Source organism: Coffea eugenioides, chromosome 1 (genome assembly GCF_003713205.1).
Source record: "Coffea eugenioides isolate CCC68of chromosome 1, Ceug_1.0, whole genome shotgun sequence".
NCBI classification, from domain to species: domain Eukaryota; kingdom Viridiplantae; phylum Streptophyta; class Magnoliopsida; order Gentianales; family Rubiaceae; genus Coffea; species Coffea eugenioides.
In genome coordinates, this window is record NC_040035.1 from 28646736 (window position 1) to 28698666 (window position 51931).

The following is a 51931-nucleotide window of genomic DNA, read 5'->3' on the forward strand; positions in this document are numbered from 1 at the left end:
AATCTTATTTTTTTCTTGGTATGAGGAACGAAATGCAATTACACAATTAGAATGAATTAATTATTTAAGAACAAAATACATGATTCATGCTCATATCCAACTTCAGATGAACATTTAATTATTCTACATTATATCTTTCCGATTGAAATTTTCAATTTTTTATGAATTTGAATTGAATAATGTATGGTGCATTGTTGAATTTGGATTATTTACATTTTCTCTAAGTGTTACTGAGGTTAATAAAGAATGTAAATGATTTATACTGCTCGATCATCTTAGATTGGCTATTCATTTGTCAATTGAAATTCAACTAATAGAAATAGTTTGATTCTTTTATTTTTGAGTAATGCTATTTGCACTTTCACTATCCCATTTTTATTTTGATGAGACCATACTGTCCCTTCCCTAAATTCTTCTTCTTGCCTATGAGTTAACTTTACTAGATTTTTTCTTACATTCTAAAACCAATTAATTATTCTATTACACATTAAAATGGTTAATTTAAAATTGTCACTAATATGTATTATGTATTTTTCTACAAAACTTCACAAAATTATATGATGCCAAAGATCAATCTAGCAATTTAAGACGAACAGATTTCAAACTTCAAGCCAAAAAAAATAAAAAAAAAAAATTCCAAGCTTCAAAGATGACCAAAAACTGAGTATAACTATAATGTCTCATAAATAGGATACTAATACTTCAAAAAGTCTACTAAAAATAGCTCATATAGCCACCATAAAGGGAGTGAAACTTTTTAGTATATTTCAACAAAAGTATAACAACATCTAGTATCCAAATAATGCAATGGAACCTCGATTGTGCTCATCAAAATCTGCAAAATTGAAATTAAAATAAGAATATGAAAAATAAATTAAAAGTAGTTATGTAGATTTAGAAAAAGAGAAGTAAAAGTTAAATTTTTTTAACCTTTTGGACACTTACAACAATTGTACCTAACTTCCTTGCATGTGAACACAAGATAGAGTAGGAGATGAAATTAGAGAAGGGATAATATAGTTTCATCAAAATGAAAATGGGATAATGGAAGTGCAAATAACATTACCCTTATTTTTTCTTTTGTTTTATCATTTCTTCATATTGATAAAAAAAACACATAATTATGCATCTGTCTCATATATTCATAACAAGATTCTCCGAATAAATATGGACTCTTTTCTTTTTATATCTTTCTCTTTTGCTCTAAAAACATCTATTTTTTTGATACTGATATATATATAAGCAACAAATCGGGGGAGTGGTACACTCACCAGTTCAAGCAAATATAACTTCAAAAGTTTCCTCCTAAAGGATGGCTTTGGTCACCGTCACGTTCTAATAATAACCAAGGTAAAACAATTATGCTTTCCCCATCCACGAACCCAGGAAACGGAATGCACAAATGAGACTCGACTACAAGTCGTAGGCCGAGTCAAGTTAACTACTAGGGCACATAAATAACAATGTGGCTTTGGAGTAAAAAATAGCGCTTGGCCTTAAAATCATGAACAACTCGAAAACATTTCGCTCAAGTCGCGAGTACATCCGACTAGCCCTCGAGTGAAAATTTGAACAGCACGCCTTTTGTATTTACTTATTTTCCAGCCATTTATGACTTCATTATTTTTCTTAATTCAGCCCCAAAATCATACACAAATAATCTTACCACAATAGCCTTTCACTAGACTCAATGTCATTCAATTACAAAACAATGCTAGCAAGGCAACCGGAACTAATGTTCAAGACAAATAACAAAATAACAGGTTTGCCATCTCTTGGCGTTTCGGTCACAACCGAAACTACGCTTATCGGATTGGAGTACAATTTATATCGTTCGAAGCTAAGTCAAAGAAATACATTTCTTATGAAGACATCGACATCCAATTCAAGCATTTTCAATATCAAAAGGTGACATCTCAGAGGAAAACAAAAAACTGTCCGCAAAACAGTACAATTGGCAGTCAAGGGTATTTTTGTCATTTCACATCCTACAGTACTCTGATTGAGTTAAAATTTTGTAGAAAGCTAGTTAACATCATTTTCTACAACTTTCATGTTTTGACCTAAGCCTAATTCGGTCTCTAACATGAACGAATTAAACAGGTCAGAACAGGGTAGTGTCAACCTTGAAGTTGAAAATTTTCTTTAGGCAAGTCCATCTAGCACATAATACACTAATTTATCACATAACAAAACTATCAAACCATGGTCAATCATTAATCATCACATGAGGGCAGAAAATTCACCATAAAAACTGAAATTTATCATAACACTATTTCAATCCATGAAATTTCTCACAAAATTACATATTTAACAACTATAATCCATTTACGATTATTAAGAGCAAAGAGGGATTTCTAGACAAGTTACCTTGGAACCTTAAGAAAGATGGTAGTTTAGGGTTTCTTCCTCCAAAATCACTCCACCAAAAGCTCTAAACCTTCTTAGTGAGTAACTTTTATGGAGTAGTTTGCAATTTTAACGGTTGGAACTCAAGATTTGAGGAAGAAATTGAAGATGTAAGATGAAGTTTTCTCTCTTTTTTCCTCTCCCTATTTTCGGCCAAGAAGACAAGAAATTGAAGGAAATTTTGGTCAAATTTTGAGTTTTAGTAAAGGTAAGAAATTTGGGTCAAAATTGGGTAGATTTCCGACAAGTGTCGCTGTAGGATCAAAACACAATTTTTTCTTTTTTTTTTCCTCTTTCTTTGGTCAAACATTGTGGCTGGTTTAAGAGATATTTTAGAGTTAATTAGCTGAAATAAAAGCAAGGATATTAAGGTAATAAAGTAGTGTTCAAGTGGTGTACTCACTTGGTAACAAACGGTATACGTCGGTTCACACCGTTTTTCCTTATCTCGTGCGTACTAGGGTTTTCACTTATAATTCACTAACTTATTATTATTACTTCTAATCACATACTTTTTCTTATCTAAAACTCACTCTTAACTACTAAATTTAGTACACACACCTCCACAATTAATCATACAACCAAAATACGCGAAAACCCCAATTTACCCGAACTATAAAACTAAGGGTAAAACTCTTAAATCTCATATTTATTACAACTATTGAGGGAGTAAATGAGTAGTAAAACTATCATAAGGTAATTGAGTCAAAATAAAAGGGAATTTTAGTCAAATTTTTATATTTAGTAGAAGTAAGAAGGTCTTGATCAAAAGCCACTATCCATTGGTTTCGCGACAAATGGCGCACTAGGGTTTATTCTCATCTTTTTGGCTACCAATGGTTAATTTACCTAGTTAACCTCTAATGATTCCCGAGCACCTTGTAAAAATAATATTCTCTAATACAACGTCACCTAGTCGTCAAAATTTTATCGCACTAGTAGGTCTCGCATCCAATATACACTACTAACGTCACATAGACTAACTTGTACCCGAAAAATGTCTTAACAACTGAATTCCCTTATAAAAATCTCTCAAAAAATAATATAATAAAGAAAGGGATAGAAATTGTATGCAAGAAAATAAAATAGTGACTAGAAAATAAAGAAATTTTCGAGTTCTCATACTCTCTCCCCTTTAAAGAAATTTTGTCCTCGAAATTTTCGTACCACCAGGATCTATCCAAATCATAATTAAACAGTGAAATATGGGAATCATACTTTGTGAGAACCCGTAATTTTCTCATTTTCTAGGGTTTATTCTCTTTACTAGCATGTTTTCTGCATTTTCTTTATTAGGAAAATTTTTTCGATAATTTTTATGAGTAACAATAGGTTTTAGGTGATTTTTCTAGTATTGGTTAATTTTTGAGAAATTAAGAGCGTACACCGGACGTGGGACCCGCTAGTGCGGAAAGTTCAGAAAAATTCGGCCAACTAGGTTAAGTTTTGGATACTGGGTTTAAATTATCGGGTGCTAAGAGATAATTAGAGGTTACCAAGTGGATTGGTGTGAGAGAAAACAAAGTGATATGCATGCATTAAATAGGGTGACAAGTGTCACCATATGATTAAACCTTACATTTTGACTACTATTCACCTTTTTACCAATTGACCAAATAAACCAAAATCATCTCCATTTCAAGCACCTTGAAGCAGGCTCTCTCCAAGGAAGAAAGAAAGGAAAACTCTCCAAATTCCTAGCTCTACTCTTGCTCAAATCTAATAAATCAACCATTTAATCTTGCTTTTGTTCCATAGAAACCCTTAAGTGAGTGATTGTGAGGTGTTTAGTGGAGTTGTTTGGAAGGCTAAGGGGATTAGTTGCTCCCTCTCTTGTATTACTAAGGTGAGTAGTGAAGGAACCCCTCTCCTCCATCTAATGATGTTTAATTCATGATTTGTGGTAGCCTAAGAGGGAATTTTGTGGATTATATCTTGATTTTGGTTGAATTTGGTGAAGTTTTATAATTATTGATGATTTTTCTGTTTTCATATGATTATCATTGTGTGGCCATGTATGATGATTGGAAATGACATTGAAGGAAGCTAGAAGGTGGAAAATGTGGTTAATTGCAGAAAATTTCTGTTTTGGAAGGAAATTGTGGAAACTAGGGTTTCATTTCCCCCTCATTCTGCCAGGCACTGTTCATCATAGTTAGAGGCCGAATTAGCCTTGGGTTAAAACATGAAAGTTGTAGGGGATGATATTTTAGAGTTGCCTGCAAAATTTCAGGCCAATCGGAGTAGCGTAGCTTGTGAAAAGATCGAAATACCCATGCTGCCCTGTTTTCACCCGAACTGGAGAATTGCTTCTGTAATGGGTTATTTTGGTTGGGAATACTTCGGAATTGGTTGTTGAGGTCTTCGAAGAAATGTATCCTGATGTCTTAGCTTTCGAATGGCCTTGGAATCACTTGATTTGGACTTAGGTAGCCTGACTTACAGTTTATTAACCAGAATGCGGTTTGTTCACCCGTTTTTGCGGTTCAGGTTTAGTATCCTGCATTTTTGGCCTAGTTGCACTATGAACTGGGCTGAGTGACCTTCTGTAACATTGTATCCCTATCTGTCAGCTTCGAAACGGTGTATCTTGCACCTCCATCCGATAATCGTAGTGCCAATGGTGCCAAAACCGCAAAATGATGTCAAAAACTATTTTTTTTTTGGATTAGAGTTTAATTCCATTTCCGGATTTCCCTGGTTTACTCTAGTGCTTATACATTCTTATGGAGCCCTATTTTGATAGTATTGGGAATTGGTTTATGACTTGTAATTGATTCTTATTGTGCTTATTTGAATATGTTAGGACGTGACGGTGGTGCAAGACGCTCTTAGGCGGAAGTGCATGAAATATCATTTGCTTGATTGGTAAGTGTACTACTCACTTGTTGTTTACAATGTGGCTTTGGTATATGTGAACTTGATGCCTTGAAGGCTTATTTGCTCCGTTGAAATTGATTAAGTGAGGGTGTACTTGATCGCCCTCACCCATTTGGTATCTCGTATGACTGTCTACTGTTTCACTGTAATGATTGAATGATACATGAAATACTGAATTTGGTTCATGAATTTGGTGTCGCTTGGACGAGTATCCAACGATCATTACTGATACTACTGAGCTCAACCCCATTGGTAGTCGATTAGATCGAGCCGGCGAGGGCTTGGTTGTGAAAATTGACGGGCCATGGGGACTGTTATATGGAATCTTGTAGTAGTGAGAATTTTGATTTCGGTATACTCGAGTATTATCAAATTTCTACTGTTTGGAGTTCGGGCCCGGTAGGGGTATGTTGGGTGGAAGGAATGGAAGTAAAGTGGAGCCTACGGATGGTTACTTTGTAAACATTGAAGGAGGGTCAATGAAGTCCGATCAAGTATACGAGCGAGGAAAGGGGCTCTTGAAAGCCGTCTGTATCCTTTTACCCATCTTGTTAATGTGTGATCTTGGTTTATTTCTTTCTTGACCGCTTTATGCCTATATGACTTGGTTGCTTGAGTGATAGTATACCACTGGGCGTAAGCTCACTCTGTCCCTTTTGTTTTCCTTACAGGAAAATAAATACTTTTGGACTGGATTTGATAGTTGGTTGCCGAATTGAGCTAGATGGACATATCTTTTGTATAGCTCATTGATTGAAACCCTAAATGTACTTGGGTCCGTTTTCTCTTTTGATTTAACAAACCGTACATGTATAACCTTTTGAATAACTTTTGTATGCCACTTTGGATTGTATATGCTTAATTTCAACGTATAAATGTTTGATTGATGTTGGGTGATGATTTCGGACAGATTCGGATTTCAAACGGCGAAACAAATTTTTTCGCGGCCGGATTCTGATGTGGCAGTTACTGTTCATGACCAGCTCTGATTTTCTTTTTTTTATTTTGTGATTTTGACTTGTTTACGCGCGTTTGTATGTTCCGGAACGTATTAGATCGTTCTAAACTGAACCGTTAGTCCTGGCGAGAGTTGGGCAGGCAGTCCGCTAACCCCTTTGGTTCGCCTTAGGGGAAGGTGGGGCTGTCACAAGTGGTATCAGAGCCTAGGTTTGAATTAGCCTGGGTGTAATAGAAATGCTCGATTTGAGGGTTCTTTATTTATGTCCTTTAAGACTATTTATGTTTACTTGCTCTTTTGGTGTAGGATGGACGGAAGTGGTGAGCCTAGTCATTCCTCTGCTGGAGAGCTACCCCGTGGGGTGCTTCCGGTGATTCCGTACTAGATCCCGCCCAGATAGGCCGTTGTGCGTTGGAGCCTGGCTAACCGCCTCCGACGTTGCGAGTGTCGACACAAGTACGCTTACCCTAACGCTTTGGTGTTGGCCGTGGCCGAGGAACGGAAGGAGTTGGCCGCGAATAAGACTCGGCTTGAGGCCGAGGTGACCCAACTTAGGGCGGCCAATGAGAAACAGGCTGAGCGTATTAAGGGGCTGGAGTACGACGTGCTTGAGGTAGAGGATAGGATTGATGACCTCTGCACTCAACTTAGGGAAGCACGTGAGCGCGAGACTAAGCGAGCACGAAAGGTTAAGGTTCGAGCCACATCGATCCTAAACCTCTGCGCCGACGTGGTTGAGGGAGTGAGCGACGAGGACTCGTGTGCGGGGCCCGAGGCTGGGGTTGGATCCACCCCGTCGGGTGGGTCTACTAGCCCGTCGACGGACTAGGTCGCGACTCCTAGGATTTTTGGGATAGTTTTGTTTTCTGTATTCAGGGCGGATAGGGAGAAGAGCCTTAGCTAATCGTTTTGGACGTTTGGGTTAGCTACGTGTATATTTCTTTTGATGGGGCCTTTCCCTCGTGGATTGTCCATATTTGTACTTGACTTGACTGTACTTGACTTGACTGGTTGTTGATATGTGTGTTGTTTGCCTTGTTTGGAATGTATATATATGTTTGTAAAAGTTTTTGGATTTTACTTACATGCATTGTTCTTATATTGGTTTAGTACATTTGCCTAGACCAAGTAGAGTTCATGGAAGGTACACGTAGTGGACGGGGACGTGGGCGCGGAAATAGACAACCCACACCGGACAGGGGTACTGGGAAAACCTCATCTAGACCTAATCCTGACCCCAACGTGCAAATAGCTGCCGCTATGCAGCAAATGACCAACTTGCTGGCACAAGTGGTGCAGCAACAGGGCCAAAACCCAAACCCTAATCCTGGAAACCCTGGCAACCACGTAGAGAGCGAAGACAGAGCTCTCGAACGATTTCAAAAGTTTGCTCCACCCAAGTTCATTGGGGGGCCCGATCCGGATGTCGCCAAAAGGTGGCTCGAGAAGATGGTCGATATTTTTGCGGCCTTGCACTACACCGAAGAACGGCAGGTGACTTTTGTCGTTTTTCAGTTGGAAGGGGCGGCCCGTTCCTGGTGGAACGTAATACGGCAAAAATGGGAACGGGAACAAACGCCCAGGACTTGGGTGAATTTCATAAGGGAATTCAACGCGAAATTCTTCCCTCCTCTAGTTCAGGAGAGGAAGGAAGATGAGTTCATCCAACTCCGTCAAGGGGCTCAATCTGTGGCGGAATACGAGAGTCAATTTACCCGCCTGTCCAAATTTGCGCCTGAGCTGATCATGACCGAGCAACGGCGGATCAGGCGCTTTATCCAGGGCTTGAATGTCGAAATCCAGAAGGACCTCGCAGTGGCTCAAATCAATGCTTTTAGCGAGGTCGTGGAAAAGGCCCAACGGGTAGAGAGTGCTAGATTGCAAGTCCGGAACTTCCAGGCAAAGAAACGGGGTTTTCCTGGGAGTAGTTCAGGACAGGGTGAGAAGAGTACCCCCTCCAAGTTTGGACGAGGAATGGGAGATGGACGACAGTCAGGTTCAGGCAGAGGGACTCCGTCTAGGGGTGGCCAAGCTGGGCGAGGCCAAAAAGGAAATTTTCAGGGAGGCTCAGCTTCAGTACTTCGCGGTCCCTGTGGGCATTGTGGGAAGCCAAACCACACAGAGGATAATTGCTGGAGGAAGGAAGGTAAATGTCTGCGTTGCGGAAGCGCAGACCATCAGTTGGCCACTTGCCCGGTCTTAAAACAAGACGGAATGGGGAGTCAACCACCGTCGAGGACCAATGCTGGACCAGCTAAGGGAGATGGGTCCAAACCTAAGGTGCCAGCTAGAGTGTATTCATTAGAGCCCCAACAGGTCCCAGACTCTTCCGAGGTTGTAGAAGGTACGATCCCTGTATTCCACCGCTTTGCCAAAGTTTTAGTAGATCCTGGTGCCACTCATTCCTTTGTTAATCCTGATTTCATGTGTGGCATCGATATAAAACCTTCTAGTTTACCGTACGACTTAGAAGTTAGTACACCCACGGGGAATCAACGTTTGGTTACTAGTATGGTTTATAGGGATTGTGAAGTTTGAGTAGGAGAGAAAAAGTTGTTAGGGGATTTAATTAGTCTGGCCATCAAAGGGTATGATGTAATTTTGGGTATGGACTGGCTAGCCAAATATAATGCCCAACTGGACTGTAAAACGAAAGTGGTAGAATTCTGCATCCCTGGTGAGGCAACCTTAAGGTTGGACATAAGGGATAGGTTAGCCTCGGGCTAGAAAGTTGCTAAGTAGAAGGGTGCAAGGATTTTTGGCATTTCTGATCAATACCCCCACGGATAAGTTAAAGGTGGAGGACGTGGCCATAGTAAGGGAATTTTCGGATGTATTCCCTGATGAGTTAGTAGCCCTACCTCCGGAAAGAGAGATAGAATTCAAGATAGACCTACTACCTGGAACCTCACATATCTCAAAAATACCATACCGAATGGCCCCCGCGGGGCTCAAGGAACTGAAGTTGCAATTACAAGACCTCCTGGAGCGGGGATTCATTCAAGAGAGTGGGTCTCCTTGGGGAGCTCCTGTCCTGTTTGTCAAGAAAAAGGACGAAAGTTTGAGGATGTGTATTGATTACCGGGGCCTGAACAACGTCACGATTAAGAATAAATATCCACTGCCCCACATTGATGAGTTGTTTGACCAGCTGCAAGGAGCAGTGGTCTTCTCAAAACTGGACCTCCGACAAGGGTATTACCAGTTGTTGATTAGGAGAGAGGATATTCCGAAAACAGCTTTCAACTCGAGATATGGGCATTATGAGTTCGCAGTTATGCCCTTTGGATTAACCAATGCTCCTGCCGCCTTCATGGACCTAATGCATAGGATTTTTAAGCCCTATTTAGTCCGATTTGTCGTTGTTTTTATTGATGATATTTTGGTCTACTCCAAAACTTGCGAGGAGCATGAGAAGCATCTAAGAGTGGTGTTGCAGACTTTAAGGGAACATCAGCTATACGTCAAGTTCAGTAAGTGCGAGTTTTGGCTGGAGAAAATTTCTTTCTTAGGGCACGTAATCTCCCACGAAGGCATCTCGGTTGACCCGGCGAAAGTAGAGGTCGTGATGAATTGGAAGAGGCCAGAAAATCCCACAGAGATCCGCAGTTTTCTAGGGTTAACTGGGTATTACCGACGTTTCATTAAAGACTTCTCTAAATTAGCCGGTCCTTTAACTGACCTGACGAAGAAACATGGTCGGTTCTTACGGAATGCCCGATGTGAGACGAGTTTTCAAGAATTAAAGAAAAGATTGACCATGGCCCCAGTGCTAGTCTTACCAAATGGGGTGGATGGATTTGCTGTGTATACTGACGCGTCACGAGAAGGCCTGGGTTGTGTATTAATGCAGAACCGTAATATGATCTCTTTTGCCTCTAGGAAGTTGAAACTTCACGAGCAGAATTATCCGACGCATGATCTGGAGCTAGCTGCCGTTGTTTTCGCTCTTAAAAAGTGGAGACACTACCTATATGGGATAACCTTCGAGATTTACTCCGATCACAAAAGCCTTAGGCACCTCTTCTCACAGAAGGAATTAAACATGAGGCAGCGACGGTGGATGGAATTTCTGGAAGATTACGACTGTACAATCAACTACCATCCTGGGAAGGCAAACGTGGTAGCCGATGCCTTGAGTCGTAAGATTCAAATAGCAGGGTTGATGATCAAAGAGTGGGATTTGTTAGAATCCATTTGTGAGTGGAAACCCTGTCTTGGGAGTCATAAGGTGAGTTTTGGCAATGTTAAGGTGACCTCCACTCTACTGGAACGCATCAAAGAAGCGTAAAAGGAGGATTTGATGGTGCAAAAGTGGGGAGAGAAGGTGAACAAAGGGGAAACAACTGATTTTAATTTTAGCTCCGAGGGTATCTTATATTACCGGAACCGAATAGTGGTACCGAAGGATGAATCATTGAAAACGGAGATTCTAGAGGAAGCCCATCGGTCCAAGTATACAATCCATCCGGGTAGTAATAAGATGTATCAAGACCTGAAAGGAACCTATTGGTGGGATAATATGAAGAAGAAAATCGCCCTGTACGTACAGAAATGTCTCGTTTGCCAACAGATTAAAGCAGAGCATCAAAAACCATCAGGCCTGTTACAACCCCTTGAGATACCCGAGTGGAAGTGGGAAAACATCACCATGAACTTCGTTTCAGGTTTGCCGCGGACGCAAAGAGGGCACGATGCCGTTTGGGTAATCGTCGATCGGTTAACCAAATCGGCTCACTTCCTGCCGGTAAACATGAAGTATTCCATGGACAAGTTGGCCCAACTGTACATGGATGAGATCGTAAGGGTACACGGCGTTCCAGTCAGTATCGTCTCCGATCGAGATCCACGTTTCGTATCTAGGTTTTGGCAGAAATTCCAAGAAACGCTAGGGACGAAACTCAACTTGAGTACGACCTATCACCCTTAGACGGATGGACAATCGAAGCGGACAATCCAGACTCTCGAGGACATGCTACGGACTTGCATTCTGGATTTTGGAGGCAACTGGGGTCAACACATGAACTTAGTAGAGTTTGCGTACAACAACAGCTACTATTCGTCGATTCAAATGGCTCCATACGAGGCACTATATGGACGAAAATGCCGGTCACCGATCTACTGGGATGAAGTTGGCGAGAGAAAGGCGCTAGATCCAACAACTATTCCATGGATGGAAGAGGTTCGAGAAAAGGTCAAATTGATACGGCAACGACTCCAAACAGTTCAAAGCCGACAAAAGAGCTACGCAGATAATCGAAGAAAAGACTTGGAATTCGATGTTGGAGACCATGTGTTTCTCAAGATCACACCCTTACGGAGTGTCATAGCAGGCAAAGGAAAGAAGCTCCAACCGAGGTTCGTTGGACCCTACAAGATCCTCCAGAGGGTAGGAACGGTAGCGTATCGACTAGAGCTGCCGTCCAGTCTCTCTCAAATTCACGACGTCTTCCATGTCTCGATGCTCAAGAAGTACTATCCCGACCCATTCTATATCTTACAACCAGAGGAGATCGACGTTGACGAATCGCTTGCTTACAAAGAAAAACCTGTCCAAGTGCTTGACCGGAAAGTTAAAGAGCTGAGAAACAAGCAGATTCCGTTGGTTAAAATATTGTGAAAAAACCATGGGATAGAGGAAGCTACTTGGGAGATGAAAGAGGAGATGCAAAAGAAATACCCTGAACATTTCACGTGTTAAGGTGAGAAATTTCGAGGGCGAAATTCTTTTAAGGGGGAGAAAATGTGAGAACCCGTAATTTTCTCATTTTCTAGGGTTTATTCTCTTTATTAGCATGTTTTATGCATTTTCTTTATTAGGAAAATTTTTCCGATAATTTTTATGAGTAACAATAGGTTTTAGGTGATTTTTCTAGTATCGATTAATTTTTGAGAAATTAAGAGCGTACACCGGACGTGGGACCTGCTAGTGCGGAAAATTCGAACAAATTCGACCAACTAGGTTAAGTTTTGGATACTGGGTTTAAATTATCGGGTGCTAAGAGATAATTATAGGTTACCAAGTGGATTGGTGTGAGAGAAAACAAAGTGATATGCATGCATTAAATAGGGTGACAAGTGTCACCATATGATTAAACCTTACATTTTGACTACTATTCACCTTTTTACCAATTGACCAAATAAACCAAAAAAATTACCAAAATCATCTCCATTTCAAGCACCTTGAAGCCGGCTCTCTCCAAGGACGAAAGAAAGGAAAACTCTCCAAATTCCTAACTCTACTCTTGCTCAAATCTAATAAATCAACCATTTAATCTTGTTTTTGTTCCATAGAAACCCTTAAGTGAGTGATTGTGAGGTATTTAGTGGAGTTGTTTGGAAGGCTAAGGGGATTAGTTGCTCCCTCTCTTGTATTACTAAGGTGAGTAGTGAAGGAACCCCTCTCCTCCATCTAATGATGTTTAATTCATGGTTTATGGTAGCCTAAGAGGGAATTTTGTGGATTATATCTTGATTTTGGTTGAATTTGGTGAAGTTTTATAATTATTGATGATTTTTCTGTTTTCATATGATTATCATTGTGTGGCCATGTATTATGATTGGAAATGATATTGAAGGAAGTTAGAAGGTGGAAAGTGTGGTTAATTGCAGAAAATTTCTGTTTTGGAAGGAAATTGTGGAAACTAGGGTTTCATTTCCCCATCATTCTGCCCGGCACTGTTCATCATAGTTAGAGGCCGAATTAGCCTTGGGTTAAAACATGAAAGTTGTAGGGAATGATATTTTAGAATTGTCTGCAAAATTTCAGGCCAATCGGAGTAGCGTAGCTTGTGAAAAGATCGAAATACCCATGCTGCCCTGTTTTCACCCGAACTGGAGAATTGCTTCTGTAATGGGTTATTTTGGTTGGGAATACTTCGGAATTGGTTGTTGAGGTCTTCTAAAGAAATGTAGCCTGATATCTTAGCTTTCGAATTGCCTTGGAATCACTTGATTTGGACTTAGGTAACCTGACTTACAGTTTGTTAACCATAATGCGGTTTGTTCACCCGTTTTTGCGGTTCGGGTTTAGTATCCTACATTTTTGGCCTACTTGCACTATGAACTGGGCTGAGTGACCTTCTGCAACATTGTATCCCTATCTGTTAGCTTCGAAACGGTGTATCTTGCACCTCCATCCGATAATCGTAGTGCCAATGGTGCCAAAACCGCAAAATGATGTCAAAAATTATTTTTTTTGGATTAGAGCTTAATTCCATTTCCGGATTTCCCTGGTTTACTCTAGTGCTTATACATTCTTATGGAGCCCTATTTTGATAGTATTGGGAATTGGTTTATGACTTGTAATTGAGTCTTATTGTGCTTATTTGAATATGTTAGGACGTGACGGTGGTGCAAGACGCTCTTAGGCGGAAGTGCATGAAATATCATTTGCTTGATTGGTGAGTGTACTACTCACTTGTTGTTTACAATGTGGCTTTGGTATATGTGAACTTGATGCCTTGAAGGTTTATTTGCTCCGTTGAAATTGATTAAGTGAGGGTTTTTTTGATCGCTCTCACCCATTTGGTATCTCGTATGACTGTCTACTGTTTCACTGTAATGATTGAATGATACATGAAATACTGAATTTGCTTCATGAATTTGGTGTCGCTTGGATGAGTATCCAACGATCATTACTGATACTACTGAGCTCAACCCCATTGGTAGTCGATTGGATCGAGCCGGCGAGGGATTGGTCGTGAAAATTGACGGGCCATGGGGACTGTTATATGGAATCTTGTAGTAGTGAGACTCTTGATTCCGGTTTACTCAAGTATTACCAAATTTTTACTGTTTGGAGTTCGGGCCCGGTCGGGGTATGTTGGGTGGAAGGAATGGAAGTAAAGTGGAGCCGACGGATGGTTACTTTGTAAACATTGACGGAGGGTCAATGAAATCCGATCAAATATACGAGCGAGGAAAGGGGCTCTTGAGAGCCGTCCGTATCCTTTTACCCATCTTGTTAATGTGTGATCTTGGTTTATTTTTTTCTTGACCGCTTTATGCTTATATGACTTGGTTGCTTGAGTGATAGTATACCACTGGGCGTAAGCTCACTTTGTCCCTTTTGTTTTCCTCACAGAAAAATAAATACTTTTGGACTGGATTTGATAGTTGGTTGCCGAATTGAGCTAGATGGACATATCTTTTGTATAGCTCATTGATTGAAACCCTAAATGTACTTTTGGATCCGTTTTCTCTTTTGATTTGGCAAACCGTACATGTATAACCTTTTGAATAACTTTTGTATGTCACTTTGGATTGTATATGCTTAATTTCAACGTATAAATGTTTGATTGATGTTAGGTGATGATTTCGGACAGATTCGGATTTCAAACGGCGAAACAAATTTTTTCGAGGCCGGATTCTGACGTGGCAGTTACTGTCCATGACCGGCTCCGTTTTTCTTTTTTTTTATTTTATGATTTTGACTTGTTTACGCGCGTTTGTATGTTCCGGAAAGTATTAGATCGCTCTAAACTGAACCGTTAGTCCTGGCGAGAGTTCGGCAGGCAGTCCGCTAACCCCTTTGGTTCGCCTTAGGGGAAGGTGGGGCTGTCACATACCTTCTACGTCCGCAAACGAGTCAAGGACACGATGTTGCTCTAGGGAATACACCCGAGCCGGTACTTTCGATCTAGTTCCTTTCCTTTCGACTGTCCAAGGTTAGTCTTGGTTGGTTGATGAGTCCATTTCCCTTCTCACAATCGAATTGGGCAGTCAGCAATCCGATGATCGGCGCTCCCACAGCGCAGGTATTTTCCCTCTTTCTTCCAGCAATTGTTCTCAGTGTGACTTGGCCTCCCGCAAAATTCGCAGGGACCACGAGATTTTGAAGACGAGCCTCCCTGTGAGGCACCACTTTGTTCTCGCCCAACTTGACCACCTCTGGCCTGGGCTCCCCTTGACTCCCTGGGAAGTTTTACTCCTCAGTTCTCCTTCCAAACTTGGGAGGGGTACTTTCATCCTCTTGTCCCGAAATACTTCCAGGCCATCCCCGTTTCTTCGCTTTGAAAATTCTAACTTAAAATCTCGCATTTTCAACTCGTAGGGCTTTCTCTACAGCATCACTAAATGTATTGATTTGGGCTACGGCTAAATCCTTTTGAATGTCAACGTTCAACCCCTGAATAAATCGCCGTATCCTCCTCTTTTCAGTCACAATAAGTTCGGGAGCGAACTTAGACAATCTAGTAAAGTGGTTCTCGTATTCTACCACGATTTGAGCTCCCTAACGAACCCTAATGAACTCATCCTCCTTTTGCTTTTGAACTAGAAGAAGAAAATACTTGGCATTGAACTCTCTCATGAAATTGACCCAAGTCCTTGGTGTTTGCTCTCTCTCTCACTTCATCCTGATCACATTCCACCAAGAACGAACTGCTCCCTCCAACTAGAAGACAGCAAATGTTACCTGTCTCTCTTCAGTATAATGCAGAATAGCGAAAATGTCAATCATCTTCTCTAACCACTTCTCGGCCACATCCGGGTCTGGTCCTCAAATAAATTGTGGTGGAAAGAACTTTTGAAATTGTTCGAGGGCCCTATCCTGACCCTCTACATGGTTTCCAAGGTTTTCAGGTTGAGGAATAGGATTTTGGCCCTGATGCTCCACTACATGGGCCAACAGATTGGTCATACGCTGAATAGCGGCGGCTACCTGAACATTAGGGTCAATCCCCGGTCCAAGATTCTGTTCAGGTACCGGTTCACGGTTACCCTCTTCATTCACGGGTTGCCTAGATCCGCACCCACGGCTTCGCTCACTACGAGTACCCTCCATTCGATTTAACCAATTTAAGGTCGAAGCACGAAGGTAATATGAAAGAGAGATAAATGCATGGACAAGTTACAACAATACACACAAGTCAAAAATCAAACAGTTAACACAGTTTTAACATATATATCACACAGTAATAGTCAGATACAAATAAAAGTAATCCCATGAAAGTAGAGGGTCATTCAAAAATACAATATACAAACTAGGTCAGAAGTACAAAAGCATCTAAGCTTTCCTAACTGCCCCTCACATGGAATCAAACTTGGCTTACAAGAGGTCTAACCTAGTTCCCAATCGAGTTAACGAACACTCCCTCATGGGTAGAACTAGATGCGTCTCCCTCTCTAGGAGCACCGTCCGTAACCAACAAGAATAATGCAGTTTATATCGTGGATAGGGTTAATCATATTTAATGATACCTTAACACATCACACGAAATTCTGTAGAATCAAAGTTTTAGCTCGCCCAAGTTATTTCTAACATAGGCTCTCATCTTTAGTATTCGGGTACAAGAATTCAAAATAAGATAATCCACAACTTAAGCTGGCCAGTCCCAAGAGTAAATCATCTACATCTGAGATTCCTACCTGACGTACATATATATTATCTTCAAATACCATGATAAAGGTTTGAAACCTACAACATTTCACAATCCATAGCTTATGCTCAAAAGAGCACTTAGTCATTTACACTTATTCACCACTTGGCCCAAGCTCACTTCGCGCAGAGACCATGCAAAGCAGCTCTGATACCATCTGTGATGGCCCCACATTCCTCTGAGGCGAACCAAAGGGTCGATGGACCGCCTGCCCAACTCTCGCCAGGACTACAGATCAAATCATTCATAAATCTTATCAAATTGTCCAAAGAACTTTGGGAAAATGAATCATTGGAAAGCGCGAAGGACCGTAGCCACGTCAAAATCCGACCAAATTTTTGTTCCTCGTTCAAGCTTCACACTCGCTCGATTTCCCCAATGGATATAAGAAAGTTCACATAACCATAGAAACCCCAACCCCTCACTTATCTTGTAGATATTGTAGGAAGACCAATCATACTGCGAATAATTGTTGGTGAAAGGCACGAAAATATTTATGGTGTGACAGTACTGAGAACCAGCTTGCAACTTGCCCCCGTAGATCACATCTAAGCCTTGAACAAGCCAATGTAGGAGAGACTAAACCAAGTGTGCCAGCTAGAGTGTACGCCTTGGACCAACAGGCAATACCTGAACCACGGAGGTAGTAGAAGGTACGATTCGTGTTTTCTATTGTTTAGCTAAATTTTGGCTATGGTGAGACCTGGGAGTTAGAAACGGACATACAAGGAAAATATCCAGAGTTATTTATGACTACATGTATGAATTTCGAGGTCGAAATTCTTTTAAAGAGAAGAGAGTGTGACGACTGGAAAATTCGCTTCTATTTTCTTAAAATGCTTTCTTACTTTGATTAAATTACTTTATAACATCTTTACTACTTATTTACTCCCTCAATAGTTGGAATAAAGAATAGAATGAAGAGTTTCTCCTTTACTTTCATTGTTAGGGTAAACTAGGGTTTTTACGTCTTTCGGTAGTGTGATTACTCGGTATGGAGTGTGTACTAAATTTGGTAACTAAGAATGAGTTTTAGATTAGAAAAAGTGTATGATTAGAATTAATAATAATAAATTAGTGAATTATAAGTGAAAACCCTAGTACGTGCGAATTAAGGAAAAACGGTGTAAACCGAAGTGTACCGTTTGTTACCGAGTGAGTACATCATTTGACCATTACTTTATTACCTTAATCTTCTCACTTTATTTTAGCTAATTAACTCTAAAAATATCTCTTAAATCAGCCACAATATTTGACCAAAAGAAATGAGAGAAAAGTCTAGAAAAAAAAAAAACAAGCGTCATGACACCTATGGAAGTTGGACTTTGACCAACTTGTTTTAACTTTTCTAAAACAATAATTTGACCCAATTTTCTTCATTTCTTTCCTTGCTTGGCCGAATTCTTGAGGAAGAGAGAAGAGAGGAAAGACTTCATCTTGTACCATCCTTTCTTACTTCAATCTTGAACTCCAACCACAAATCTTGCAAACCACTCCATATAAGTTGCTCTTTAGGGAAGATTAAAACTTTGTGTGGCAAAGTTTTAGAAGTAAAGGGTGTGAATTTCTCTTGCAAGCATCTTGATGAGGTATTATGGCTGCCTTTTCTATTTCTCTCCCTTAATCTTGTTTAAGTTTGGCTAGCAACTCATACTCTTGGCTAAGGATGGTTTTTTAAGTAGTTTGATGGATGTGGTGGATTTTTGAGCTAGGGTTTAAGTTGTTTAGTTGTATTTCTTGTTGTTTATATAGCATATGATGTTTAAAAGCTTGGATAGGGAGTTGGGATAGTGGTTCAAGACATGAATGAGAATTTTAAACCTTGAATTCATCAAATTTTCAACTTGAAGATTGAAACTGTCCTGCTTCTGACCTGTTTAATTTGTCCATATTAAAGGCCGAATCAGGCTTAGGTCAAAACATGAAAGTTGTAGGAAATGGTGTTATATAGCTGCATGTAAAATTTCAGTTCAATTGAAGTACTGTAGCATGTGATATAACAAAAATACCCTTGACTGCCAAATGTACTGTTTTGCGGACAGTTTTGAGATTTCACATTTTTTGTTTCGTTTTTCACTTTGATCCATATCAAATCAGCATTTGCTAAAAACATAGAAATTTTAGCCGTATGTTTCAGCTTTCCAACACATCTGAAAATGCCTAAATCGGAATTTTGTAGTTTGAGTTATTGTCATTCAAATCCAGTGCTGACAACCAGACTGACATTAAAATTCTGGTTCTGTAATATGCAAATTCGACCTGGATCAAATGTGAACTGGGTTGACTTGTCTTCATGAAAGTTGTAACCCTTTGTCTTAACTTAGAAACAGTATAAAGTGTATCCCAATTTGATAAACGTAGCTCCAGTTGTAACTAAAATGCTATAAGATGTCAAATCTGTTGTTTAACCTTTTGTCTTCAAAACTGATTTTCGGTTGTATTATTAGACTTGTGTTATAATTGGATGATTTTGGAGCCTAATTGAAGGGCTATGATGGTAACATTGCTTGTGTGTGACTTTGGGGCTAATCTGAGAAACATAATGAAGCTATAAATGGCTGAAAAATAGGTAAATACAAAAGGCATGCTGCCCAAATTTTCATTCGAGGACTAGACGTGTGCACTTGTAGTTTGAGCAAAGAGTTGGGGTTGAATTGAGCTTGAATTGTCTAGGTTATTCAAGTCCTCTTTCATGGAGGTATGTAAGCTAGAATTCGGCCGAAACTTGTACCCTTGGAAAAATGAAAGTAACGACTAATAGAAATACGTTTTTCTCGTCTCTTCGACTCAAATGGTGATTTCAAAGTTTAATCGCTTCAAAGTTTCAAAGTTTTAAGAGCGAGCATGAGTTTTACGAATATTCTCCAAATGAGTTTCAATCACTTGATTCTCGTTAAACGAAACGTTTAAATTTCGAACTTTAGTGATTTCAAAGCTCTTAATCGATGTTTTATCGCAGATTTGGACTTCCAACAAGAAGTAATACCTGAACATGATCCGTAGAAGCACTATATATTTGGTGAGTGCTTCCAAATATCTGATTGAACTTGACACTTGTTTTCAATACTTGACCAATGTGATCGAATGATATTTGATTGGTATGGTCGGGTAAGGGTGTACTTTATCGCACTTGTTCTAATGTGATATGTACTTGTTTATTGTTGCAATTGATTTGATATACTTGTGCTTGACTTGTAAGTGCTGAACGGCAGTATGTACCACACTCAATCCGAGTGGGAGGTGCCTCTCATTCCCGTCTCCGTACTTTAATCTTGATTCAGTCGATTGGAGATGTTATCTCATCGACCTCTTGGGGACCTCAAACCCCACTGGCTAGTTAATCGAGTCGAGCCAGCAAGGGTTTGGTCGATTAGATAACGAACCATGGGTATCTAGTGTTGTCGAGTGGAGTGTTATCTTCTCGACTAATTGGTATGCTCGAGTATTACCATCAGTGTTTATCGAGGATTTTGGGCCCAGTAGGGGGTTTGGATGGTGGACGGAGATTGTAGCTAAGTGGTGCTCTACTGGACTGGTTACTTTACTTGAAAGTTGACGGAGTGTCAACTACTACTTGATCAAGCTCTGGTGAAGCAATTGAAACTTGGCTCCTGAGAGCCATCCGTATCCTTATACTTTGAAATGATTATTGCTTATTGGATTATTGTTTCTTTTGAAAAAAAAAAAAACACTTTACGCTCGCTCATTTTGAGATTTGCTACTTGAAGTGTTATTGCTCATTTTCTTGACTTGTTATGCTCGCTATTTTCCTATTCTGATACTTTCACTTCTAAATAATGGTCAACTTGCTATTTGGAACCTCACTGGGCTTTTAACTCATTCCACGCCATTTGTTTTCCTTACAGGGGATACGGGCGAGGCGTAAGACTTGTACAGACTAGCGTAGTCTAGTTTTTCTGAATTTTATAATTGTACTCGCACTAGTCGCTCGATTAAACTTGAATGTATTTAGAACTCCAATCTTTTGATGTATTTGGGGTTGTATGGATGTTTGAGACAGAAATGAATGTAATTGTACTTTCCAAAGTTGGTAACTGTTATTTCCTTTATTATTGAGGTTGTACCCTAATTGAGTTGGAGTGAGTGAGTGAGTCCTAGCGAGAATTGAGCAGACGGTCCGCTAAACCCTGGGGTACGCCCTAAGGGGAGGTGGGGTCGTCACAGATATATATATATATATATATATTTCAATCTCAAAATTGTGGCTAATGTAATTGGTCACACTATTTCAAGTAAGAAATTACTTTAGATAAGAATCTTTGACGCACATAAGAATTGGAAATGGAGTGCCAGATTCGCTAAATAGTATTAATAGGTAGTTTTCATTTTAATTACCTACATTATTGGGATTTAATCATTTGAAATGTTTCATACTTTTAATTACTACCACAATTAAAATAAAATTGTGGCTAATGCAATTGGTCACACTACTTTGATTAAGAAATTGCTTCAGATAAGAAACTTTGACGCACATAAGAATTGGAAATGGAGTGTGAGAGTCACTAAATCGTTTAAATAGGTGGTTTTCATTTTAATTACCAGCATTATTGAGATTAATCATTCGGAATGTTTCATATTTTTAATTACTATCACAATTAAAATGCAATAAATCTAATTGAAAGAACTAAGAGGCATGGAGGGTAACATAGACACAACAAAAACTAAGATCAAAAAGTGCTTACACAATGTCAAGACTCATCATTCTTTTAATATAGTAATGAATAGAAAGATAATAGATAGATAAGACAAAAAGACATGGGAATTGGGTTGAAAAATTAGGTGGCTATTTAGCAAAATATGAACTTCAAAACACTAGGAACATAAGGCCTTATGGTAAAGAACTTTAAGTTTTTCTATGATAGTTGGAATATAAGTTGTAGGGCCTCCAAAAGACAAGATTGAAGATTCTGTCCATAAGACCTTAAATCGGTAACTGGGTTAATGAGTTCTATAAAGGGCAAAAAAATGTGTCCAGCGTGCCGAGGAATTGAAGAAATTAAAGATTATCATTTCAAACCCTTTTGTCAATGCTGAGTGAGTGTAAAATTTGGCACAAGCTAAATGGGATATCTTGCAGCCTCTGGTGGTGTTGGCCAACTTCATTGTATCATTGGTTAAGGGCACTTGATCCTATTCCTTTTATTGCAGACCTCTTGCATTACTTCATGGACAGATCATTGGAATTGGAGTGCACAAAATTTCACTGGTTCTCGATTTTGATTCCTTTCCGTCATTAAAACTCAAACCCAGCTACATATTCCGTTCACTTGGTGTTGTATTGATTCAAGAGGAGAGTTGGAAACGCCTTCTTCCGGTCGGTTTTTTTGAGATCAAAACAGGCATAGTAACAAGGAAGAGAGACTGCACTGCTAGATTGTTCCACTATATCTTTGAGAAAGTAATGGCCCTCTGTTGAACTTTCAGGCTTCCAAAACATGGAACCCAAATGATGAATTAAAAGGAGGCTCGGTCAATTCGAGATGTTCTCCAGTATGTGCACATACGGAAGTATAATTTCATCGAATAACCATCAAATGCTCAAATAGCAATTTAACTACATTCAACTGTTATGAGAAGCTGGTCCTAATAATAGCACCGTGGCAATTGATTTAGAAGATAATATAATTCTCCTTGTTTCTTTGCTGTTTCTAGTAAAAGTCAACTGAATTTCTTTCCCCGTTCGATTAGAGTAGGGGAAAAAGGGACTTCATAGGACAGTATCTTCAATATTACCATTACCATAGAAAAGAGCAAAAGAAATTAGATGTAGAGCATTCAGTTTAAAGAGATTTACAACCAAAATACACAAATATCAATAAGAGTTCTATTAAAAGGTCATCAAAAGCGTAACACTAAATTTCTTTCCAAAAGCACCTCACCTAAAGATATACACGAGAATGATAGATATCGTTTATTGCACAGAACATAGACCACAATTGTAGGTTAAACAAAAATGATGAACCAAAATACCTAATAATTAATTAACTTGCCAACACTAAATGCCGATTATACTCTCAGCATCAACCAAAACAAGAAAAAGGAATAAAGAGAGACAGGAGAAATTTTATGGTACAAAGGATATACAAATGATAAGACGTCAACTACCTGCAGCGACATTGTGAACAGCACTTCTAGTCAGTGCCATCGGGGAGAAGTTGCTTTGTACACTAAATCATGTGCTGCTGTTCCATAGTTTAAATCCAGGTTATGCAGTTGTTCCATCAGCTGGGAGCGCCTTTCCTTGAAAAAATCGAGACGTGTCGTCAACTCTACCAAAGTGGAAGATGCTGTTGAGGGATTTCTACTATAATCAATCACCTGAAGCCAAATTGACAATTTGAGGTCAGATCAAGTTAAATATTATCAGAAGAGATGACATGAATAATGATTAGCACAAAACAGTAAGTAAACAGACAATACGAATTATCACCAAACTTCTTCTACGAGTGCTCAATCAAATTTGGGAGTCATTCAATCTTATGAATAAATATCCACCCGAGATCCCTAATAGTACAATTGGTCCAACATAGCACAATAGTTCTAGATATTCTTGTTTGAAAGGTATGTAGTAGGATCTGACTGAATGCTTGAAGCTATGTTTTGAAACCAAATGCCTCAGGTGCAATATTACGAGATACACAACAAATAATTCTTCAGGTTACCTAGTAAAGCACTGTCATAATCTCTAAGACAATGCTGTAAGATTCAAAAACAATCTTAGATAGCTTTAGAGCAATGTTAAGGTCGACAAACTAGGATTACACAGCACGAGAAATCAGAAATCTCATTTGTGATAATGTCAATTCTTGGGGTTTGGCCACAGCACAACTAACAGAGACGCATGAAGTATCACTAAAATCTAATTTGACCCAACCTCGTGAACCTTAAGGCCCAAGTCCAATTTCAAGGTTTAAGCCATTACTGGTCTCAATTACAAATGTGTTGCATCTCTACCACTTGGGAGGAGTTTTCCAAGAATTTATGACGGAAATCTGCAGAGAATTTAATGGAAATATATATGGAGATGCAAAATTGATATAACTTTTGTTCTTTATTGCTAAACAATTCATAATCACAAATTTAGATGGCAAAAGGAAAGAAATTTACAAAAAGTTGTTAGGCCACAGTTTCGCAGGGAGCCCAAAACCCTTTTTGGGAAAAAAAAAATCAAGAAAAGAACAAAGATTTAAGCATGAAAAATTTTGACACTTGCTGGATGATTATAGATGGTGACACTAATCAGTCTGCTGGGATAGTAATACAAACCACTTCTATACATATTTGCATTGCAGGACAGGAACAATAAGTGCCGCACATTTTTTCCTCAGAAACTCTTACCTCTCCTGCCCTTGAAGTAGATGGTATGGCCACAGAATCAACAGCACCAAACTCATCCACAGATAAACTTGTGGATGCTTCAGTACTCTTGGAATCACTCAAGCTTGTTGAGTCTATAAACTGCTTCCTAGAAGGCTGCCTGCTGCTACTGCCAGATGTTAATACTTGCCCTTTAATATTCCTCAGATCTGAACCCAGTAATTCCTGCAACAGATTACAAAAGTTAGCCAAGGTAGAAAGAAGGGAAGGACAGGAGAGTGATGAAAAAGTATTAATTCAGGTCCAGAAATTAAGGATTTATTCTTTCACATCAAGAAAACATTAATAAAAAGAATAGATTTTGTGCGTAATCCATCCAAACAATAGAAGCTATTCGAGTACCACTTACCGTGTTATCTTAATTACAACATGATACACATTGTATTACCAGGAAAAGTGCATTACAACCATGGCACATAGGAAATGCTTCAATAAGCATGTCATAACAGACCTAAGAAGACAGAGGACAGATGGTTCAAAATGAGTGAGTAACATAATCTGTAATTTCAAATGGTGGAAAACTTTGGACAACTGTATCAAATACGAAGGGGATTTCTGCAAATGTACAAAATATTTTGAAAATGGACAACTCTTTCAAAATACAGACACGTTTCCTTTTTTTTTTTTTTTGATATACAAAAGTAGCAGGAATTAGCAGAAGATTTTTCACAATTTGCATAAAAAGATATGCATCCCTGAATGCGTCGAACATACCGCATAAACATAAATCTACTTTGTCAACAAAGCACACTATGAGTCTGTTTAACCATGAGTTACGAGGCCACAGCTACTAATGGCGACATTAGGCAATTAATCCTTGGAAATAGATAAAGAAAAAGCATTATGTGGTAACAACTGATAATTACTACAAATCACAGCGAAAGTTCAACTAACTTTTTGAAACAAATATCTGACTGCCAACATAACCTATTATAAGAGCCAAATACGCACCAGGAGTCCCACAAAATCAAAGCAAATAACCCTCAAACATCCCGAATTAAGATTATGGAGGAGAAGAATCACAAATCATTTATATAATGACATATTACTTGCAAAAAGGGGAAGGAAGGAAGTAAAGAAAGACATCTTGAAGGACATAAAGGAAGGACAACAAGAAACTTTATGTAAATGGATGATCCATACATCTTACTCAGGAAAAAAAAAAAAGAAGAATAGATGGACGACAAAGTAATCATAAGGAGGATAAGAATGGTAAGACAGGTTAATACACTTATAAGTGAAAAGAGAAGATTCAAGATCATCCTCAACACAAGCCAGTGAGAATAAAACTTAGAAATTGGTGGGAAGGGATCTACCTTTGAAACAGAAAATAAAATATCTTGGAGTTGAACTTAATACAAACAAGATGCAGTAAAGAACAAAAAAATGCTCACCTCATTTCTTTGTTTCCTTTCATGGTTACAGAAAGCTAGTGTTGCATCAAAATCTTGCTGGTAATATTTTCTGCAGAAGGCAAAAGAACCAGTAAGAACAAGGGAACAGTATCTACTCTGTTCAGTTTTGTCCAATACCACATTCTCCAGCATATCATGAAGAAATATATTGCTTGCGTAAACAAGAGAGATAAAATTCAATCTTCAGTGCAGATCCTTGCTGCAAAATCTGAGAAGGTACTTTTGGAAAAAAAAAAAAACAAGCAACAAGCAACCAATTCCATATCATGGTAAAGATTCTCTGCAACTGACACTCATGTCACCAAAGGTAAGCAACACTATTCACGATATCATAAAACCACTTGTTTACATGGATGGCTTGACAAAACTTCGCTTATTTTCAGTGGTTAAATTTAATGGAATGCAAATTTGGTACAAGTTGAAACACCTAAAGTCAGTCAACGGAAACATAAGTTTTGAGTGAACTTCATAACTTTATTGGTTTCGTAAAAGAATCTGCATTACTCCCAGAAATTAAATGAAACTACATATACAGCCCTTTGTACAGAACACTGGGAGTTGAGAACTGACTGTTGAGAAACATGATTTGGAGCATGCTGATAACGATCACTTGCATCAGACAGGGAGCCATAGTGATGTTGACGTTGCTGATTAAGTTGATGGTGAAGTTCAGCAACTTTCTGTTTCAATCTGGCCACATCGGCTTCAGCAAGAGCTATTTCCTCAAGCTCTGCCCTTGTCTTCATGCAAATGTAAAAGCCCTTCCTTTAATAACCTTTAGTAAAAAGAACAATTACTTAATGATTTCAAAAGGTAAACACAAACCTTGGAATCCATGCCACGAGAACCAGAAATCTGCCCCGAAGACATGCTCAATCCTACTTCTAGAGCAGCCCTCAAATCTCTCTCAGCTTGCAACTGTTCTTGTAATCTTGCGACCTAAAAAGGATCAAAATATTATGACACTAGTTAAAGGATGCAGCGAAGGAAAAGAGAAAAGTGAAGCGCACTCTTGTTTGAAAGAAAGCACAGTTTATAGAAAGTATTTTATTTTCATTTTATATTATATATTTGTGCTGTCGTAAGATGTAAGAATCATATAGAGGAACATCATACATTTATATTAGCATAAAGAATTAACACGTTAATATGTTGGAATTTAAGGACAATTAATTAGACGTAACTCGTCAAGCTTTTTAAAAGTTTTGCAACCAATGCAACAACTTCAGGACATATCCTTTTAGCAAACCAAGTTTTAATAAGCTAAGCAGAGAAAAGCATAGCTAGCTGCAGCATTTGATTTCGTGTCAACAAACTTTCAGTAAATCAAATATCAAAAATTCACCCTAGCAATTGAATTGTAAGGTTGGGAGAGGTTAATAGAGACAGAAAGAGAAGAGAAGGAAAAAAAATATCTACACTACTTTTTCAGTATGGCAAAATAGTTACATGTCTTTAGCTCAAAATGGCAAGCAAACTTGGAACCTTAATGGAGTCTACAGGGTCTAGAAGAAACATAAATGAATACCATTGAGGATAATCCTAGTGCATATTGTCCTTTTTACATGCTTTCCTAGATATCATACAGACTGATGTAGTGATGTATCGATACATGAATACAGTAGTGGCTTTTGTAGTCACCAAAAATTTAGCAATTATTTAATAATTGGCACACACTTCATTTAAGGGTAATAGAAAGTGAATTATTCCAAAAAAATTGTGCTGCTTTGCTGTTGTGTGCTTTTGCAGCTTATTATAATTTGTTTGATAAGGGATTGGGTGATGGGGGGAACCAGGAGTCCAGGTCACAAAGGTAACTATAATATAAATGATTTTTTTCCCTATTGTGTGATTTTGCAGCTTATTATCATATTTCATTTGGTAAGGGAGTAGGTGATGGGAGAACCAGGAAGCCAGGTCATAAAGGGTAAATATAGTACATCTTGTTCAAGTGCCAGCCGACGCTCATGTAAAGCTTGCTTCCTTCTCTCCAAGCTTGCCTGTAATATCGCATTTCCTCTTGCCTAACATGAAGAAAATCCTCATCCCATTAGCAAAACATCAAGGTCACATAATTCTAGCATGAAAAGACAAGCTTGAATTTCAATACCTCTTTTGCAATTCGATGCCGCAAGTCATTTTTTGTGATTTCAAGTCTTTGTATAGCAAGCCTACAAAAAAGGCATCAAAATTATTCATCACGCCAAATATAAAATGGAAACTACCAGATTTATTACATAAGTAGTATTTCATCAAGGATGATTAGCAGGCTCCACAGAAATCTCTAGTTGGTCATCTAACTTTTCAAAAATTGAAAAAGAACAAGGAACAGTAAATATATTTTCTACAAGAAATGGTAATACCAACCATGAATATTTGATTAGATACATTTTCAAGAATAGAGGAACATTAGACAAACAGGGGGTGAAAAAAATAAAACATTAGACTATCGTTCCTCAGTGGGTTGCTATAGGTAAAGAAAAAATGGTATGCATGAACTTCTTATGCCAACTTCTGCTTCTGTTATTGCAGATGAATAAGAGGGTTCAATTTTTTTGAACTCCCTAAGCAGAAAAGTTCCATGAAAAAAAATAAATAAAAAGTTCGTACATTTTAGGCTCCAACAGAATGCTCAAGTCAAGCAAGTTTTCAGCACTACAAGAGGGTCAAATACATTTTTTCTTAATTTAGCTGCATATATTATCTTAACCTGACGAGTCTTCAGAACTTTATAATTCAAGGCTCACTTAGGTGCGACAGTCCTGGTTCTTTGTCCCTCAGTGTGGGGATCCGGTTGCGTTGGGAATTAATTGTCAGATACATGGTGAAATGATGAAAGAGGAATTAAGCAAAGGCTAAGATAGAGTAAATTATTAAGACCAATTCAGGAGTCTGGTTGGTATCTTTTTTGTTAATTACCTTGGCCCTACTTCCATAGTCCAAATCATTTTTCAGGAATGAAAGCCATAAAGGTGATGGCATTGATGGCCAAAAAAAAAATGTTGACATCCTATTCGTAAGTCAAAAACATATTACAAGTTGTATACACATAATCCTGCTTTAAGCAGCCAAGGTTCAGCATTTTAAAAATATGGAGGGCTCCCAACCTGAAGCACTAACCAAACAAGCAGATGAGAACATGGAGCACCCTACAACAAAGATATGAAAATAGGAAAGCTTTCCTTTTCACAGAAAACTGGTGCAAATATGACAAGTGAAATAAGTTCTAAGAGATATCAACATTCTTCCATATTTAATAGCAGAAATCTCTCGAGAAAGAGCATAAATGGTATAATTTACATATGTATGTAGCTGACTTTATTACCCTCGTAGTCTTAGGTGAAGTAGGCTATCCGTGCGAGCATTAATTAGATAACCATATTTCATTATAGGGACAGATAAATAGCAAGCCCATAGAGTCATCACAATAATTATAAGCTCAACACCAGTACATAATAGCAGTAAGCTTAAGAGAATCTTACTCCTCCTCTCCAGAGGAATCAAATGACTCCACCGAAGGTGTTTTTCTAGCCTGTACAGAAGGAAACATCAAATTATCAAACTCCGAAATTCTAGATGCACATATAACGGATAAGAAGAAGCAATAAACTGTCAACCAATAATGCAGTATGCACAACAGAGCAGTGAAAAACCTTGTTATCTAGCCCTACATATGCACATTGCATATTTTGTTATTCTAATAAAAAGGACTGAGTACAAGAATACATAATTTTTCCAGCCTAAGCGAACTGGGGAGTACTATTGTACTGAAAAGAACGCTTGTTTTCAGGTAGTGAAGAAACAAAAATAAAACTTTGTAACCAAAACTCACACACACATTTTGTGCAGAAGATCCAATAAAGCTCATCAAAACATCAAAAATTAGAAAGAGAAGACAACTTACATTGTTTCTTCCCCAAAAGGTTGACTTCTTAACATTCGCACTGGATGCACTGAGTTTGCCTGTTGCTTTTTCGCCAGATGATTCAGGGCCAGAGATGGATTGAGGTATCTCATGATCCATTGATGACAATATCTCCCCCATAGACCGCTGGGGCTCGCTACCAGTTAATTGTCCAGAAGCACTCATCTCTCCTAAATTTGTCTTCTTTTGTAGGTCTACTTGGTCATTAAATGGGATGTTGGAATCTCGACGTGTCTGAGAATCTACACATAAATTTGATTCTGTTCCTAAAGCATGATTGCCCTTCGGGGATCCAAAATCTGAATCATCAGCTCCACAAGCCTGATTTAACAACTAAATGCACACATAAGTACCATATAGCAACCTTCATAAACATCAACATAACAAGAGAAGGATCTAATTATATGACCATGTGGAGACCCATGAGCAATAATGAAGAACTGCTCAAAATATTTTAGGCTACATATACAAAACATAAAGGTTAGGGCACAGAAAACCTGATGAAACTAAGCTAAGATTGCCCTATTAGTTTAGATCGGTGCATACAAGCCCATTTGGTGCATTAATCTTCTACTTCACAGCTCCCACTGTATTTTTGTACATGTTAATGGTGTAAATTCAACTCTTGTGGCCATGTTTGCACTTATGTCAGAAAAATCTAACTAGAGTACCACTACTGGCTAAGAAAATGCAATAGCAAGAGGAGTTGCTAATATGCCTAGGATAAAATAAGCTCCATATCTGCCAAAATAACTATTAGATTTGCACATTCTTCACATCACCAGGTGCAAGACTGTTCAATTTTTTTGCCCAAGTGAAAGTTGCAACAAAAGGTAAACGTCAAATTATTGATTCGTTGACAAGACAAACAAGAGGAAGTATCAATTATAAAAAGTATAGTAGATGCATTTACTTGGAGAGAGAGAGAGCACCTTATAGTCATAAAGATCACTGGCAACAGAACCACTACTTTCACTTAGCTTCCCACTAAGCACACGATCATGATCATCATCAGTTTCTGCATCAACTTCATTTTGAGCATCATGATAACCATTATCTTTTGTATTGAGAGTTTCTTCATCAGTTGAATCCTCACTCCCGCTGTTTTCAATTTGAGAATCAGCTGAAATTGAGCATCTTTGTAGAGTATCATCCTGATAGAAAGATAAAACAATGCCAGTAAGAGCATGTTAAAACGACATTGCTAACTTCTGCAATTGTGACGAAAATAAAATCTTTCATGTGATGCCAGCCAAAAGTGGCTATTAGATTCTAAAAAACGTCACAAAAGAAAAGGGAAAAGAGAATGTAAAGACAGAGTACAAAAACTAACATTTGGGAATCTCATTTTCTCCATTTTTTCACCCAATTATTTGATTACATTTCAGTTATCAATAATTAATCTCCTTTGGCACTCAAAGATAGTGCAAAAGGCTCCTACCACCATGACACTATTAGTCTAGGAAGGCTTAAGAATCAATAAACTTTATCTTCTGTACACAAAACTTATTACGCATTTGAAACCCATATACAGCAGTAGAGCAAACTTGCCATTTGAATGATAACTTACCATTTAAGGTAATTGGTAATAACAATAGTTGGAGTATAATGTTTTTATAATTTTGATTGCAAAGCAAATACAAGTATGCATAGACTGGTATTCTTTAGGCTAACACTTAATTATTTGAAACTCCGGTAATGACATATTTTATATAGACAAGGTAATAAGAGTTGATTACTTGAACATTATCCAATCAATATCTCATCGTTCTACAAATCTTTCTATTCTTCAGCTATATGTATATTTATCACTATGATTACCAAATAAAACCAAGAGATACAAATTCATTTGTTCATGGATGTAAATAAATGGCTTGCTAGTCCTTGTACACGATTCCAGTTATCCTTATTGTATAATTGATACAGTCCAACATAGTATTCTAGTGGGTTTAGTAAACTGCTTTGGTTGATATTTAGAACCATGTGTTCACAATCAATGATGGTATAATCTTCACGACTATGCTAATTGTCTTGTTTTTGTTTGATGCGATGTACCAAGGTTTCCTCCAATTTTTGCTTCTTGTGCAATGGACAAATTTACATGCAACATTTTCATTGAGCTTTAAATTTGCTTACCATATAAGCAGTTTATTCATGGTTTTAGCACTCCAGCTTGGGCACCGTTTTTGCAGATCTGGTTTATCATCCTAATTCCCATTTACTGGAAATTCTTAATTTCCCCAGTACATTGATTTCATGAAGTGGCTTTTGACTAAGTCTTCTAGTTAAACATGTAAAAGCAATATGATCTTTTTCTTTCTTTTTCTTTTACCCTCCCCACACCCTTCCCATCCCCAACTGCCAGCCATAAGATTTGAACCTTGAACTTGGCAGCGGAGAAGACTCTAAGAGCCCTCTCATGGCCACTGGACCACATAAAAGCATATAATCATTCTAATTTCTCCATATGATGTCTCCCTTGAACCTGTTCCTCAGTGTACAACCGACTCATTTACCTGTTTTAGTTCCTTGTATTCCAATCCATATTTTTTTTCTTTTGATTGTTTTTTTTTTTCCAAATCCAAGTACATGGAAGAAAATATAACAAGTAAAGGGTGGGGTGGAACTCAAGGAGATCTCAAATATATCACCCATTCATTCTAAGCTGAACTGTGGCATAAGAATTCTCACCCAAAAAATAGCATTTGACCTGAGCATATGTACCCATACATGAGGTGAACCTAAACTATTGGAATTATTACCACCAAAAAAAAAAAACTCATGGTTTTGCAGTTTCATATATTACGAGATAGTTTGCTAAATCAGATCACGTAGAATGATAACTGTAGAAACAAAACACATATATAATGGCACAAAAGATCCCTCACACTAGCAACCAAAAGAGTATTTCAAGCAGTGGTTTCTCTCCTTTCTTTTGTGCCTTGGACTCCAAAAAAAAAAAAAAAAATGATCTTGCAACTAAGAAGAGTTGACAAGACTAATTTGGCTTAAAATCGCTGTCGAGGCTTAAATCTATCAAGTCACAAAGCGTACCCAACAAAAAAGCAATAAGTTCTTGTCTTGTGCAATTTTACAATCTAAGCTAGAGAAGAGGTCAACATAACAATTAGGAGAAAACATAAAGGACATAGGATGGAGACCTTAGAATTCATTTAAATACACAGAGAATTATACAAGGCCTTTCCCAAGAACTATGAGGCACAGGAAAGTGAATTTAGTTCTAGGGTTGGTTTGAAAAAGAACTTTGAAAGCAAACTAGTATGTAGGTAAAAGTGGACAAACAATTTTCAGCCTAAGAAAATATTTCTTTCAGGGAAGGTTGACGAGACTCCAAAGAAAACTGCAGCTATGCATGCACTCAGACAACCAAAATCCACCAATCTCAATATGAGATTAAAAATTGAAAGAGACACTTACATCAAAGATATTGTCATACTCCTCCAAGAGTGTTGTGATGATAGCTTGTGCATTATTAGCTGCATTAGCAGCAGCAAGCAGCTGAGCAGAATTATCTCCATTAATATCAAAATCGTCCTCCAATTCACATTCACCAGCCAGAAGAGGTCGCAAGAGCAATGGTGCCATACAAGCAGCAACAGCAGATGGTGTCATCCGATTTTCAGAAGCATGGGAGGAAATTGTGTGCATCATCTTTAGTATTCTGTAAAAGGACAGGAAGATTTGATTTTGAGATAGCATGGATAGAACTTTTAAGTTGGCATTGAAGAGGCAGAAGATAATGTCTTTTGTGGCAATAAAGATGCAGCATGTCCAATGCACAAACACAAAATATTGCTGTAGGTAAACATAACACTACCTTGCTCTTTTAAGTGTTAAAATCTGACCTTGTTGCATTTTCTTATGTTAGTAGATAGAAGTAAAGGAAATTATAGCAATGATGTTCAATTACTCCACACCTTTCCCGAGATACATGGATAGAACCCAAAATGACATATATAGTGATGCTTGAAACATGCAAGAAAAAGCCATTCCTCAGCAAATGTGCTTGCTAATTATCATGACACCACGGTACAAATAAATAGCTAAATAAATAAGTTGTCATGGATTAATATCAAGCTCCAGTTTCTGTCAATGATGCTTGGCTCATATTGAACATCTGTTTCTTAATTGTCCATCAAAGCTTCAAATTTCTTATGAGCCAACTATGCACTCACTCACAAATTGAAAGGGAATCTGGGGATCATAAGAATCATTCATTTGACTGATCAAACAGTTGGGAATGATTCAAGTAAAAGCAATTCTGGTTCTAACAGGCTAGACTTCTTAAACTCTACATGACGTGTAAAAGGACGACATCAATTATAATGGCTCTTTTTCCCCTTCTTCCTACTAGACTTTTGGGCTGAATATTGTTATTTTGTGTTAAGCAAGCTTTCTGATTTGAAGAGATTAAGAGTGACTTAATATGCTAGCAGATATTTCTATCATGGCAGTGGTGCGAATGAAATTCTTAGATCAAAACATGCCCCAGATTTATATAGATGGCTTCAACAACAATAAAACTTAATTGGGAGCCAAGTTTGCACTCGACCTTTTTGGGCTAATTTGTAAAGCACTTTTGGGCCGCATATATTCAGTTGTCATGTTGCTAGCACAGATCCAGGTACAACACTAAGCAGCTAGTACCTACCAAGACACGACATTTATTTATCCAAACATAAACTTCCACAGATTATCGTTTTCAACATTATCTTCCTAAACGTAGTATATTCATTTCATACAGATCATTATAAGTTTCATATTCTCCAATCCTGGATGTTGTCACTTATATGTTAATGTGACCCCATCTAGAGTGAATCGAGAATGTAAAATTGAACTTTAATAAGCTCATTCTTTTCATATTCTCCAATCCTGGATGTAATCACTAATATGTTAATGTGACCCTATCTAGAGTGAATCAAGAATGTAAAATTGAACTTTAATAAGCTCATTCTTTTCATTTGTCATGGAAATCCAAAATGCAAATGCAAGAATTAGGTGATTCTAGAATTTTTACAGCTTATATTACCCATCCTTGTTATTTTCTTTATTATGCTTGTAATGTACTTAAGTTTCACTCCAGTTCCATTTTAGCATTATTATTATGTTCAACAAAAAATTGCATTATTTAAGAGTGTTTGAGCAATTCAAGTAACAAGTGACATTTATCAATACTATAGCTAGCATATTCACTATTCTCAACTTAGGCCCTGTTTGATAACCCAATTCAGCACTTAAATTTAATGGATCCAGATTTTAACATATTCAGACTGTTTGATAACCAAAATTGAACATCCGAATTGATTAAGTGGCACTGAATTCCCTAGGCAAAACTTGCTCCCAAAATTAAGTGATAAGCTATTTACTTATCACTAAATGTGATATGCACTCAAATGTATTAGATTTAATACTTAACAATTCAATAACTTAATGGATTCAGACTTTAGATTTCAGATTTCAAACTTCAGTTTTCAGAATTTAGTTTTATCAAACGCACCCTATAGTCATTAAGTTTACTTCATTATACTATTATGTTGGCTTAGCCTTGAACCCAATTCTGCAGTGTAGTTTTTGATATGTAAAATCTTCTCCTCCTCCACCAATTTCTTATGTATTTGTACTTTTAATAGTCTCTTCAATTCTGCTATCCTTCATTTTCCATGCAGATGACTAATAGAAGTCTACGCCCAGAGGAAGTACAAAAAATAAGATGAAACCTGCTTTGAGATTATTTCCATAGCCCATAAGTGATCAGGTGAGAGGCCGCAGAAATGTCTTAAAACTGTGGCTTAAACAAAATGAAGACTCCATAAGGAATAGAAACTTTCAGTTGCAGCTGAGCCAAATTCAAGAATCAAAAACTGAGATTGGAACTTCAATATGTAGCTAAGCAGAGTTCAAAAATCAAAAAGCTGAAATTAAAACTATCAGTCATAGCTGAGCCAAATTCAAGAATTAAAACTGAGATTTCAGCGAGGTAAAGCCTGTACTTTTTTTGCTACAGCTTTTTAAAGCTGCTTAAAGAATAGTGATGATTGGAAAAGCTGTCTAAAAAATGGAAGTTCGATGTTGAAAGGAGAAAATAGAGTAAAGACTGCCTTTAAGAAATCAGCTTTCTTCCAGCATAAAATAAGCTAAAACTAGATTAAAAAGAATAAACACCACAAAAAAACTTTCAGCTTTAGAAAACTATAATCATCGGAAGCAACAAGAATGGGCCCAAAAGCAGCAAAGACCACTCAAAAACTGAAATGGCCACTCAAAAATTGAAATGGTCCTAACAATTCACTTTAAGTTGTTTACACTGGATTGGATATGAACTATTTCTGCTTCTTTCCTGATAAGAAAAGGAGAGAGAGAGAGAGAGAGAGAGAGACTCAAAACATGGCTAGCACTAGTGGGGTAAGGAGCATCCCAAGATATGCAGCTATGGACTCCGTTTGTTGCTTGGCAGGGCATTTTGATTGACAATAATAACCTTGAATTACAAGTGAAGATCATAAGGTTGCAGGTTATAAGAGTCCACCACCTTTTATTCCACTAAAGCAAGGCACTCTTTGAGTGTGGTTTTCTTTCTCATTGAAGTCAAACAAGTCTTTGCTCATCTGATAAAAGATGGTAGTCTTGCAGAATACCTCAAACAAATTTCAAGTAAGAGTACAAGAAAATTAGTACTTTTTCCCCGGTGGTGTTGAAGGGCAGCTTGTACCTTTTAAGGCAAAAGCGTTAGCCAGAAAAGAACAAAACACTTGCAAATACTCTACTTTAGGTTAAGATGATCACACTCACCTCATCTACATGGTTCTTCCATAACATGTCATTGAAGCAACTCTTTCTCTTCCATTTAGAATTCAAGTCCTTTTCAGGACTATGGTTCCACACATAGGAGGAAGAGTATATGGTGTGATCACAGCACAATGCACAAACCCACCCCTTTTTTGATGATAGACTATGGCTAATTATCCGAAACAAAAAAATTTTTTTACCAGAACTCTTCTCTTAAGACAGTGTTTGCCACTTTACTAAGCAAACTTACATTCATAGCCCTAAAGTTAGACTAAAACATTTTAGTAAAGAAAGCATTAGAAATGAGAGTAGAATAATTTAACCAAATTGTATGGCATCAGTGATTATTATCACGGACTACGTCAATTTCAGCCAAACATCTAGAAGAATGATCTAGTAGTACCACAACACAAAATCAGAATGTTAAATAGAAGAAAACAACCAAGAAGCTCCATCATCATTATTTCTTGTAAGCAGGCATTCTTCAAAGCTAGCACATCTCTACAAATATACACATCCAGTTCAAATACAAAAGAATTACCTCTGCAATAATCGCCTGTTAGGCTCAGGAAATGTCTCCAAAATTGCAGAGCGCAAAGCATTTACCCGTGCCTCCTTCCGATCAATTTCTGTTTACAGTAACAAGAAGGAAAGAGTTACAAGATAAAAGAAGCAGAACTGTAAACATCAAAATGAATGTAAAACTACCAAAGAATTCCTAGAGAGAAGATTTACAAACATAGAAGGATGGAGACATGCATCTTATACACATTATCATAGATTAAAATGATTCTCATATGTTAAGTTCTAAAAACAAAAAAATGTTTATCTTCTATACTGAGGTGTAGTGTAGCAATAGATATTTCATTGTATGGGAAATCTGAAGTGAACAGTACAAAAAGTCCTGATAGAAACAAATAACCTAGGAACAGAAGGGAGATACAAGTGGTTACAATTACAACATATCAATCCAAGAGTATCTGAATAACAAACATGCTAAATCTGCCAAAATACATTTGCAGAATTACCACAAAAGGACAAACAGATACACGATTACCATGTGTATGCTTTATTTCAAACAATCTCCAGACTTGTTGGCTCACATGAGTGTGTGTGTGTGTGTGTGTGCAAAAAAGACGTTGCATTCATTTTTCCCCACTATAGCAAGCATATTCTTAATTGAGAGAAAGAGAAAAGGAACTTACTGTAGGCCTCCAACAAAGCAGTGCAGCAGGAAGCAGGAACAGGAGATGAAGGCAGCTCCCGAAGAACATGCTGCAAAAGACACAAGTCCAGAAAGTTCTGACTTGAAAAGGAGTCAAGACAAGGAGCAACAAAGTTATAAATAACTTATAGATAAGAACCTTAACACAATCACCAATAACATGAGCATCCTCATCAGGGCCAAATTCACTCTTTCCTGCAGAGAATCAAAGAAATTCAATTACATCAGAATTGGAATATGTCCTTGAGAATACAAAAAGAACTACAGAAGCCTTGTTCAAACAAAAAAGACAGTATTAAGGTCCTCATTCCATCAAAAGGCACAAGTTGATTGTTTAAGGAAAAGTTCCCCACGTATCAATAGGTTCATGACATTTTTGGCAACTATCAAAATGCCTAAGACAATATGAGACATCATAAATTCCCATTGCAAATTTCATTATTTTTTCTCCAACCAGTTACCCATGTGTGGATCAACATACACGAGCAATGCAACTGTTTTCCAAAAGATAAGAAACAAAGGTAAACTAAAAAATACAAAGTACTAATAGGCCCACGAGGAAATATTGGCAGAAACTCGAATCATTGAGGCAGAGACAACAACAAGAGGTTACCTCTTCCCAATCTGCAAATGACCTTTAATAAGATCTCCTATACCTGAATGGACCTTCCAAGCATGAAAGATTTAGTGGATTACTTTTCTCCAAACTGTCATTGCTGCCTCTACTGATAATCCTTCATCTTATTGCCAGCACGTATATCACCCACTCCAATTTTATGAGGTTAGTTAAAAGTAGTTTCATTTAAAAGCCATGAATTCCTGTTATTCGTACTGATAGGTCCTCCATGGGTCCATTATCATTCAAATCTTATTTGGAACCTACCAAATCTATTCCTTTCAAACAGCCACAAGTTCAGCATAAAACCATATTTCTACTTTGCAATTACCAGATCTTCTGTTTGAGTGCTTTCTGGTTCTAAATACCATAAATGCATTTTTTGAAAGAGAAAAAAAGTTCCCTACCCCACTACATGATTCTTATACCAGTTATCTAGAACAAGATGATCGCATTGTCAGTTGCCTGCTCTGATGTATGGTTAGACATGCTAAGAACAGCCTCCCAGTATCCCATCTTCATAAAAAAGAACACCTTACAAAGATGCCTTTACGAATTTAAACCTCCTGATGCAATTTTGTTCATACCAGGAGTCTTTGTAGACCTCCTTACCACCTTTAGCTCTGAGACCTTCAGTCCAAAAGGATGTCATGCACCATCTGCACGACTGCCTCCAGAACTTTATTTTCTCGTAGAGGTCGATCAAAAGGAGTTCCCATTTAAGAATAGGAATCAAAACCTTAAGCAAAGGAGCTTGTTCTGCATACTTTTGGGTGCAAAAAAAGTAGAATGACAAGTCATTTTCATCTATCCTTTAATGCTGGAGGACATTCTAACTGTACTGAAGTCCATTTCATGCTTCACTTTATAATTGACGAAGGGTGCCTTTTCAGACATCTGATTGACCAAAAGAAAGGAACTATAAGGTTGCCCTTGTGCAACTGTTAGTTTGTTTTTCTCTTCATCCATATACTTCTTTTATCCCAAATAAAAATCTCTCCCAGAGAAGCTACAAGAAGAGGTGATTCCAAACCAAGGCATTATGAAAGTAGGGGCAGATGATTACACATAAATCTCCATTTACAATCACATAAGTTGGCAATCAAGTAATAACCTTCAGATTGCATTTGAATGCCAGGCAACTTAGTAAAGGAATGGGCATCAATTTCCCTTGCCCATCATTGCTTTGTTTGGTGTGCCAAGTTCAGAAAAATGTTGCTCTGTCATCTTGAGGCAGCCACCATTCTGGATTGAACCAGGAAAAGGAATGAACCAAACTGTCCAGAACCATGGCACAGAAGGAAGCTGGGCAGTTAACCTTGAGTAGGGGTTCCAGTCGAGGTTCTTGAAAATTTGGAATAAAAACAGTTTGAACCGTGAAATTAAAAAACAAAAAAAAAAATCCCATTTGGTTGCAGTGCATCAGCTAGTTACTAGCCGTTGCCCGATGCCCAATGCTGTGCAACTATGAGCATTGCAATAACAACGGCACCTAAATCGGGAGCAATAGCTAATACTATAAAAGCCACCAGTTCCTTTTTTTTTTTGCCTCAAATTTTGCCTACAAATAGGCCTTATGTCACCATTTCTTCCACACCAAACTTTATTCTCTCTCTTACCCTCTAATTCTCTCAATCTCTTCACCTACTCTATTTCTTCCTCTTCTATTATTTTTACTTTATGTTTCTTCTACTACACTCCTTGACTTGCATAATTCATTCAATACCTGCAAATTCAGAATATTTGTTTATTTATTAATCCATCACCCATAAATTGACAAGTTTCGTATTTTTCTTTTGCTTGTTTGCTAATAATAATAATAACATGAAAGTTTCATTTTTTTTTCCTTCTAAATTCATTGTCCTCAACGTCTCCTTATCCTAAGTTCATTCTCATACTATTCCTTCAATTCTATAAGCACAAGGCAACTGGAACCAGAACCCGACTGGCAGGTTCTAAAATTGTAACCGTAATTGTTCCAACAAAGTTTGATTCCAGTTCTACCTTTCAAAGGAGTCAGAACTGGAGGTTCCAGAGCCATAACCAGCAGCTCTGGAATCATGACCCTACCTAATGTCATCTATTTACCAAGTCAAAAGAGACTGAAATTAAGAGTAAAGAAATCAAAACAATTAGAGGGTCTTTAGAGAATGATATATGGTGGGGTAAGAAATGGCAAAATAAGGCATATTTATAGGCAAAATTGAAAAATCAAATAAAAAAAGGAAGCAATGGCTGCTAAAGTAATAGTCACTGCTCCCACTTTAAGTGCTGTTGCTTTTGCAACAGTCATAGTATCATACCTAGCCATTGCCCACAACCCATCTTTTCTTTTTTCCTTTTTTTTCTTTTTAATTTCACGGTCCAAAGAGTTCCATTTTTCTTCAAGAACCTTAACTGGAATCTCTACTCAACGTCAAATACAAGGTTCTGGTTCTCTGCACAGTTTTGGTTCCAGTTCGGATACCAAATGGCTAAGTTCTGATCTGGTTCCCCATTCTAACCAGCACCTGGCCACCCCTAGTTGCAAGGGTATTCATTCTAATTTTAGTGCATCGATATGGACAAAAGGAAGGAAAAAAAGGGATAGATGTGTTGTGTCTTTTCCCATGTAGGTTGTAGATGTACCCAAACACTGGTATGTACTGTTTGACTCCTTTAATTCCTATCTCATGCCCGGACAGAAGATTTCCATTCTTCACTGCCGTTCCAGGTTCAAAAAACATGTCTTCAGGATCGTAACCACAACCTATCTGTAATCTTACTCACCATTCTTTCTTACAAATGCTAGATGGAAACTCCGCAAACTTTGAACCACAAGCCTGTTCCTGAACCCATAACATGAAACCTTCCATTCCACACTTAGATTACAATCATCAATAGAACCATATAAAGGACAGAAACCGTAGGAATGTAAATGACTAAACATCATTAGACAACTCCACAGAAGGCCAAAGCCAATGCAAATATTATGAAAATAGCAGTTGCGATTATGGCAAAGTCTATTAGGTACTTAATTGCTGACAGGAAAAGTATCGATTTAAATTAATAATCAAAAACAGAAAAAGTAACAACCTTGTTCATACTCGTGAACCCTCCGATCTACTTCCTCGACATCAGCTGATTGTCGCAAAATTCCTTCTACTTTAGTTCCTGCAACAAAATAGGCCACAACCAGAACAGATTACTTTACGGAACTCATTCTCTTGTTTATTTCTTTTACTGAGAATGGTTGCTAAGATTTCATGTTGAAGATGATGGACTACAATACATCTGAAATTCTGAACAAGTTATCCCACCTCAAATTTATCTCATCTTCTATCAGTAACAATCATACACTAAAACCTAGTTATGTTACAGTAACAATAATTCCTGAGTGATAAATTAAGTGCCACACACAAATGCCTAACCCCTTGCCATGTTAGCAAGTCATGGTCACCGTATAAAGTAATCTAGCAAGTGGCAGCAATGCAACACTCTCATTGACTTCTTTTCTTAGCAACATAAATTCAAACAAGCTGAACTGAATGGCAGACTTGCATCATGCAAATGGGTTATCAACTGCATGCATCATCCTCCATTTTATTCTACTAACATCCATGCATTGAGGAAGTAGATAATCTTTCATCCTCTCCAAATAGGAGCCTTTCTCCTTTATTAAACTAAAAGACTTTAGTATTCAATGCAAAAAACCAGCCGTTCGTTTTTCTTACTTCCTTTTGTCTCTTGGGGAAATTCACCAAGAAGGGGGTTGGATTTTGACAAATATTTGCAAATACAACATTTAGCTTTAAATAGTTTTTAGCAGAAAATCAATTCAAATTAGAAGCAAAAATTTTCAATAGAACTTTCTTCAAACAATCCCAGAAAATCTACAGCAAAGGTGAATAAGCAATTTCCTCTTTTGCTAGACTCATTATGATTGGGGCATGTGTTTATCACCATTCATTAAATCCTAAGAATTTTTCTCTAAATCATCTTTTAGCAATAAACATTTTTTTGCTACAGTAGTAATCATTGCTTGATTAATTGTTTAACCAAATTTCTGCAAAAAGAATACATTGCATTTGCAGGACTTATGGTTCAATTATCCATGTGCAATCACCTGGCAATGGATTCATCTTTGTCTTCCAAGAAAAGCTATCATACTTAAACTTTTTGCACAAAAATAATATGGATTATATATCCTACTAGTCATCCTGGAAAGCCGCTGGTTTGTAGCATTTAGCCTTTTGCTATATAAGACTTGCAAAAACCAGCTCAAACTTTGAAAACTTCCTGTTTCACAAAAATTGACCCTAAATTAAAGTCCTAACTAAGGTGCAAATAAACCCTCCAAAAAAACTAAACTATCAACTTAAATATTACTAAATCTTAAATTGTCAAAAACTCTTAACTAAAAGTCCATAATACTACACTAACCATGCTATAGCAACCCATTAGCAGTTAACCAAACATTCTCCTGCACCACATCGTTTGAAGAACTAAAGCATTTGACATCATCTTAACTTCAGGTCTTTCAAAAGAATTTGATCAAAGCTACAAAAATTGATGCCCAAAACAAAATTGAAAAACTTACCATTCTTCTCAAGAAATCGAACAGCTTTCTCAAGAAAGGATGGACCACCATCTATATCTTCAAGAGCCAGTAAAATGGGACGCCCAACGACCAAAGATTTAACAGGACGCTTATCCCTCCCTGTATTAGTATGAAATTCAGTGAAATCATTAAGAAAAAAAGTTGTTTGTGAACTTTCTTGGTAAAATGGGTCCTAAAATGTACATCTGAGACATCGAATGAAAATTGAGAGAGAGAGAGAGAGAGAGATATGAAATTAGTCTGTTGAAACATATAGGCTTACACTGATGGAAAGAACCATCAATTGTATCATTAGCATCACTCCGGAAAATTCCATTATGTCCCATCACAAGTGCTGCACTGGGTGCTTGAGCAAGAGCTTGTTCAAGGGCTGTCTTCCACTCATACAAATCTTCAGATGACTCTGCCTATAAATTTAGAAGCAAATAGGTGACTATGATCCCTTTAGTAGACATTTGAAAACAAGAAGTACATGTTAACATTCTAGAGAACTCAAAAACAAAAGGAAGCCCTTCAGCACCTTCAGAGTGAAAGCTCGCCCATCACGTCCATCAGGAAACAATACAGTTAAAAGCTTTTTATCTTCTCTAACAACAACACTGCACAACAAGAAGCAGGTCACTCTTTCTAGTTTACACTTGTTAGTGTAAGCTCAGCTTTGAACCAGTTAAAAGGTTACAAGAAGAAGATCAAGAATGTAAGTGCGACAGCAGAAGTCCGTATGTGAAAAGCTGCAATGGAATGTAAAGTATATTTACATACCTTCCTGAATTATTCAAGTCAATACCCCCCAATGTCAAGTTCACTTCACCACCTCGTTGTGGAAGTGCAGTCTGTACGGAAGGAAAATAATGAGTATCCGTCAGATGAAAGGAATTTCAACAGAGGTCATCTCTTAATGTGGTCTGGGCAAAATATCATTGTACAGGTTTGTGCTTTACTTTGTATTGTGGTTTTGTAGATTCAAATGAATCAGATGAGGAATGTCTTCCCCCAACTCTCAGTCTGCACATGGCTTCAAGATGCAGGTTATCCTAAACCAAATTTTCAAAACAAAAATGGATTGCAAAGACAAAAGATGATAAGGCGCCACCCCATTGAAGAAGCTTGCAACCAAACCAAGTGTCATTCCCACTAGGTTTCAGTTTACTCACTGTCGTCCTAGTTCAGGAGAAATTGACTATTAAAAAGGATAGGTTCATAAACCTAACATCCAGCATTTCTTATCCCAGTCCTCCCCAATGATTTTGGAGAGGGCATAGAGTTGGTGAAGTTGACTTTCTTATTCCCACTAACATATATTACTTTTGTTTAGTCAAATAACGCTCTCCAAAAGTTACCCAGACCCACCAGATGGCTGCTAGACAGCTCTAACATCTATAAATTCAGTATACAGAAGATAGCGAGCATCCAAAGCATATTCCTCAGAGGACATTGGATTGACGAAGCAAATCTTATTAATGAAGCACAAAAAAGAAACGCCAAAAGAGTAGCACTATAGCGTAAGAAAAATAGCAGCAACAAAGTGTAAAGATAAAAGTTCATTAACGAAAAAAACATGGTGGCACTCGAAGCCCAACCTATAATTCAGAACTGCTTAAAATCTATCAAATTGAGCACAAACAGAATAGAATGTTTCTTGTTCTTCTTTTTCCCACTTTTTGGGTTACATAAAGCATTTGCACAAGCCTAATAAAATTTTTTGTGCTTAAAAATTCACAAAACAGGTCCAAACTGTTAAAAACGTTAATGTTACTCTGACTAGAGTTACGAGAACTAACATCCTCAAAAGCCAAAAAACAATGTTGTAACACATACAACATATTAAGCCTTTTCTTGAGGTAACTCTTATCTAGCACTTGGTTAAACCAAGAAAAGAATTAAGTTGATGCAAAACAGCACCAGATGTGAAATCAATTTTAGTCCTAGATTTCATTTTTCCACTTTATCTTACCCCTTTCCTTTGTCTTTAAATTTGTATAGATTTTTGCCCGCCATTGATATAGGACTATGATTACACTTCAGTTGAGCCCTCTCATTTTTTCACCAATTCATGTTTCAGTTTTGCTTCTCTTCAACTTTGTAATGCATGAGTTCCTTTAAAATTCAGGTGTGATGAAACTATTTTTCCAAGCGCATTTTGCCCACCATATTGCATGATGTCAGCATGTCTTTGCATTAGAAGTTCTCATTTATATACAGAAGACAAAACCCAGTCTAATCATAATTCTAACATTCAAACGAAAGCATGTGGATAGCCAGACGCATCTAACTACCATCCAACTCTCTAAAAGGAATATTTGGTTTTCAAAAATCCATGAAGTCCACATTGTTGACAAGCTTTTGATCAAGAAATTCTCCACTTGCTGAAAGTTGGTGGTTATTTCATCAGATATTCCACATCACCATTAATTTCTACCAGTTAAGTCTCCCAAAGTTTTACTTCGCGTTGAATCAGATGAAATATACTAAAAAGTACAATCCTGAGGGAATTGATTTCATACTTTTTTCAGTTGCCTACCTTGTTTATGTCCAGAACTGTATAGAAACAAACATTTCTTATTTCAAAAATCAACCTCTGTAAACATTTGGATATAACCAGCTCATGCTCTGAGTAACAGACGTCAACTATAGAATTTTTCTTATCTTTGATCAAAAAGAGATTGTTCCTTTCACCAATGATTAGATTAGCAGATTTATATTTTCTTGAAAATCAAACAATTACGAAGATGTGATTTAGCTACTTCAATTTATCAGTCCACCCTCCCCTCAACTGACCAAACTTAGCTCAGTACCCTCTCTTTACAAAACTACTTAGACTAGACTTCTTTTTGGCATCCCATATCAACTAAATAATAATTCTCTCACCTTTTCTTTCTATTCCATCTTCACCAAGGAGTTTTCATAAAAATCTGCAACTAACTGAATCAAAATCCTCATCATAATCCCACACTAGTTCTGCTGATCTCAACCAGCTTACAAGAAAATTGTCACTTTTTGCAGAATATGAGCACCAAAATGTCTCAACATGCCACGCTGATCTCATCAACTTCTAGCAGCCCAGCAACAACTAAAACTATTAGTTTAGAAAATGCCTATTGAATCCAACCATTCAGTTCTCAATTTTGTACTGATTCCCATCGCTTCTTGATCACAGCTTAGTTCCTTACAGCAGTTGATTATGAGACACGCAAGGGAATTGGGTAATTATAGTTTACATAAAAGAAATTAAAAATCCAATAATAGGACACAACAAAAAACACAAAAAAAAACATAAACAAAAGAGAACTCAAAGAAAAAAATAATGAGATGGGATACTAACTGGATCATTCTTGAAAAAGACCAAGGAAGTTCGTGTAAGGATAAACCATCGCTTCTTCCAAGACTTCCAACCTAAACCTGAAACAAGCTCAAAAATCACAAACCTTCAGTACAAGAATTAAGAATTTACATATCAATGTTCAGCAATGACACCTATTTCAGGACCAAATTACAATAGCTTACCTATATGCATATTTTTTTTTTCCATAGGACATGACTCGACTATCCATCACCCTCAACAACCAAATCACAGCCCCTGACCCTACTTAACCATCTCAAGCATCTCCAAGAACATCTATACGACAGAGAAGTGTGACCGCACAAGCATTTTCAGGTTAAAACCTTTAGTAATGAGTCCCATCATGTATTCCTAACCCACCTATGTAGGCCCAATACCCATAGCCTGCTGATAACCTCAAAACCCAAGCAACATTGAAGCAAAGCTCCTTGTACAGCCCCAAAATCTTGGAAATTTGGAATTTAGTCACTTGCACTGTTATTACTAAAGGATGACAGTTGAGGCACAACATCTTGAGGAACAGGTTCTATGATTACTTAATGTGGTACCTAGTACACTAGCTGTTAACATCACAACCAGGTCCCTTTGCCTTTCTCTTATATTCTATTTAAATCTTGGATACAAACTATTTATACTTCATCTGCAGCTGTCAAAGCATTTGATAATCCAATACGCATGAGTAAAATATTGTACAGGTTGCATATGAAATTTGCTATCAATTGACAGCTAGAGATGCCCAAAACTTTAAAACATAGCATACTAACCCTTTGAGGATATGAACAGCGGCCCGCTCTTGAAAACCTGCAGTTTTCCACAACTATCAGCTAAGAACATGATACCGCTATATTTAGCTCAGAGAAAAACCTAGAAAACTTCACCTTGTTCATTAAAACAAGGCCTAATTAGTTATTTATGCAGAGCCAACACAACCTAACAAAGACTCAATGAGATCAAAACTTGAAGTCTACAACGTTTAATCTACGAATCTTTTATAATTCGGCTGTGCATATATTTTCCTTTGTTTATTCAATGATTATCAGGGAAACTAGTTCCCTCTCCTTTGTCTTTTCTCTAATGGTTGGTCAGTGCACAGGACAAATACTTGCTTTAATATTAGCAAAACTTCTCTGTTTACTGCAGATAGAAATTGGAAAAAACTTCCCAGTGAGACAAAGCTATCCTTTGAAATAAAAAACCAAAAAGAAGACGAAGGTCCTGTCAGTAGAGGACAACACAGGATGATACCAATATCTCTTTTGAGCCACATTGTCTAGGGCAATAAAATCTAGCACAATTGTATATTGGACCATGAGAGAGTTCAACATCACTACTTTTGGGCAGTTGTACTGGTTTTTCATTTTTATTTTTTCTTTCTATATCATACAACATAAACTCTAAATCTCACAATATAGCAGTACAAACTTCTCCAATTGAAGAGAATAACTTCAGGCTTCTTCAGGAACCATTTTCAACATTCATGGTAGATGTTCAATCCCTCGCGGTCCTAATTAAGTTTCCTTTAATTTTTTTTCCAAATCAAATTCATTGTAAGAGAAATTCCTTCAGTTCTGTTTGTTGCACACGTGAGTTTCTAAATCAAGCTCCTGACATGGTTTTCAGATAGCAATTTCAGGTTGCAGCTCCATTAGGTTACAAATGGAGTGTATTATATCAAAATATTTTCCACAGCAAATTATTTGAAGAAAAATTATATGCCAAACAAGTTTACTTGGGACAAGTCTAGATCCATTTCCCCATTTATCATTATAATGTCCATGCACCTAATGGCAACATTAATAGCAAAAGTGCAATAGAAAATAAAAGTAGGTGATGTATCAATAGGCATAAACAAGAAAAATATGTGAAGAATCAATTTTGAGCATATTAATTTAGTGCTAGCCAACATCAATGTGGCCAGAGTTACTAGAAGTAAAATTATCCAAGAAACAACTATTGCCTGTGAGTTCTTTACACATCAACCACAGGACAGAATATTAGATGATGCATTTCTTTGTTTCTTTACGTCCAGCATGCTGAACATAAATTCGCTAATCAAATGTTTACGTCACAGGTATGGGACAATCAAAATGGTCATTTGATTTCTGGAAATAAGGAATCCAGTAACAAAGTTAACATTTTCCCAATTCAATTGTGTATTCATTTCCCCGATTATATACATTAATAAGCCTTAAATTATTAGAATCCAAACTTAATCCAACACAACATAAACTAGGCTCAGACTGTGTTTTACTAGTGGAATGCATTTCCTGGTCGACACTAACCAATTTCCTGATTTTTCATGGTCTAAGATGAATTAAAAAACTTATCTTTACTAACTCATTTTTCAATTTTAAATCCTGCCCACTCATTTCCAGACAGATAATCCCAACTTCCCACATTGCCAATAAACAAGAGCATCTGCATTGGAGAGTTTTCAAATTCACGCATTATAATTACCTCAATATCTCGTAAATATCGAACAAATGATACAACATCGAAGTAAAATCCACATATTACATCAATTTCAAATTGGACTACCAACACAAACGCCCAATCAATATTCAAAAAGTCAAAACTTTTCTCCCAAATTTCAAAATGCAAGACTACACATTGACTTTTTCTGACTTCAATCAAACTCTTCTTTTTCTCTAATCACGGAATTCCTAAAACTCCACGAATCCAAGAGAAATCCAAACAAAAAAAAACTAAAATTAAAAAGTACAGCTTTCCAGCAAAAATTACTCAAATTGAAACGAAAAATTACCGTATTTGAAGTACCGATTCGAGGACGCTCAAATGCGGCAAGCGAAGCAGACATTTTACTCTTCCTCTTCTTCTACTTCAACTTCTACTTCTTCAGAGCTCAATCAAATCCAAAGAATAAAACAAAATTCATGAAAAAACATAAACTAAACAACCTCTCACATTTCAACTCCCAACTGGGCTTCGATCGGGAAGAGATCTGCAGAAATGTCTCTCCCTTTCTCCTTCAAAAATTCCTCTTTTTTCCTATTATGGTATTTTTATTTTTTTTCCTTTCTTTTGGTTTTAACAAATGAGTCTATCCTAGATGAAGAAAGAATGAGGAAAAAGCAGCAGCAGTAGAGTAGAAACCACCCAACCACTCTTTTTTCTGTTTTCTGTTTTCTAAAATTTCTTAAATAATAAATGAATAAATAAATAGTAGTACAAAAGTGGGGAATGGTGTAGTTGTAGCAGTAGTGGTGGAGTATAACAGTACTAGTGCGTGTTGTGCGTGGTTTTTTGGTATGGATTAGGTGGAGTGTAAGGCAATACTTCAATGGTAGTTATTGTGGCCTTGAAAAAGCAACATGTGTTTAACTTTTGGGAATTATTTTTTAAAAAAAAAGAAATACTAAAAAATACTCAATTCAAATGGACCCATAATTTTTAATTGTTATATACATTTTTTTATTTATGTTGGTGTATTTTGAATAAATGGAATATTTTGTTCGTCTACACATAGTCGGATACTAAAATATTACTATTGGATACTAAGCTAACGGATTTGTTTCGATTAAGTGTTGGTTGAAATTTTCTCGTTTTCTTTTCCGATATCATTCACTGTATTGTATGATGCGTTTGAGATAAAAAATATTAAAAGATAATAAAAATAAACGGTTTGTTTAGGAAAGTAAATAAATACGAAAGGGGTAGACAAGATTAAATAGGGAAAGTATATAAAAACAAGAGATGATAATAATTGTTAGTATGTATATATATATTATATATAGTAGATTAGGCAAATAGTAGGTGTGTTAACGAGTGCGCTCAGGAAATTCGTTTAAAAAAAACCCAAAAATAAAAAAGTTAGTTAAAAAATATGTGCAAATAATAATAATGAAATTTCAAATAAATAATTATTATTCAAATGGACTTGTTGAAATTATACTTTGAGTAAACTAGACACTTTGTTCATGTAACCAGTGTGTTTGAATGATTGTTTGAAAATTTATTTTTATTCAGTTACTGTAATACTTTTTATAATATGATGTATGTAAGTTAAAAAAGTTGTCAAAAATTTTTTTTAAAAATTGGTGCAAAAATGAGATCATAGAATTTTAACAAAAAATTTTAAGCAAAAAAAGCTTACCCAAACGAGCAAGACGGATGCAATTGAAAAATGGTTGGGTGATTTTTTATGGATTGATATTTTCTACGTTGACAATGTATATACTGTAAGTTTCAAACGAATAACAACTATATAAAATTTAAATTTAAACTCTAATTTTTATATATGTATTATAAATCCAGTGGTAATATTATATATGGACAATAAATCCAATGGTAATACTATATATGTTGTCCATGTATATAACATTTACTTGTTTTTATTATGGGGTGTAAGTGGTTTGGAGGATTAGGAGAATGACTAGTGGAGGAATATAATTGTTCATGTCTTTGCTTTTCACCTACTTTTGGCCGTGACTGACTCTGTGTATCTGACTTTTGCATTATTTATCTGCATTTTTGTTTATTTATTCCTTTCCTTTGCGGTGAGTAACAGGAGGAGAAAGAGACATAAACAAATAAGGAAAGAAACATCAATGTCATGGTGCGTGGGTGTGTGTGTGTGTTTTGTGGGGTTTTGATGTGCCTAATTAATTATCAGATTCTGTTGGCTTTGGAGCATTTACCAATTATTAATTAATTAGGATAGTTGGTACTTGGTATAGTTCTTCAGAGAGAGATGAGAGATAATCTGAGAATTTTTATTTTTATTTTTTTTTATGTGGTGAGTTGAGAAAGTTTGGGTCTTCCATGGGAAGCTTGAGGTTGAGGGGAATAAGTCCAAGAAAGAATGGGACATATCCAGCTCTGATGTTGAAAAATGAGAAGTGAGGTCCTTTTTGTATATGGCTTGTATTCCTTTGTCTTTTTCGGTTCTTCCCATCCCACAATATTTATTCCAGAAATAGTAGAAATTGATGATTAAATTTAATTAATTTAAAAAATCTTGCAATGCACTCTCCATTTGTTTTTACCAGTATTCTGTTTGGATTCTTCAGTTCTTATGGCCAATTTGTTTGTCAAGGAACTTTAGAAGCAAAATTTTCATTTATGCTAGAAATTCTACCCTTCTTTTTCGTAATTTATTTTTCATTCATCCTTTTTTTTCATTTTCTTTTCATGTACACTACCGTTTTTCATGAATTACTCCTGAAAAAAAAGGGTTAAATGCAAAATAGACCCTCAAACTATTTTTGGATTGTAACTTACCCATTAAACTATGAATTGTAGCAATACAATACCTTCATATATTGATTTTTAATTTTCAATTAAAAATTAATCAAGAAAAGATTTTGATGACAATCTTGCCCCAGTATAAGTAATCGAAATATGTCTCTCTATCTCTCTCTCGTCTCCATCCAATGTCTCTCCATAAGAGTCCACTTCTCTCGAATTCCTTCTTTTTCACTGATTTTTTTATTCTCAAGCACACCCCAAAATTTTCCTCTCCCTAATTCTTGCTTAACTCACAAACTTGTCGTGACCCTTTTCAAACTCTCCTGAGTTTAGATATAAACCCCCCAAATTCTCCACGCTTCATTCTTGGTAATCCCACAATCAATCATAAATTTATGGGTTAATTACACTTTGTCCCTCTGAACTTGGGCCCCTGTAACACTTTGCCCCCTAAATTCCAAATATATGCACTTTACCCCTTGCTTTCAACTTTTTTACAAGGTTAAAATGAATTTATATTTTTTATTATCAAAATATCCCGAACTAATTTTCAAACACACATAATAATTGTACTATAATAAATACCGATTTCTTTAGTAGTTGCTAAATGCATCTAAACACAATTACACTATACATTTCAATCTTTTAGCACTAAAATGAATTAGATAATTCACAAAAAGGAAGTCTAAACTACTCAATGTATTTATCTCAATACCGATAGCAATATTTATTTTAAATGAAATAAAATTAATTAGTGGATTTGGAATG

The 51931-nt window shown here is 37.0% G+C and overlaps 1 protein-coding gene across 1 annotated transcript; it reads right to left on the reverse strand.

Moving 5' to 3' along the window:
- Positions 1–22439: 22439 nt before the first annotated feature.
- LOC113769323 (rho GTPase-activating protein 7) lies at positions 22440–49074 on the reverse strand. The gene is made up of 22 exons (XM_027313783.1): positions 48720–49074; positions 46720–46756; positions 45938–46014; positions 43378–43448; positions 43136–43214; positions 42878–43022; positions 42595–42714; positions 41091–41168; positions 37539–37594; positions 37380–37449; positions 36716–36803; positions 32806–33049; positions 30300–30521; positions 29347–29688; positions 28925–28974; positions 27553–27613; positions 27383–27466; positions 26268–26381; positions 26013–26182; positions 25422–25491; positions 23989–24192; positions 22440–22968 (listed from the first exon to the last, which is right to left on the reverse strand). Exons 1-22 carry the CDS (start codon positions 48771–48773, stop codon positions 22786–22788), a joined length of 2619 nt encoding a protein of 872 aa, XP_027169584.1. The 5' UTR covers positions 48774–49074; the 3' UTR covers positions 22440–22785.
- Positions 49075–51931: the final 2857 nt, after the last annotated feature.

Bases quoted from the DNA above. Each gene is read 5' to 3' on its own strand.
- LOC113769323 (XM_027313783.1), bottom strand. From the start codon at position 48,773: ATGTCTGCTTCGCTTGCCGCATTTGAGCGTCCTCGAATCGGTACTTCA. The intron at 30,522-32,805 runs GTAAGTGTCTCT...TCTTTCTATCAG, and splicing joins AGTATGACAATATCTTTGAT to GATGATACTCTACAAAGATG. The intron at 27,467-27,552 runs GTATTGAAATTC...TCTTCATGTTAG, and splicing joins GGCATCGAATTGCAAAAGAG to GCAAGAGGAAATGCGATATT.